The following is a 72,089-nucleotide window of genomic DNA, read 5'->3' on the forward strand; positions in this document are numbered from 1 at the left end:
GGACTGACTCGATGATAGCACGGCACTGGATTGTAGGAGAGCCGTCGCGATGGAAGCAATTTGTGAAGAATCGCGTAATGGAAATCCAGCGTCTTACCGATACCTCAATGTGGAGGCATTGCTCAGGGTCAGAAAATCCGGCGGATATCATGACTCGAGGAGTTACAGCTGATCAGCTTGTTGAGAGCTCCACCTGGTGGGAAGGAACGCACTGGAAGGAAACGGAAAACGCTTGGCCACAGATCTCTTCGCTTCCAAGGAACATTCCGACAATGGAGGAAGAAAGACGAAGCGTAGAGGTCCCTCAAGCGAAGAATACCACAGAAGTTCCCATGCTGTTGGACACAGATCGATACAGCAGGGCCACACGACTGTTCCGAGTGACTGCATGGGTGTTTAAATACATCAAGAAGTTGCGACGTCTGAGCAGTCACAAGGGTCCATTGACGGCGGTTGAACTGAATGAAGCCGAAAAATATTGGATACGGCAAACTCGGCGAGATGACTTGAAAAGAGAAATTGAGTGCGTGAAAAAAGGCGAACGCTTTCCCGCAGACTCGCCTCTCAGAGACATTCCAGTGTTTATTGACAACGATGGTATCATGCGCATAAGCGGCAGACTTCAACAAAGCGGCAAGCCGTACAACGAACGTCATCCAGTTGTACTGTCAAGTCGACATCAACTGGCAGAACTGCTCGTGCGTCAAGCACATCAGCAAGTGCTTCACGGTGGAGCAAGATATACTCTGGTGCAGTTGAGAGAGAGGTATCTTGTTGTGCGAGCCCGTCAGCTAGTGAAAAGAATCATCAAAGGGTGCATAACCTGACAGCGCTACAATGCCCGTCCAGCCACTGAAGTGACAGCACCGCTTCCAACTGATCGAGTGAACGAGGCTCAACCATTTGAGATAACAGGAGCTGACTTCGCGGGACCACTTCTGGTGAAAGGAGAAAACTCGCTTTACAAGTCCTATATCACACTGTTCACCTGCGCTGTAACAAGAACGGTGCACCTAGAGCTCGCAGAAGACATGTCCGCAGAGTCTTTTCTGATGACCCTCAGACGTTTCATCTCAAGACGAGGTATACCTCGGGTCATTTACAGTGACAACGCGCTTTCCTTTAAGAAGGCCAACAGAGATCTGCTTTATCTATGAAGCTCTACCCGAAAACCAGAAGTTCTTGACTACTTCGCAAAAGCACGAATCGAATGGAAGTTCATAGTGAAGCGCGCCCCATGGTCGGGGGGCTTTTATGAGCGCCTCGTCGGATCAGCTAAACTCGCGCTCAAGAAGGTGATCGGTTCCAAGTTTCTGACCTTCGACGAGCTAACCACTGTACTGGCAGAAATTTAAGCAGTCTTAAATTCTCGACCTTTAACTCACGTCTACGACGAACCCGGAGAACCGGAACCCCTTTGCCCTTTATTCTTCTTGACGGGAAGACGCCTCACATCGCAGCCTAGCGCGGGGAAAATCGAAGCAGATGAGGTCAACGTATCAGTTCACAGACTATGGGTACGACGCCAGCAGACTACAGAAGCCTTCTGGCGCAGATGGACAAGATAGTACCTCGAGTAACTGCGAAATATGCAAAAGAAGAATGAACGCCAAGGAAAAACACTCAAGGAAGGGGATTTGATACTCCTTCGAGATGGCCTGCAACCACGGCAACAATGAAAGATTGCAAGAATTGAGAAACTGTTTCCGGGAAGAGACGGAAAGGTGAGATCGCGCCTAATGAAGCTACCTGGAGGATCGTCTCTCAAGCGACAAATCCAACTCTCGTACCCCCTGGAAATCACGTAAACGAAGAAAAATGACAAGTGATTTTCGGGGGGGAATGTGTTGCGAAACCGAAACCGAAACAAGACAGCCCCGAGTCGACAGACAAGCCAAGACGAGAAGGCTTCAAAGATAAAACCACGGAGAGACGCTTGGGGCGTGAATCCTCTGCTGTAACCAAAAATAAACGGATGTCGTTTGTGCTCTGTTACGAAGTTGTCTGATTTAACAACGAACGCGACACCGTTATCGGATACAAGCGTCTCTGGAAAATCGAAACGACAGAAAAGCTCACAAAGACGGTCAATGGTTTTCTCTGTGGATGTATCTTTCATTTGAAACACTTCTGGCCACTTAGAATGATCGTCTATGACTATCAAGAGCATCGCACCTCTGAATGGGCCTGCGAAGTCGACGTAAACCCGTTCCCAGGGCCGGCTAGGCCACGCCCATGGATGAAGCGGAGCAGGGCACGGCATGTTGCGCTGCGACTGGCACGACTAACATGCACTCACTTTCTGTTCGATGTCTCTGTCAATTGTTGGCCACCACACGTAACTTCTCTCCAACTCCTTCGTCCTGATGATTCTAGGGTGCCCCTGGTGCAGCTGCTCAAGCATGAACGACTGGAAGCACTCAGGAATGAAGACAGGAGTTCCCAGCACCATGCATCCTTGCTGCAAAGACAACTCCAAACGTCTGTAGAAAAACGGCTTCAGTAAGTCATTCGGAGCGCGATTCGGCCAGCCGCTCAAAACGTACTGCATGACTGCTTTGAGTACAGGGTCACGACTGGTATCGCGTGCTATGTCACGGCAGTTTACTGGATGCGAGTCAAAACGAAGAACGAAGAATTTATCTTCCGGGGCTCCATCATGATTGCCATGCAACGGCAACCGCGAAAGGCAATCCGAGTCTGCGTTTTCTGCTGACGACTTGTACTTGAGCGTGTAGTTGTAGGCAGATAACAAAACGGCCCAACGCTGCAATCTCGCTGAAGCTATCGTAGGAATGCCTGTTTTGGGCCTGCGAACGGTGTGCAATGTCTTATGATCGCTTGCTAGGATGAATGAACGGCCATAGAGGTAGAAGTGAAACTTTTTCACACCGAAAATTAGGCCGAGTGCCTCTTTCTCAATTTGGCTGTAGCTAGCCTCTGCCTTAGTCAATGTTCTTGATGCGTATGCTATTGGCTTGCCCATACCATTTGGTAGGACGTGAGGGAGCACGGCTCCGATGCCGTATGCTGATGCGTCGCAAGACAGCTATAGTGGCAATCCGGGCTCGTTGTGGGTAAGCACGGGTGGCATGGACAGCAACTTCTTACTTCAACGAAGGCGTCCTCGCATTCGCTGCTCCACACCCAGGGCACATCACTGCGTAAAAGCCTGTTGAGCGGTGCGATTACTTTGGATAGGTTCGGAATGAACTTTCCATAGTAGTTAACTAGGCCAAGCAGGGACCGCAGCTGATGCTTGTCATTTGGCCTCGGTGTCTTTGAAATTGCTGCCACTTTCTCATCGGCTGGACGCACGCCATCAGCGCTTACAATGTGACCGAGGTACTGAAGCTGGTCGTTAAAGAACTGACAATGAGGCGTCTTCACCTCAACTTCTCTTTCTGACAAGCGTTTCAGAACAGCTTCGAGGTTACGCAGGTGCTCTTCATCAGTCTTTCCCGTTGCGAGGATGTCATCAATGTAACATCCAACCCCTTCGAGTCCTTTGAGCATGTTATCCATTATCCTTTGAAAGATTGCTGGAGCTGATGCTATGCCAAAAGGTAGGCGGTTGAGGACGTACAACCCTTTGTGTGTATTTAGCGTCAAGTATTCTTTTGGCCGTTAGTCCATTTCTACCTGCTGGTATGCTCTGTTGAGGTCAAGTTTCGAGAACTTCTTTCCTCCCGCAAGGATTGCAAAAAGCTCGCCTGCTCTTGGAAGCGGATAATGCTCAGTGTCTAGAATTGGATTCAGGGTGTCCCTGTAGTCACCGCGCAGTCTTATCGAGCCATCAGCTTTAATGACCGGCACAACCGGCGTAGCAAACTTGCTGCTAGCCAATGGTGAGATAACGCCAAGATTTTCTAGCTTCACAAGTTCCTGTTCTACTGCCGGACGTAATGCGAATGGCACAGTCCTTGCCTTCAAAAATCTAGGCTCTTGATTGTCTTTGAAATAAAGAGCAGCTTCCTCACCATTTATCTTGCGCAAGCTTTCGCTGAACAGTTGCGTGTACTTTCGTAGCAAGGCCTGAAGTTTCTCCGACGACTCTTCGGTCGCACAAGGCAAACTCCTAACGGCGTTCAGCTCCTAGATACGGCTCCAGTGAAGCCGAATCTTTTGTAGCCACTCCCGTCCCAGAAGTGAGTGTCCGTCTTGTGGCACCACGTAGAGCGGTAGGCGCTGCTTTTGGCCGTTCGTTTCCACGTTAACTTCAAGCACTCCAATGGGCTTGATTACTTCACCTGTGTAAGTACTTACGTGCGTAGTCGAAGACTGGTTCGTTGCGGGTGCATATCTGGAGAAAGCCTCCGGCAGTGGCTGGGTGCAATTATCGAGACAGCAGCTCCGGCGTCCAGCTCCATCTGTAACGGTACACTGTTAACTTTAACTGTCACCATAAAAGGCACTGCACGTGTGTCTAAAGTAACGTCATTCAGAGCAAGTTTTGTTTGCCTGTTGAATGAGCTTACTGTGAGCGTTTTTACAGTCGCGGACGAATTGTGCAAACTTGATGAATGTGTTCCTTATTTTGGCACTTATAACAAGTTGCTTGCGAATGCGGGCAAGATGCTGCTCCGTGCTTGGGCGAACCGCATCGATAGCAGGCTACCGCCTTTGCATCGGGAGTTGGCCTTGAGCTAGGCATTTTATGTTTATCGGCATTCTTTTCGTGCACTACGTGCGCTTCTGTCGCATTTCGCACTGCTGCCTCAAAAGACAAGGCACGCTCGACAGCTTTTTGGAAAGTTAGGCCATTATCTTCGGCAAATAAATGCCGTTGGATGTCGACGCGCTCCAAACCGGAGACAAATCGTTCGCGCAGTGACTGATCCAAGAACTCGCCGAAATCGCTTGTCTGAGCAAGGTGTCTTATCTCGGCCATGAACTCCGATATGGTTTCAGTTTCTTTCTGCGACCGGCGGTGAAATTTTGCTCTTTCGCCAATGACCGACGGCTTCGGAGACAAGTGATTGCGAAGTAGCGTTATGAGCGTTGTATAGGGCTTAGACGAGGGCTTATCCGGAATATTCAGTGACTTGAGAAGTGCGTAAGTGTGCGGTCCAATCAAACTCAGGGGCACGTCTACTTTTAAGTCTTCCGGAACCTTGTTAGCACGCAAATATGCTTCTAACCGCTCTTCATACGAAAGCCAATCAGTCGTAGAATCATCAAGAGGCTCAACTGTCATGGCGAAGTTTCCCGTTGCTGTAGGTGCTACAGTTCTTGATCTTGTGCTGAAAGGCTTCAATGGGCGTAACACCGGGGCAGATTCGCCATCGTCGTCGCCATTATGTCGTGTTTTAGGCAAGGCAACTGAGGCAGCATTAACACTTCTTTTTGGGCGAGTTGGTTCATTTTTGGTTCATCTGGAGTTGGTTCATTTTTGGAGCATAGCTCAGACAGGAACGGCTTTATTCCGTCATAACGGAAATGAAAGAAATGCGCTGCGGTGGCCGGCGCAGCGCGCTTCTATAATCCACCTTATCACAGTGGCAAGGGTGAGCGGAAAGAGCGTGGCTGAGGCGAGGTAGTTCAGCAGCTTTGATAACACTTCGCGATATCACACTCTAGGTGAAATGAAAAATGAAAATGAACACCTTTCAAGGAAAGAGTTTGAAAGAAGTGTTAGTGCCCTTCCTTTCAACTAACAGCTGGCTGTTTAAATATGTTTTAGAGGTTGCAAAACGCAAGTCAATAAAAGTGATGGCATGCTCTAATGAGGGGATACTAGGCTTCCTAAGCACCAAAGAATGCCTATCAGCAGTTTGCCTGAAGCGCGGTGCGATTTGAAGAGCTCGGGTTCCCATCTTGCGTGCTTTAATTGTGCATGCATCCGAAAAATTCTAGTTCTACATGCGTGTTATAACTTAGCTAAACGTCCGAGAAAGTTAAGATGAAACTATAGCGTGAATGAAAACGCCGGCGACAGTGCTCTGTTCCTCGCACACATGGTCCTTGGAGCCTAGAATGTGCGTCTAGTATAGTCCTCCATGCCAGCGCAATTGTTTGCAGAAAATCCTCAGAAATCTTCAATACAATACGGCACGGCGGTAGCTTCAGCAAGATAATAGGGTATAAAAAGCAGCTTCGTATCTACATCGGCTCAGGGGCATGAGCGCAGAACTTCGCTCAAGAAAAAAAACATCGTATCTGTGGTTATGCCAACAACTCGGCTGCGAATTCAATATTTCGACTAAACTGAAATCAAAGACTAAAGAGCGGCTTCGCATGTACAAGGCACCTGACAATGACCATGCAGCGAATGCACTTAGAAGCGCACGGGCACGCGCGTCGTCTGCTCCGTCGGCAGTGGCACTCCGCTTCAAAGCAGCGCCACCGCAGCGATCATTCAGCGGCCGCCTCCATCGCGACCGGCGCACGAGAGACTAGCACTATTTCTAGGGGCCCTAGCTTCGCTAAGTTTTCCTCAGTTTACAAGCGAAGCTTACCTGAACGGATATTTCATGTTTCTGGCTTTCCGAGGCCGTGTACCGCTTCGCTCACCAGCTATGGTCACCGTTCGTAGACATCGCGGCGGCGGCAGTATACCTGTTGACTTAGCTATGACGTATAATGTTTTATAAATGAATTCATTTGTTCTCTTTCAAGATAAAATCATCTTCCTAGGCCAATCCTCGCGGATGAACGGTCATTGAATACGGGCGGCTCGCGATTATACAAGCACGCTCTACACAGCAATGTGCGAATCATAGGCACTGTCGCTGTCATTTGCGTGGATGCACAACCACCACGCATAACCGGCCAATGCAGACACCAACCTGCTTAGTTTGTGGGAAGGCAGAGGAGGCGTGAAAAACCAGTGTGCTCCTTATTGCGGTCACCACATCCGATGTAGCATCCGATGTACATTTGGATATAGGCTACACGCCCACTTGCCCACTTGTGGGAATAAAGCAAGTAGAATAGATGGTATAGTTGTCGAACGTACGTAGCTTTAGGATCTCTACCTCGTGCATTTTATTGCTCAGGAATGGACTCGATACGTCAGACATTATCTATGTACTTCGTTTTACCACACCGCCATGATGCGCTAAGCACGAGATGAGCGAGCCAAGTTGGCCGCAATTCTTCCTTACCGCCCACCTTGACCACCTTGACACCAAGACTGCCCCACAATGGCCCCACCATAGGGAACCATAACCACCATATCCACCACAGAAGCAAGACCACGCACCATGTACACCATTTTGCAACCATCGCCAGCATGGAGCCACGAAGTCGGGTTTATTGTGGTTAGAGTGGAAAATGGTGGCCAAGGTTGTTTTTTGGTGGTCATGATGTGTGCAGTATGGTGATCGAGATTGACCACCATAAAGCATGCCCATCATGGACACCAAAAAAGGATCATGGCCCCCATTTTTCCACTCTAAAGACCATAAACCCACCACAACAGATGATGGTCCTATGGTAATTCTATGGTGGGATTTTCGATAGGGTTGTGTATAATATTATTTTATTATTTATTTATAATTATTTATAAAATAATCATTGATTGACATATGGCCATATAAGGGACGCATTTGCGCATACTGTGGTGTTGCTCTGTGGTTGGTCGAGACCTCTATCACATCTTCCCGTTTCGACCAATAAGAGCCACGGCAAAAGCGTGACACTTTTGCTGGCGACACCGATGAGGAAATAAAGGCGTTTGCCATAATAACTGTAGGTGTCTGCAATAAAATATTGCTTGTAAATGTTCAAAACATTTCTGAAAAACACCGTTTTAACAGCATATATCTGTTTCTGGTTTTAATTGTACCCTTGATTTTATACGAATTTTTGTAGCGCGGCAGAGCGTACAGGCCTTGCTGTACCTCCATCAAGGGTCGATCCAGCACTGCACTACTTCCGGGAGCGGCTAAGCGACTCCCCATTGTTGGAGGACGGACAATGGCAATTCCAATGTGAGACCAACTAATATTTTTCACCCGAGCTCGCTGCTTTCGTATGATTCACACAGCAATCCTGTCATTGCCCCTGTCTTAATTCATTGTTGGGCGGCTCGTGCACGCAGTGACACTTGGGGTTACTTTTCCGTGCGTCATTGCGTGTGGGTCTATTATTTAGGGTGCTAGGGAATGGTTTGGTTAAGAATCTCCTCTGAGGGATGTGTCGTCATCTGCAAACCATAGAACAAGTGCTACTACTGAAAAACGGTGGACCGGCGCTGTTTCTGCAAAAGCAGATAAGTGGCGCCTCTTGGGCACATATTTTTGATAGGATCGAACCGCAGTTCATTTTTTCTCTTCTCGGCCTATTGGCTAAGATCAAAATATAAACCTACGGGTCAATATATCTCGGCCTCTGGCGAAGTGTAGCCCTTTGATCGATGCTAAGGGTCGGGACTCTACTCAAGGTCTCGGTTCTTAGAACAAGCCTTTAACCATTCCTTTCCCGGCAATGCTTGGGTCCCCGTTGCCCATCGGATTATTGCGTGCCCTGAACGGCTGGCAGGGGGGAGCGGTGCTCCGGCACCAGACCTTCACGTCACAACGCTACGCGAATGGCTGATATTTTGTACGCCGGGTCTTTTGTATGCCAACGCAACTGGGATGTCTCCCATTTACATTGACATACCGAAGACTGAAAACCTGGAGATCCCCCTCCACCCTTATGGATGCTCCCGCTCTAAGGGAGCCCATGGCCATTTCCTGGTTCCAATGTCCCAATCATTTTCGAAAGCCACCTCTTTTCTTAACAGCTTAATATCTGTTACGGGTTCTATTTGTACCCATGATATTAAACTGATTTTTGTACCGCGGCGGAGCGTTCGGGGCTTTCCCCACTTCCGCCACGGGTCGACCCGGTACTGCACTACCTCCGGGACCGGAGCAGCGACTTTCCCCTTTTGGGGGAGGACAATCGCAATTATAAAATCAGAAAAAATAATTTTTTTCACCCGAGCTTGCTGCTTTATTTTTTTTTAATATTAGAAGGGCACAGTGCAAAAAGACACGGGATGAGAGGAAGAAGACGTACACACGAGCGCTTCTTCGTTTCGTCCCGTGTCGTTTTGCGCTGTGCTCTTCCAATATGAATCGATACCAACTTGCCCAATTGTCTATCGTTCTTCTTTATTTATTTAATTTTTTAGAACTTTTTTCCGACTTTTACTGTTATGTGCTTAATTTTACAAAGAACGCGGTATTAATTAGTAATTATTTATTTATGCAACCGCAAATATTTAGTAATTCCAGTTTAACTAGCAATTTATGAGTAATAATTAGCAAATAATCAGCACTCAGTGTATAATTATTATTTTATAACTATTTACTTACTAATTAGCAACTGATCATTTATTGACATGGCCATATAGGTGACGCATTTGCGCCTACTGTGGTGTTGCTCTGTGATTGGTGGAGACCTCCATGACGTGTTCCCATCTCGACCATTAAGAGCCGCGGCAAAAGCGTGACACTTTTTCTGGCGACAACGATGAGGCAATAAAGGCTTTTGCCTTAATATGGAGTTTTAGAATAGGGGGACCCAAGGCTTGGGGCCCCCAAGGAAATAGCGCGCGGCGGCGCAACGTGCTTGCCGAGTGGCGAGTTTTGGAATAGGGGTTTTCGCGGAGTCTGGCTTGCGTTCGTCGATTGCAGCGCCACAACAGTAAACCAAAGCAAAACATTTAAATATAAAAGAGCCAACAACGCAATGTTATGCATCAAAAAGTACTATATTTCTGTAAAATTTGTCCGGCAAGATGAAATCGGCAAATTGTCAATCCAGGCCGAGGCTGGGAAACCTCGTTTGAACCTTCCGCGCTTTCCGCTGTCTAGTCCCCATGCCAACCAAATGAGGCGAACTCGCTAAGCCTAGCAGCCCGGTAAATGCGGAAGCAATCAGAAAATATAGTGCGTTTTATCGCTAAAATTTGGTAGTGCGGGCATCATGAGACATAGCATAAGCTTCGCTGGTCTTACGTTTTCCATGAACGCGTGACACCATGGAGCGGGGACTGCGAATGTGTGCCGAGGCGAGCGGCCGCCGCTTGGCCGAACACCGCCATGTTGCCGTAACCAAAGCGACCCAACAGTGGCTTGGGGCGAACGCTATTTCCGAAAAATAGGAGCCGCCCCTAGCGTTAACCCAATGCCCCAAGCGCGCCTTACGTTCTGCGCATGTTCATTTCGACGCCCCAAGCTAGCTTTGGGGCCCCCTATTTTAAAGCACTGTAATAACAGTAGGTGTCTGCAATAAAATATTGCTTGGAAATGTACAAAATATTTCTGAAAAACACTGTTTTAACAACATATATATGTTGCTGGTTCTAATTGTACCCTTGATATTGTCACGAACAATAGGGCTAGACGTGCCTAAAAAGACTTGGAGAAGCTGTACCAGCAGCCAGCGTTCCGCACAGAGCGCGCGAGAAGACTTCACCGTCTTTTTCTCCCAGGCGCCACCTAAGAATCTCGGAAACACCAGGTGGCATTACTCCTCCTCCTAAAAAAGAAAACGACAGCAGAGGCTGATCGCGAGCAACGGGCGATGCCAGAGAAAACAAAAGGATAAGCACAAAAATCAAATAGAAAACGGAAGCGGGGTAAAGTGTCCTACATGGCAATGAAACAAGCGCATAGTACATTGCGCATTACCGCGTGAAATTCGGCTTTATGCTAACAACGTGCACCACTTCGGAACGTGGTTGTCGACGCGAGGGCTGCACAGAACCCGCTGGAAGAACTTTGTATGTCACTTCCGTGACACGGCGCAGAACTTCGTAAGGTCCAAAGTAACGCGACATTAGTTTTTAGACAAGCCGGGCAGGCGCACTGGTGTCCACACCCAAACTTGCTCTCCAGGCTGGCATGTGACGTGTCAATAATGGAGGTTGTAACGACGCGTATCCTTACCCTGATGTTGCTAAATGTGAATGCGGGCAAGTTGACGTGCTTCCTTGCCGCGCTGAGCAAACTGTTCGGCGTCTGGCTTGAGAACATGATCATCAGTGCAGCGCACGAAAGCATGGCTTCCAACATCGTCTGAACGTCACGTCTATAGAGCAGGCGAATGTTGTAAAACCCCCCGTCTCTTGGATAGCAGTGTTGTAGGCATACGTGACGTACGGGAGAATCTCGTCCCAGGTCTTGTGCTGAGAGTCTATGCACATTGCAATAATATCTGCGATCGTATTATTGAGCCTCTCCGTGAGGCCATTCATCTGTGGATGATAGGCAGTGGTTTTACGATGGCTCGTGTGACTGAGCTCTAATACGTACACGACTTGCTGCATAAAAAACTGAGCGATCTCAGATGACGTGCCACACTGCACCGATCGGGTTCCGCATACCGTGTGAGATAGTCGGTCGCGACTATAACCTATTTGTTACCGACCGATGTTAGCGGAAATGGGCCGAGAAGGTCGATACCGATTTGATCAAATGGAGCCTGGGGTGGCGCAATAGGTTGGAGCAACCCCGCTGGCTTGAGAGGCGTTGCCTTTCGACGTTGGTACTCACGACAGCCTCTGACGAAGCGATGAACGGCGTCAACAAGTTTAGGCCAATAATAGGCTTGACGAACTCGGGCGAGTGTGCGTGCAAAGCCCAAGTGGCCAGAGGTGGGCTCATCATGACAAGCAAAAAGGATATCGGCACGGAGGTCGGTCGGCAGTACGAGGAGGTACGCCCGGTCAACAGTGCTGGAGGTTTGCTTGAATAGAACGCCATTCCGGAGACAGAAAGCAGATAGTTTACGAGCAGATTGGCGAGGGATATCAGCAGCTCGACCTTCCAGGTGATATATGACAGGTTGAAGGTCCGGGTCACCTCGCTGTCGGGTCATTACGTCTGAAGCACTCACCAGTCCAAGAAACCCGCTCTCGTCGTCCGTGCTCTCACGACTAAACCGACGGGTGTGCGCGACAGCGCGTCAGCATCTTCGTGCTTCTGGCCAGATTTATACATAATGGTGTACTCAAATTCTTGGAGACGGAGGCTCCATCGTGCTAGGAGCCCCGATGGGTCGCGGAGGTTGGCCAGCCATCACAAAGAATGATGGTCGGTGACCACTTTAAAAGGGCGGCCATAGTGGTAAGGCCTAAATTTCATCCTTGCCAACACAACTGCAAGGCATCCCTTTTCCGTAGTAGAATAGTTTGTCTCGGCGCGGGATACCGTGCGGCTGGCATATGCGAGGACCTTTTCGACGCCTGCTTGGTGTTGAACGAGTACAGCGCCGAGGCCGATATTGCTGGCGTCGGTGTGGACTTCGGTGTCAGCGTCTTTAAGAAAGTTGGCAAGAACAGGGCTCGTTTGCAGTCGTCTGAGCAGCTCCGAGAAAGCCTCTTGTTGCTCGGCGCCCCACACGAACTATGTATCATCGTGCGTGAGGCGAGTCAGGGGGGCGGAAACCTTGAAGAAATCGGCGATGAAGCGGCGGTAGTACGCGCAGAGACCCAGGAAGCGTTTCAAACCTCTCTTGGTGTCAGGAATGGGAAATATGGCGACAGAAGAAGTCTTGTCGGGGTCTGGACTCACGCCCGCGGCGCTCAAGACATCACCGAGAAACTTCAACTCTTTGTAGCCAAAGTAACATTGCTCTGGCTTGAGTGCTAAGTCAGCTGACCGAAGGGCGTCTAACAATGTGCGCAGACGTTGAAGGTGTTCGGCAAAGGTTTCAGAGAACACGACGACATCATCGAGGTAAACTAAACAAATTTGCCATCTGAGGCCAGCGAGGACCGCGTCCATCATGCGCTGAAAAGTAGCCGGCGCTGAACATAGGCCGAAAGGCAGCACTTAAACTCGTACAGACCATCTGGGGTGACAACTGCCGCTTTTTCGCGGTCCCGCTCATCGACCTCAATCTGCCAGTACCCGCTCTTCAGGTCAAATGGGGAGTACTGGGCGCAAAGTAGTCTGTAGAGCGAGTCGTCGATACGAGGCAGCGGGTAAACGTCTTTTTAGTGATGTCGTTCAATTTTCTATAATCAATAGAGAAGCGAAGGAAGCCATCCTTTTTCTTTACCAGCGCAACAGGGGACGACAATGTGCTGTTGGAGGGTGGAATGACACCATCACAAAGCATCCCCTGAACCTGTGTCTGAATTGCTTCACGTTCCGTAGTTGAGATGCGGTACGGCTGCTGGCATATAGTCCGGGCATCGTCGTGCGTAATTATGCGCTGCTTCACAAGAGGTCGCAAAACAAGCGCTGTATTCTAGGAGGAGAGAACGGAGTTCCCGTTGCTGTGTTTTCAAGGGATCTGTACAAACATCAAGGCGATGAACGGATGGGCACACGTTTTCAACTGCACCGAAAGTAAAACATTCAGAGACATCCGCTAAGCAGTCGGCTAATGCGATTGCAGTAGCACGGAAAAGATGATAGGGTTCGTTCGTGAAGTTAGTCACCAGGAGCTCAGATCGGCCGTTACGGAGGTAGATAAGACTCCGCGCTGAGATGATGTCATGGGTGAGCAAAAGGGACGGATTGCCCTCAGCGACCGCCGTCCTTTCACGTAGTTCGTCGCAGGTAACAGTCACAAAACACTGGAACGTGGGGTAATAGAAACGTTCTCAGCAGCAATTCGAAGGGCGGCGCGGCGGTCCTGGCGATTCTCGGTGTCAGTATCAGGAGCTTTCTCGGTCGAAAATGTCCCGGTACGCTTCCGGAGATCAATAATGGCTCCTACTCCCGGAGAAACTCCACACCAAGGATACAGTCGCGGGAACAGTCAGGAATCACGAGGCAGCTGACAACAAACGTGGAGTTGCGAATTTGGACTCTCGCCGTGCACTGAACACTCGTAGTCACGAGATGTCCGCCAGCGGTGCGAATCTGCTTGCCAGACCATGGCGTCATTACATTAGGATGCGCCGCTAGGTTTCCAATTAAAATCGAAAAATCAGCGCCAGTGTCTAGCAGTGCGCTAACCTTATAGCCATCGAGGAACACAAGTATATCTGTTTTCATGTGTACGAACTGTCGACGGGGCCGTCAAGTCAACGTCGCAAACAGGTTGGGTTGTCGGCGGGTCTTCCTCGCGTCGATTGCAGCGGCCTCGCCCCCGGAGGTCGCTGTCTTTAGTTTTCCCGACGCGGACTAGGTGACCGTCCCTGAGCTATCCAGGAGGAGCTGGGCTGCGACGATGGTCTACGTGAAGACGGAGAGCGTGACGGTCGCCGGGAAGTTGGCGCCATGCCCTGCGGGGATACGTAGTCCTCAATCTCACGAGGTCGTAGGCCGAGTGGAGGGTGACGCAAGTTCATGGGAAATCCGTGCAGTCGCAGGACTCGATAGGAGCACTGGCGATACAGATGAGCTGGTTCCCCGCAATGGAAGCACGGGCGCTGGCGATTTGGGGCGCGCCACAGGTCCGCCTTCCGCTGGGGTGCTCGTCGGTTGTCCATGTACGACTCAGTTTGTGCATAATAGAGTGAGCCTTGAGCGGGTGGCTGTAATGGCGTCGTAGTAGGCGAGGGGCGTTGCAAAATATCTGCACACGTTGGACGATGGTACTCCGCGAGAAGATGTGGCGGATCAGCAGATGGTACCGAGGGCATCAATGCTTGACGCTCTTCGGGGACATTGCCAGCTATAGAGCCTACCATCGGATGGGAAGCACCGGAAAGCACCTGGAACTCTTCGCATAAAACAGAGCCGATGATGTCCCGAAACTTCCGGTGGCCCCGAAGGCCGAAAGCGGCTCCGCAACCGAAGCGGTGAGTACCATTCTGTCGTGGGTGGTAGACCACTGCTGGAGCATCCGCTCGATTGTAACAGCTTCCGAAAGAAACCCAGCAACCGGGCTCGGTGGATAACACACGAGACCAGCAAATGGTTGTTCTTTAACGCCCTGCACGAGGTGGCGCACCTTTTTGTCTTCGGGCATTCCCGGGTCTGATCGTCGGAAGAGCCGGGTCATGTCCTTCACATATGTGCTTATAGTCTCATTCGGCATCTGCATACGAAACTGTAAGGCCCCTTCTGCACGTTCTCGCCGATCCGCGCTGGTATAGGTCTCAATGATGCGTCGGCAGAACTCGCGCCATGATGTTAGGGCGACTTCTCGGTTCTCGTACCACATATGAGCTCCATTTTCCAGGCTGAAGAAGACGCTTCTAAGCTTGGCGGCGTCGTCCCACTGATTGAATGAGGCGACTCGTTGAAACTGGACGAGCCAGTCTTCAACGTCTTTCGTTTGACTGCCGTGGAAGGGCTGAGGCTTTCGTGGGTTCTGCAAAGTGTAGTAAGCAGGAGATTGCATGACAAGTCGAGGGGCGGTTGTGGTGCTCAACACCAACGGCCCATGCTCAGGGGGCAGGCCTTGATTCCTCCGTCTAGCACGGTGCACAGGGGTGACGACTGGCACAGAAGTTGAGTCCTGGGCGTGCGGAGGTGCGCAGGACAAGTACCGGGATCGATACGCAGAGCCGACACCAAAATATGTCACGGACAATAGGGCTAGACGTGCCTAAAAAGACAGGGAGAAGCTGTACCAGCAGCCAGCGTTCCGCACAGAGCGCGCGAACAGACTTCACCGCCCTTTCTCCCAAGCGCCACCTTAGAATCTCGGAAACACCAGGTGACAATATTATACTAATTTTTGTAGCGCGGCAGAGCGTTCTGGGCTTGCCGCACCTCCGCCACGGGTCGATCCAGTACTGCACTGCTTCCGGGACCGGGTAAGCGACTCCCCGTTGTTGGAGGAAGGACAATCGCAATTCTAAGGTGAGACCAACTAATATTTTTCACCCGAGCTGGCTGCTTTCTGTATGCTTCACACAGCAATCCTTCCATTGTTCCTGTCTTATTGCATTGTTGGGCGCCTCCTGCACGCAGTGACAATTCGGGTTACTTTTCCGCGCATCATTGCATGCGGGTCAATTGTTTGTGTTGCTAGGGAATGGTTTTATTAAGAATCCCCTGTGAGATATGTGTCGTCATCTGGCAAACCATAGAACAAGTTCTACTACAGTAAACCGTTTACCAGCGCTGTTTCTGCAACAGCCGAAAAGTGGCGCCACTTGGGCACATATTTTGAATAGGATCGAACCGCAGGGACAGCCGGACAGGTGGGTCAACAGAGACACTCCCCTGATGGGGCTGGGACGGGTAGATCACCGCCGCTTGCGGCTGGGGAATGTCTGTCACCGAATTTTTATTTGTTGTAGGCCGTCATTGCACCCGCCACCGCTTCGGAGGTGGACGACGGCTGTTTTTGCGGTTCGCATCTTCCTCTCTCTCTTCCTTTTCTTTCTCTATTTTCTCTTCTGTCTGCACGAGGCAGCGGAGGTGGCTCAGCTACAGAGCCAGTAGCAGGCCCGTGCATTTTCTTTTCCTTCTTCCTACAGCCACAACAAACAACATCAGGTGGGTCAACGCCGCATGCGGCGTGGGCTAGCCTGCCACTGAAGTTTATTCTGTTGCAGGCCGTCATTGCACCCGCCACCGCTTCGGTGGTGGAGAAAGGTTGTTGTTGCAGAGCGCGTTTTTATCTCCCTCTTCCTTTTCTTCTCTATTTTCTCTTCTGTCTGCACGAGGCAGCGGAGGTGGCTCAGCTCAGGCCTGTGCATTTTCTTTTCCTTCTTCCTACAGCCGCAACAACAACGCCAGATTATCGCTTCTCAGCCTTTTGACTAAGATCGAAGTATAGTACTGGACCTACGGGGCAGTATAACTCGGCCTTTGGCCAAGTATAGTGCTTTGATCGATGCTAGGGGTCGGGACTCTACTCAGAGTCCCGGTTCTTAGAACCAGCTTTTAACCATTTCCTTTCCGGCAATGCTTGGGTCCCCCTTGCCCATCGTATGATTGGGTGCCCTGAACGGCTGGCGTGGGGGAGCGGTGCTCCGACACCGGACCTTCACGTCACAACACTGCCCGATCGGCTGATCTCTTGTGCGGCTGGGTATTTTGTATGCCAATGCGATAGGGATGAGTCCCATTTGCATTGACATTCCGTAGACTTGGTCAACCTAACGATCCCCCCACTTATGGATGCTCCCCTCTAGGGGAGCCCATGACCATTTTCTCGTTACAGTGTCCCAATCATTGTGAACAGCCACCTCTGTTCCTAACAGCTTAATATCTGTTACGGGTTCTAATTGTACCCATGATATTAAACTGATATTTTAGCGCGGCGGAGCGTTCGGAGTTTTCCTCACCTCCGCCACGGGTCGACCCGGTAATGCACTACTTCCGGGACCGTTATTTAGGGAAAGGCGCAAACTACGGGACACTGAGACACAAGAAAGCACAAACACAAAGCGCTGACTATCAACTGAGGTTTTGCAAAAAGGCAGGAATGATGCAGCGAAGAGAACAGGGAGTGGAACAGCGATAAAGATAATGGTGAGTCACCTGCCGTCGGAAGATAGTCACGACAATAACACTTCTTTTTGGGCGAGTTGGTACATTTCGAAAACTTTTGAAAACTCTCAAAGTTTTCAAAAAATCACGACAATAAATTAATCATTTGCTAATGGATGAAATTGTGGGGAAAAACAGGCATCGATTGAACACAAGATAAACAATAGATAAGCAAAAATGGAGATGAAGAGGAAATGATAGCGGTAAAATGTATAAAATGTCGAAGTTAAAAATCGAAATTTGGTGAAAACAGCCATCGATGAAACATAAGATAAACAATGGATTAACAATAATGAGACATGAAAATAGATAGCGGTAAAATCTATAAAACGTAAAAAGTAAACGTCAAGGAGTAGAGGGCCTCAGTGAGAGTAAAACACACTAAAACAAATTCAAACCGAATGGCAGAAGGAATTGCAAGCGGCCAAAGGGGATAAATTCTTAAAAATCTTTAAAAGTATAACATTTTGAGGAGTAATATGCATACAGGTGAAGAAACAATTAAAACCAGCAAAATTGTATATACAGCAAAGAGCCGGGCGATGAACAAGAAAAACACTAAGAAAGGAAAGGAAACCATCACAACGCATGCCCGGAGGCACTTAGGAATTTCATTTCTTTCTCCAATAAACAGATTGATGGTGTGCTAACACAGTGGTCCTTGGCACGGCGGATTTTTATAGCTTCAATTATCTACCTAGACATATGATCTCGTCCTTTGCCGATAATCGAACAATTATGTAATACAGGGACGCGAGATTGCTTTTCACATTTTTTGCAGCGATTGGCCACATTTCCAGAAATTACAGTGTTTCCTACATTATTTTTATGTTCTTGCAGCCTTATATTTACGCATCTACCCGTTTGACCGTATTGCCTCCAGCAGGTCAGGGGCACAGAATATATAACACCGGAGGTGCAAAAAATGTGGGGATTGCCGTGCGTCTGCCCACAGCCGCGGTCAATCGGTTGGTTGTTGACTCTCCTACAGAGCAAGGCAAGCTTGATTGGCGCGCAGAAAGCAACGTGGACGCCTGCACCTTTAACAGCCTTTTTCAAACCGTGTCTAATTTTATGAAGGTAAGGCAAGACGACGACTTCTTTTGTTCGCTCTGTTCTGGAGCCGCTGAACGTTTCTTGCTCAAACTTCCGGCCACTGATAGCAGGAGGGGCAGAAGGTAGCCGGCGTCAAAGAGCCGTCCGACCTGCTTTGGAAAACTAACATCGAGACGATGTTCACATGTTTTTTGTACGGCATTGAGCAAACACAACCTGAAGATGCCTTGCTTGATTAACTTGGAGTAGGCAGACGAAGACGTGAGGAGCGGTTTCTTACCTCTGGGCTCATAGGACCAGCAGGTGTGCACGTCAGAAAAATAAAGACGTAGGTCGAGAAAACGTATGGAGTTACCTTCCGGAAATTCAGGTGTTAATACAAGAGGCTCAAGAGACCGGTCAAACAGGGATTGTTACTTTGGTAGAAATTTTTCTAAATTCTTTTCCACTGCATTTTAAAAGGATGAGATAGTCTGCTACAAAACGAACATTTTTTACCATATAATTGCCAAGCGTCTTTTCCGGAAGTAACCTGTCATAGTGGGCAAGGAATATATCGCTGAGGACAGGTACTGCACATGAGCGTATGCACACACCTATCTTTTGCAGGTAGGTAAGCTGGTTGCACTTAAAAAAGAACGACTTGGGATAAAAATTTAGGATTCCCAGAAATTCCTCGCTCGGCAACCCGATTCGGTTTTGGAAATTAACTACACAATTAATGTCGATAGCTTCTTCAACACAATTCAAAAATTCCTGGTGCACCAACCAATAATATAGGTCTTTGATATCGATGGAGAATCCTTTAGGGTCCTTAAACGCATAGACGCTTAAAAACAATAATATGCTCAGACCCCTCAATTGCAAAACGATCAGTTACCTCTAAATGCTTTAGTTTGTTTTAGTGTCTTTTATTCTCACTAAGGCCCTCTATACCTTGATTTTTACCTTTTACGTTTTATAGCTTTACCGCTATTGCTTTTTACCTCCCATTATTGTTAATCCATTGTTTATCTTGTGTTCCATCGATCGCTGTTTTTCACCAAAATTCCAACCATTAGCAAATGTTTTACCTTACTGACGTGACTATCTTCCGACGGCCGGTGACTGAGCACTATATTTATATCGATACTCCACCCCCTGTTCTCTCGCCAAGTTATCGCTTCTCGGCCTTTGGGCTAAGATCAAAGTATAGTACTTCTCGGCCTTTTGGCTAAGCCCGTAGGATGAGAGGAAGTCATTTTATCTTGTTCAAGGGGTCATTCTGCCCGTCTAGGGTGCCACCCCCTCCGTTCCCGTTGTACCATCGGTCCTGCTGCCCTGGTGCCTGGCCGCTGCCTGGCGTCCGGGGCTCCTGCTGCTGGCGGCCTGGCGTCCTGCCTCCTGGGTCTGCGAGGTCCTGCTGCTTGCCGTCGTCCCCCGGCGCCTGGCCTGTTGCCAGGTGCCACGGGCCCCTCCACCTGGCGGACTTCCCCCCCCCTTCCTAAGGTCCAGCTGCCGGATGCCTGCGGTGCTACGCCGGGTTTCCTGCCTGGCGCCCCGGTCGTGCGGTGATGGACCACCTACCTCCGAGCACTCGGCCTTCCAAGGCCCAGTGCTTCACCTTCCAGTTGCCGGAGCCTGCTCCGGCAGACGACATCATTGATGCCCTGGAGGGTGTCGTCGGTGTCGGGGGGCTGCAGTACTTGCAGCACCTCGGCGGAACTAAGTTCCTTGCTTCTGTTTCTTCGATGGCGCAAGACATCAATGATGCTGCCGCGGGAGCTGTGCTCGTCGGCAGTCACCATGTGCCGCTGGGGCAGCTTGCTGCTCCAGTGGTTTTTGTTACTGTTTTCAGGCTGCCGCCATGTGTCAGTGAGGATGCCCTGACTGCAGCATTATCGCCATACGGAAAGGTGCAGGCCATCACTGAGCCCGGCATTAAAGGGAAGAGCTACGTACGCGACGGGTGCCGTCTAGTGAAACTGGACATGGTACGAGCCCCACCGAACTTCCTTTTTCCATCGCGGGCTATCAAGTCATGCTCGATAATCGCGGCATGAAGTGGGTGTGCTCGCGATGCGGAAGAGAAGGCCACATGGGCGCCGCCTGCTAAGCGACCAAGTGCGGAGGCTGTTCCGCGTGCGGCCACAGCACTGAGACCTGCAGTACTGGTCGCAAGCGGTGTAGTAGCGCGCATGTCACTTCAGATTGCGTCCTGCCACGCACGTACGCAACTGCTGTAGCAGCTGCTGCTGCCACGCTCCACAAAGGGCCAAGCGGTGCTGCTGACTCTCCGGAGGAACCGTCTGATGGTGACCACGCGTCTCGAGACTCCGAACCCGACGATAAAGCTTCAACGGTCACCATTGCTGCGGATGGACAAGGAGCAGCGGCCAACCTCGGTTCCGAAGCTTTAAGAGTCCTGCATACCGGAACTTCTATCCCTGGAGGAAACTTTGTTCGAACCGAAAATGACCGCTGCACAACGGAAACCATCCAAGACCTCTGAGGAGGTGTCCGAGTCCCTGACAGAAGACTCTCCGCACCATACACCCAATAAATCGCAGGAGGGATCAGGGAGAGCCAGGAGCGAAGAACGCCCTTTTCCGGGCTCATTAGCGGCTGCAATGCCCCAGCGACCCATTAGTGGGGACTCCTCGCTGCGGCCAATACAGAAGATGCCCGGTGCAGAAGAGGACCTTTGAAAGCGGACTCTTTCTTCGGATAGCGGGTCGGGCCCGTGCGGCTCGGCGCCAAAGAAAAAGCCCAAGAAGGTGAGCGGCAGCGAGGCAAGCGAAATGGACACTAGGCCTCCTGATAATTAAGCCCCATGGCGCCAACAGGAGAGCGACAGGGCCGTAACGGTCCACATCCCTCCTTTCCGATCTTCAGTGGTCCCGGCGTCCACCCCAAGGGGCCATCAAGGGATCTCCATCCCGGCCCGTCAACTCGGGCGGTACGGGGGACCAACGATGGACGGTGTGCGGGTTGGGACTCTGTTGATGCGCGAGTGACTGTGTTTTTTTCGCAGCCAAGTGCACCGACCGAACTCCCTTGCAGCGGTGCCATTGGCACCGGTTGGCATCGTCTTCCTGCCGCCGCCGGGGCGCCAGCCGGGGTGTCCCATGGGTCAGGGAACCCTCTCGTCTGAGTGCCACTACTGCAACGCTGCGCCTTCATGAACTCTACCTGCCGCACCGTGCCGTGAGTGTGTCCGCATTGTTTGTTTTGTAGTTTCTTGGTTTGGCTTGTTATTTGAGTTAATTCAATTTCTTTGCCATGGCTTCCTTTAAGTTTCTTACTGTTAACGTGTGAGGGTTTCGCAACCCGGACAAGCGGCGCGAAATTATTCATTTTGCGCGTTTACACGGAATTGATGTTGTATTTTTACAGGAGTGCGATATACGTACTACATCCGATGTATTATCTTTTCGTTCGCGTTTTCACATTGATGCATTCTTTTCGTTGACAGACTCACGGTATTGTGGTGTAGGCGTTATTTTAGTGACATCCGCGTTTCGCAATGGAGCGCCTTGCACATACGGTCTTGACGAGCGTGTTATCGCAGTAAACATGTTCTTAGAGGGGCGGAAGACGCGATTCATCCGCGCCTGTTCCGGACGGCATTATGGCGGCGTTCTACTGAAAGCTCTTTAACGTTCTCGGCGGCCTAATAACCAGTTTTGTGAACATGGTCATCCGGGATGGAAGGAAACCTGCTTCCTTCATAGCAGGACGTATCATATTGATCCCCAAAGAAGGAGCGTCGCTGTCATCTCCGGATGCATGGAGGCCAATAACGTTACTGAACAGCGACTACAAGTTGATTACCTCCCTGCTCGCCAAGCGTATCCGGTCACTGCTGGCAGATTTAATCTGCCAATACCAATCGTCGGCGGTACCGGGACGCTCCGTATTTGCAGCTCTCACGTTCACGCGTGATGTGTTTGCATACGCACAAGAAAAAGGAGTGAGCGGAGTGTTCGTATCTTTTGATCAAGCCAAGGCATTCGATAGGGTCAAGCGCCCGTATTTATATGAAATCTTAAGGTACTATGGGCTTCCCGAAGAATTCATAGGGACCATGAAACCCTTGTACGAAGATGTGTCATGCGATATGATATTGAACGGAGAAGCGCTCCCCAATTTCGCTGTCACCCGCGGTGTGCGACAGGGTTGCTTATTGTCACCGGCAGTCTTTGTCCTGTCGTTGGACCCACTTCTGCGGCGCGTCCTCAACGAGCGTCGCATCCTTGGCTGTGCCGGGATAGCACAGGGTGAGGTTAAGATAATGGCATACGCAGACGACATCTCCTTGTTTGTGCGTGACGGGCAAAGTCTAAAGAGTTGCCTGGCAGTTTTCAGGGACTATGCATCGCTCTCGGGAGCGAAACTGAACGCGGGAAAATGTCACGCCCTCCGCTTTGGCGATTTCCAAGAGGCGCTCCAAGAGCCGATCCCCATGGTAGAGACTGTTAGAGTACTAGGAGTCCTCTTTCAAGAAGGAAGCGTATCCCCAACTACTTGGAGCCTAATGATTGATAAAACCAACAGGGTAGTCTCACACGCAGTGCGTTTTGACTTGACTATATGGCCGCCAAAAGCGCGGTTATCAAGAACAGGGTGCTTGCCTTCGCGCTCTACGTAACAAGGGTGGCAGTGATGCGAAGACGTACGGCAGGTAGACTCGCCTCCCTAGTAGGCACCTTCCTCTGAGGAGGACAGACGGCCCTAGTGGCGCGACATCTGGTTCAACTTCCCTGTAATAGGGGAGGCCTCGAAACACCATGCGTTCAAACGGTTGCGCGTACGGTGATGGCAAAGCTGGTCGTGAGCCTTTTTGAGAAAGAAGTCTACCTAGGACGGCCCCTACTGCTATACTGGCTTAGCACCGTGAGGAGGGCCTTCACTCCTCAAAGACATTTCGGAACGCAAGCGGAAACGCCACACCCCTTCTACCAGGCGCCAGCCAGGTTCAAAGTAACCCTCAATGTGGACCTGCCAGATGTGAACATAGAGGAGGTGCCGCCAATAGAAATAAGTACCCTCATGGCGTGCGCTCGCCTAAGCGCAGAAGAGGTGGAGCGGACCGAGGCAAATAGCCGGAGATCTTGGGCCACAAGCAAAATGCCTGATCAGGACAAAGACTTTGAGTGGCGACGGCGGTGGGGCGTGCTTCCGACTCGGGACCGTCTCCATCGATGGGGGGTTGTCCCCAACAGTCAGTGCCCGCAGTGCGGAGCACCGGAGGCAGGAGACCACTTCGCATTTGACTGCCGTGCATCGAGAGTTATGTGGCGCCTGGTCTATCGCATGTCTTCGGTGCGGGCAAAACAACCGCGGGGTTCATTTGCGCGGCTTGGGATGGAGTGCACACTTTTTGTCTTCTGAAAGCGCCGCTTCCTTGCGGAAGCACGCAGGCAGCCGGCACGAGCCATGTAGTCAGCGCTGAAGAACCTTCGCCTCCTGCTCTGGGAATACCTATCCGAGAGGCCCGAAGTAGACGGAGAGGCGCGATTTCTGCAGCCCTGGCACACACGTTTCTTTGTCGTGAAACCGAACGGGCTAGTCATGCCGGCACTGATATATTGATTACACAGGTGGTGTGTATTTTCCTATCTTGTGCATTGGGATGGGAAGACTTGACTTGTACCTTTTGTATCGTATCTTTTGTATCGTTTTGTACAATTTTATGTAAATTGCATGGACGTGCAGGCAGACCCTGCTACTGTGTAAGATTGTTAATATAGCGTGATTTGCATCGTACATATTGTATCGTTTTGTATCTTTTTTATGTAAATTGCATGGAAGTGCAGGCAGACATTGCTACGGGTTAATATGTGATGTAGTGTGTTTTGCACTATATGTACATACGTTTGGAAGTCAATATACTTCTCTTTGTGTAGTAGTAAACCTACGGCTCAGTATATCTTGGCCTTCGGCCAAGTGTAGCGCTTTGATCGATGCTAAGGGTCGGGACTCTACTCAAGGTATCTGGTTCTTAGCACAAGTCTTTACCCATTCCATTTCCGGCAATGATTGGGTTCCTCTTGCTCATCGGATGATTGGGTGCCCTGAACCGCTGGCGTGGGGGAGCGGTGCTCCGGCACCGGACCTTGACGTCACGACACTGCCCGATCGGCTGATCTCTTGCGCGGTTGGGTCCTTTGTATGCCAACGCAATTGGGACGAGTCTCCGTTTACATTGACATTCCGAAGTTTTGGTAAACCTGGAGGACAATTGCAATTAGAAAATTAGAAAAACTGCTTTGTTTGTTAATTTTTTTTACGGATTTTTTTCCGACTTTTTGTTCCGACTTTTTTTCCGACTGCTTTCTGGCTTTCTTTTCCACTTTTACTGCTGTGTGGTTTATTTTACAGACAGCGCGGTATTATTAGTATATAATTATTTACGCAACAGTAAATGATTAGTAATTACTGTTTAACTAGCCAATAATGAGTAATATGTATTATTCAGCACTTAGTGTATAAATAATATTTTGATAAATATTTACTAATAAATAGTAACTGATAATTGATTGACATTTTTCCATATAAGGTACGCATTTGAGCGTACTATGGTACTGCTCTGTGATTGGTCGAGACCTCCATGACGTCTTCCCGTCTCGACCAATAAGAGCCGCGGCAAAAGCGTGACACTCTTGTTGACGACAACGATGAGGCAATAAAGGCTTTTGCCATAATAACAGTTGGTCTCTGCAATAAAGTATTGCTTGGAAATCTACAAACCATTCCTGAAAAACACTGTTTTAACAGCGTATATCTGTTGCTTGTTCTACATCAAGTGCTGCAGCGCAACGGCACGAAGCCTAGACAAGAGAATGGGACAGACGCAGCGCTGAACTGACAACATAAGTTTATTAAGGGTGCCAACGCTATATATAATCTGGCACCGCAGAAAAACGTGAAATGGAAACATGGGACGGCACAGTCAACCTGTATCTCTCTGATCTCTCTGATATGGCAACGGATGGTGCACTCACACATTTCGCACCAAGCTGCCTAATTTCCGATGCCTCAATAATCGTCCTTGTTAGCTTATCTTTGCGGGTGGTGACAATCCGGCTTTTGTTCAATAAAGGATAACACGAGCAGTCACGAAAGTAAATTCCTATATGGAAAACAGCATTCTTAACATTAGTGCGATGTTCCCTAAGTCTGTCATTCAGACAACGGCCAGTCCGGCCGATGTACGAAGAACCGCAGGAGAGGGGGATCGAGTAAACAACATTATTCATACAAGACACATATTTGCTGGGATTATTTTTCTTGAAATTGTTATCATCATCTCTCTTCTTACCAGTTCTATTCACGCGCGAGCACATGGAACTTAATCTGACAGGGGCTGGAAACACCAATTCAACACCACCTCTTTTCCTATTCCTTTCAAGTTATGTGACAAAACATGGATGTATGGTATAACAGCTACGTATAACAGCTCGAGCAAATAAGATTGTTTCTCTCTCTCTCAGCTACCCCCACTTACTCTAGATTTTTATAGCGCTGAAGAAACATCACAGGAAGAAAGACACAAAAGACAGAAGCTGTGGTGTTTCTGTGGTGTTTCTTCAGCGCTATAAAAATCAAGATCATGTACCAACTAACCCGTCAAAAAGTCCCACTTACTCTAAGGGTGTCTGGGAGTGTGCACATCGTTAATGGCGCATCAGTAATAATACCTTACAATTTTTAACGGGTGACAACTATTGAGGCGTCCGCGACAGGGCGTTTGGTGCAATCAAGCTCAGAGGACGGAGAACGAGTTGGAAGAGTTTACGAAGAGGTCGTAAACAGGGTAGCAGCAGAGTGATAGCGAGAGGTACCGCGCGAAGGTAGTTGGGAAGGCCCATTGAGCAGTGCTGTGTGATAGCATTAGGCAGTTCAGATTGAAGATGAATCTCAAGGAGATTATTGCATTGGGCCTAGAGAAAGGTCTTAAAGGAGCTGAACTGCGAGAATGGGTGGACCGAAAAGAAAGGGAGGTTCTAGAGCAGGCTAAGAAAGAAAGAGAAGAGGCTGAGAAAGAAAGAGAGAGGCAAAGAAAAGAAAGAGGTAGACAACGAGCCGAAAGAGAAAAAGAATGGCTGAGGAAGCAGGCAGAAAAGGAAAGAGAATTATAAAAGAGAGAGATATTCTTCTGAAGAAGCTAGCTGTGATTCGGCGTTTGAAAGGTATCACCGAGCCTCTGGAGGTTACCTTGCCTTATATTAGGAGTTACACTGAAACGAGTGAGTCGTTGACAGCAACAGGTGCTGTGGAAACCATCTCCGGAAGTCACAGTAAAGTTGCGGAGCAGACCGTTCCTGCAGCCGTTATTTGACAGCTCCTCCTCTAAATAAGTCATGCACTCAGACGTGGTGCAGTCCAACGTGGAGCTAGAATCCAGTCCTTCATCATCAGGCGATGAGCACGCGAATCAGGTTTCTGGCTCGACAACTGCCTTCGCAGCTTCCGCGCAAACTGTCATCTCGGAGGGCACATTCTCAATTTCCTGAGAAATTTTAGCTCCGGTTCAGTCTTCTCTTTCTGAAATTTCTGTTGCAGGAACGGTCTGTTCCACAACCTTACAATGACTTTCGGAGATGGTTTCCACAGCACCCGTGGAAACCATGTGGAACAGACCGTTCCTGCAACAGAAATTTCAGAAAGAGAGGACTTAACCGGAGCTAAAGTTTCTCAGGAAATTGAGAATGTGCCCTCCGAGATGACAGTTTGCGCCGAAGCTGCGAAGGCAGTTGTCGAGTCAGAAACCTCATTCGTGTGCTCATCGCCTGATGATGAAGGACTGGATTCTAGCTCCACGTTAGATTGCACCACGTCTGAGTGCATGACTAATTTAGAGGAGGAGCTGTGAAATAACAGCGAGCACGAAAGCTCAGATGGAGCGGAAGCTCAAGACAGTATTCTTCCGAAAATTCAAGAGCTGGTTTGGAGCGATGGCTTGACTAATGAGGAGGTTCTTCAAACTGAGGAAGATGAGAAAGCCTTTTTCTCAGAGGAGACCATCAGTGCAGATCCTAGACTGATAGATTCAGATATGGAAGAAATCGAGGGTGCACTGCGATGAAAGAATTCAAGGAAAACTTTAAGGAACAAGAAGTAACTAAAAGTGAAGAGAGTATTAGTCTCCAGTAGAAAATGAGTCCTGCTTAAAGAAATTGCTACTGAAGGTCGTAAAGAAAAAGAAGGAAATCGAAAGAAATAATCGAGAACAAAGTGGTTCTCAAAGAGATACTCGATCAATAAAATGTTCTGGCTATGCGAGTAAAACCGGAGCAAGCGTGCCTCTGCTAATACTGCGAAAGAAAGTAAAAATGAAAGGAAAAGAATTCAGCACTGCCCAGGCAAGTGAAATAGACCGAGGCAGGTCCCGAAGAAAAACAAAGCAGAAGCGTCTGAAATGCTGGAAGCGCAAGCGTAAAGAGAGCAGCCAAGACAAAAAAGAAACGAGAAAACCGACAAGAAATAGTACTAAGCATGCTAGCGCCAGCACTGTCCGCAAGCATCATATTGGCAGCAAGAATGACCAGGGTCAAATTTCCGACCCGGAAGCAAAACTGAGTAAGAATCGAGACAGGAGCGAGAACAACTCACGATGGAAAAGGCTCATAGTAAAAGGAAAAAGAGCAGAACTCGCGAGAGGAGGAAACAACAGAGTCTCGTGAAAAAGAGAGCTTGCTTATCTCAAAGATGGAGACGAACTGCTGTGTTATAAGGAGGAGGTGACACACGAGTGTGCAAATATAGGCGAAGCTATTCCTTGAGTTTGACGACTTCTGATTGGAAAAAAAGTCTGCGCTTCTGTGTTGCTAAATTTTCATGTGTATCTTGACAACAGTGCGTTGTTATGTTTGTGAAAATCATGGCATTGATGTCTGAATTTTGTAATGTGTGACTGCAATTTGTGAAATTTGTGCAATGTATGTGGGTGACGTGGACATTTCCCCAATGTAGTTAGTGAGCGCATGCATGTGCGCGCGATGTTCGTGAGTATGGAGAATATTGTAGGACAATATTCTTTAATGGAGGGGCAGTGTCACGAAATCGGCGCACATTTTTATAAAGCCGGCGCGGCACGAGCCCCGTGCGGCGCCGCATCAAAAATTTCCGCAAGGTTCTAGAAAAACCTCCTTCCCCGCGCGAGAGAGCACGTAGCTTTGTACGCGTCGCCGTCACCCTCTTTCTCCTCACCCGGCGATGACGGTGATCCATCAGTCTGGAAAATTCCAGCTGTCTCCAGAACCTTCGGCGGCGCCTGACCAATGACGACGCGCGGCTCGACGGGAGGAAAGGGGAGCGCTCTAACCAGCGAAGCTAGGAGTTTGTGCGCGCTAGCCTTAGCGCGCCTTAACAGACAGACGCGGCGCGCCCAATTTATGCAGATCGCGCCGCTTGTATAGTCAGTCAGTCAGTGGTTGCGGCGTGTTCGCTGGTGCTTCGGCTGGACTCTCGGGGATCACCCGCTGCTGGCAAGCCCCCGGGCCTGCGATGGAGCGGCGCTCGTCTTGCATGGCGGCCACATCGTGACTCTCGAGGCGTCGGACTGCAACAGTGCCCGGTGAACAATTTGGTGTTTGTTTATGCGACTGTTGTGTTTGATCTGTGTTGTAAAGCCTGTGTGTTATTGAATACCTCAGTAGTTGCATGCTTAGCGTTAGTTTTTCTGTGAACCTCTCGTCTCTGCAATTTTAGTGTTTGTGTATTCCTCTGTATCGACTCTTGCAGTGTATAAAGTGTGTTTTGTTTGTTACTTCTGACTCCGACCCTTACTCTGGCTTGAACCGGCGAGAGCTGGGCACCAATCGCCCACTCCCTTCTGTCACTACAAGGTAGTTGCATTCCGGCCGAGCTTGCCCCGCAGGTCGAGGGCCTCTCCTTTGCTACCGGAACAGCTACCCCCATTCACTCTAAGGGTGCCTGGGAGTGTGCGCTCCGTTAAGGGCGCATCGTTAATAATACCTTATAATTACTAACGGGTGACAAAGTGAAATGAATTCTAGGCCTCCCGAGAATTGAACACCATGGCGCCAACAGGAGAGAGACCGGGCTGTAGCGGTCCGACTCCCTCTTTTCCGGTCTTCAGTGGTCCCGGCTTCCACCCCAAGGCGCCATCTAGGGATCACCATCCCAGCCCGTCGACTCGGGCGGTACGGGGGACGAACGATGGATGGCGTGCGGGTTGGGAATGGGTTGGCGCGCGTGTGACTGTGTGTTTTATCCGCAGCAGAGTGCACTGACCGGACTTCCTTGCTGCCCAGCCGTAGGCGCCGGTTGGCATCGCCGTCCTGCTGAGTTTTCAGTTCAATGTATATTTTTTGCCATGCCTTCCTTTACGTTCCTTACTTTTAATGTGAGAGGGCTTCGCAACACAGACAAGCAGCGCGAAATTATTCATTTTGCGCGATTACATGGGGTTGATGTTTTATGTCTACAGGAGTGCAATATACGTACTCCATTCGATGTATTATCTTTTCGTTCATGTTTTCACATCGATGTATTCTTTTCGCTGACAGACTCACGGTGCTGCGGTGTAGGCGTTATTTTGTCACCCGCGTTTCGCAATAGAGCGCATTGCACGTACGGTCCTGACGGTCGTGTTATTGCCGTAGACATGTTCTTAGATGGGCGGAAGACGCGATTTGTGAACGTGTATGCTCCAATCACAAGAGCACTAACAATAACTAACAAATATCGTTCTAATTACTGAAACATGGCTTACTTCCACCACACCTAATGACTGTATTATTCCTCCAGGATACACCATATTTAGATGGGACAGAGATACTCACGGTGGGGGCGTGGCAATTGTAGTTAAATCATCTCTTAGGCGGCACAGGTGGACTGCAGTATGTCGGAATCGGTCTGGTGCAGAATACACTTCGAAGACATCACGTATTTTTTTGGAACTATTTACCTACCGCCAACACACCCCCTGATTTTCTCGATGAAGTGAGACTGTTTCTATCCGCGCATGCACACGCCGATGCACGGTTGATAATGGCTGGTGATTTTAACCTCCCGCACATTGACTGGAATAATATGTCACCTGGACACAAAGAGACTTCGAGTGCAGAAAAACTGTTAGAACTTTTATTTTTGTATAACTTAAGACAAATTGTCTACGAAAATACTAGAGTGACACTTCATTCTCAGTCTTTACTTGATCTTGTATTTGTTTCAAATAAAGTCGGCGATTGCGAACTGACTGTCATGGATGGCTTATCAGATCATAAGATAATTTTGCTTAATGTACTAGTTAACAAAAGCAATTGCACAGAGCCTTCCCCTCAGGTGCTAGTGAAAGATTACGCACGGGCGGACGAAACATCTATATTGGATTACTTAGAAATTTCTTTTAGTGGATTTGAGTCAGCCCTCGAGCAGGGATCCCTGGAGCACTTATGGCAGCGGTTTAAAAATACAATAAAATTTTGCGTGGATCGTTTTATTCCCACATGGTGCAAGAAGATACGTAAACACAACCCGTGGATAACCAGAGATATCATGCACATGCACGCACCTGTCATGGCCACATTGAGGTGTTCGGCAGGTCGCTCGACGCGCCCAACTCTATGGCGTATGGACGTGTCGTTAATGCTGGACGTCAAGAGCTTCAGCGACATTCGGGCGGAAGTGTCCAGCTACGTTCCTGACATCAACCAGCTGTCACCCGAGGGGTGGGACAACGTGAAGACGGAAAGGCGGGCAATTCTCGTCCGGGCAGGTAAGGAGAAAAGTGCACTGCGCACCGCCGCACTGAACGATGGGCTAAGAAGATTGAGGATAATTCAAAGTGCCGATGACTTTATTTATTTATTTATTTATAATACCCTCAGGGTACAGTTGTACGTTACAGAGGGGAGGGGCGCATACAGGATATATATAAAAAACAGAAGGTTAACAAAAGCGTACAAATCTGAAAAACAAAACAAATAAAAAAGAACAAGGTACATGTGCAATTTAGGAAATTTAGGAAAACGGCATAGGTGTTAAAAACAACAATATAAAAATATAATAAGCAACAGTATACAATGATGTTATGCAAATAACCATACAGTAAGTTTTAAAACTAGGCAAAAAAGAAAGATTGCAGCGCGGATTTAAATTTTTGTTCTTCAGTTATACTTGTTAGTGATGCAGAGAGGTTATTCAAATCATTACAGGTGCGGGGAAGAAAGGAGTTAAAATAGGCAACTGTGTTTGTGTGCGGAATGTTTACCTTTTGACTATGGTTACGGCGAAACGAAATGTAGGATGGTGGCTGAACCCATGAGGAACGCAAGGTGGAGTTATGGTAGTATATTTTGTGAAAAAGTGAGAGGCGGGATAGTTTTCTTCGAGTAGATAACGGCGCGAGATGTAAGTATGCTTTAATATTAGTAACACTGGCTGTCCTTTGATAGTTATTTAAGATGAACCGGGCTGAGCGATTTTGTACTGCCTCAACGGAGTGTATGAGTGTTGCTTGACCGGGGTCCCAAACAGATGAGGCGTATTCCAGTTGTGGACGAATGTATGTTGTATACATTAATAGCTTTAATGATGATGGTGCAAGGGAGAAATTACGACGAATGTATCCGAGAGTACGATTGGCTTTAGCGATGATGGAGTTGACATGCAATTTCCAGGTTAGATCACTAGTAACGATTACACCAAGGTAGCGGTATGACTTTACAGATTCTAATGGGACGTTATTAAGCATATACATAGGACTTGTTACATTAGTTCGAGATACACTCATTGATTTGCATTTGTTAATGTTTAATTGCATGCACCATTTACTGCACCATTCGCTAATATTATTAAGGTCATTCTGGATTAGTAGGATACCGGAATTATCAGCAAGTTTACGGTATAAAACACAGTCATCAGCAAATAGGCAAATTTTCGAAGAAACACAGGAAGGCAAGTCATTTATGTAAATCAAGAATAAGAGCGGTCCCAGAACCGACCCTTGCGGAACGCCAGACCGGACTGGGACAGAAGGTGAGTTGATTTCATTAGCATTTACAAATTGTACGCGGGATGTGAGGAAAGCGCGGATCCAATTAATTACAGCAGGGTCAATGTTTAGAAAGCTGAGTTTATGAAGGAGTAGTGCGTGGCTTACTTTGTCAAAAGCTTTAGAGAAATCAAGAAATATACAGTCAGCCGAAAAGCCAGAATATAAATAGGCATGCAAATCATTAGTGAAGGAGACAAGCTGAGTTTCACAAGAGAATAGTTTACGGAATCCATGCTGTGCACTTGAAAAAAAGTTGTTATTTTCGAGAAAGTTAACAAGATGTGTGTATATAATGTGCTCCATAATTTTACAAGGTACGGATGTTAGGGAAATAGGCCTGTAATTGAGGGGATCGTGTGCTGGACCTGATTTGTGGATGGGGATTACTTTAGCAGATTTCCAGTCATGGGGCAAAATGCCAAGATCATAAGATTGCTTAAAAATGCACTCCAGTATTATTGAACAGTATTCTACAGTGTTTAGCAAAAATTTAATATTTATCTCGTCAGTTCCACAAGATAATTTGGGTTTCAGTTTGTTTATTAAAGCTTTGATACCTGTTGATTCAAATATTATTGGGTCCATGAGCTGATAATTGGTAGCATTCACAACTGGAATATGACTGGTGGGTACAGGGGATGAAAATGACTGAATGAATGCGTCGTTAAGTACTTTTGAACAGAGGTGAGACGGCACCGAGTCCCCTGAATTAGTGAGCAATGATAAGGTGTTGTTATTAGTGTTATTAGTGTTCCCTCGTATGACATTCCAAAATCGCTTTGGATTAGCCTTTAGTAACTGTGGAAGAGTAGTGTTTAAAAAAGACAACTTAGCTGACCTTAAAGACGTGATGTAACATTTAGCCGCTTTTTTATACGATAGCCAATGAGTTAGTTTTAAAGACTGTCTGGCTGCACGGAACAAACGCTTTTTCTTGTTTGATAATCTGTTCAGATGTGTATTATACCAAGGCGCTTTGCTGTTATTGTAGGCGGTTCTAAGGGGGACGTATCGGATGGTTAATTCGGAAATTTTATTTTTTAACATGGACCAGTTAGTTTCTATGGACCGGTCGTGAAGTGATGGCAAAAACAGATCTAGAAATGAGCAGAGTTCGCTGTTGATGGCGGTGTAGTTAGCTTTGTTAAAATCACGAAATTTTCTTTTTTGTCTGCTTGTTTTTGTTTGAGTCACCGTTAGCATAAAATGTAGGATATCATGATCGCTCAGCCCGGGCAGGTGCGAAACGATCGATAAGTTGTCTGCTGATGTTGAAAGAATAAGGTCGAGAACTGACGATGTACTATGTGTTACACGTGTAGAACGATTAACAATCTGGGATAAGTTGAAGTCTGAGCAAATGGAGAGAAACGGATTAGCTTCGGCGGACGGGGGATTTGAAAATGAGTTATCAAAGGACCAGACGATATTTGGAAAATTGAAATCGCCTAGAAGTAAAAGATCAGCACCAGGGAAACGAGTTACAATATGATTTAGAGAATTGTGTAGGTTATCGCAAAATGATGAGTCAGCCAAGGGTGGTCGATAACATACGCCTAATATTACTTTTTTAAAGTTCAGATTCAGGCAGCACCATATTAGCTCTAAATTAGTTATAATAGGTACAACAAAACAATCGATGCATTAACTGATAGCAATTAGGACCCCACCACCAACTCTGCCCGTTCGGTCACTCCGGAAGACAACATATTTCTTTTCACAATGAAACAGTTCACTATTTCTTATTTTGCTATTTAGCCATGTTTCTGTTAACACAATAATATCAGCATTACAGTCTTCTATTATAGCGCATAATTCATCTTTTTTTGGGTAAAGGCAACGGATGTTTGTGTATAACACTGAACATTCGAGACTATTCGAAGCGCCTCCCCTCATATGATCCTAGCTAGTAGACATCATGCGACCAGACCGGAGAGTTCTGCCATGAGTTTCACTCGCGATTTCTGCTGCATTTTCATAGGAATTGCTGATTTCATAAATGGCATCTTCACTTTCGTTGTAGCCGTAGCACTTTCGTCCTATAAAAATTTTCTTGTAACCAAGTTTGAAGGATACGCCACCTTTGGATTTGCCAAATTCGACTAATTCTTTTCTTTTATTAACGTTTTTTTAGTTAACGTTCGCCATGCGATAATACCTAGACATCTTGAGAACCAGATACCATCGCATCCTGCAAGATGGGTATGAGGATACGCAAAACAGGGATGTGCCGCTCACAGCTGAGTGCACGGCTGATTTGATGCACAGCCGAAGCACGCGCAGGCACGATGACCGAACGGCGTGGGTGGAGAGTGTAGACGTGGGCGATGGCACAATGTCCGAGGATCCGGCCGTAATCTCGCACGTCTTCCGCGAACACTTTGCCTCGCGATTTACGTCGGCCCTCCGAAATGAAGCCGATGGAGTGACATGTATTGCCACCTTCTGTGACAACTTACCTGCTCTGCCCGAAGCCGAGGGTGCGGCACTTTGTGCCCCAGCATCGCGTACGGCAGTGTTTGAAGTCCTACGAGACATGACACACTCATCCGCGCCTGGTGCGGATGGCATTATGGCGGCCTTCTACTGGAAGTTCTTTGACGCTCTCGGCAGCCCGATAACCACTCTGGTAAACATGGTCATCCGGGATGGAAGAAAACCTGCCCCCTTCACAGAATGACGTATCATCTTGATCCCCAAAGAAGGAGCATCGCCGTCATCTCCAGAGGCATGGAGGCCGATAAGGTTATTGAACAGTGACTACAAGTAGATTACTTCCTTGCTCGCCAAGCGCCTCCGGCCTTTTTTGGCAGATTTAATCTGCCTTTCCAATCGTTGGCGGTACCGGGACGCACCGTATTTGCCCCGCTCACGTTCACCCGAGACGTGTTTGCATACGCACAGGAAAAAAGAGTGAGCGGAGTAATCGAATCGCTGGATCAGGCTAAGGCATTCGACAGGATCGAACACCCGTACTTATATCAAGTCCTAAGGTGCTATGGGCTCCGCGAAGAATTGATAGGGACCATAAAGCTCCTCTACGAAGATGTGTTGTGTGATTTGATATTGAACGGAGAGGCGCTCCCCAATTTAACTGTCACCCGAGGTGTGCGACAGGGTTGCCCATTGTCACGAGCACTCTTTGTCCTGTCGCTGGACCCACTGCTGCGGCGCGTCGTCAGCGAGCGTCGCATCCGCGGCTTTCCGGGGATAGGACAGGACGAGATGAAGATAATGCCATATGCAGACGATATCTCCCTGCTTGTGCCTGACGGGCAAAGCCTGCAGAGTTTCCTGACAGTTTTCAGGGAATGTGCTCCGCTCTCGGGAGCGAAACTGAACGTGAAAAAAAGTCGCACCCTCCGCTTTGGCAGTTTCCAAGAGGCGCTCCCAGAACCGATCCCCTTGGTGGAAGCTTTTAGGGTACTGGGAGTCCTCTTTCAAGAAGGAAGCGTATCCCCAGCCACTTGGAGCCTGGCCATCGACAAAGCCAACAGGGTATTCTCAAACGCAGCACGTTTTGACTTGTCTACGGCCACCAAAATCGCAGTTATTAAGACCAGCGCGCTCTCCTTCGCGCTCTACGTAGCAAGGGTGGCAGTGATGCCAAGACGCACGGCAGGGAGACTCTCCTCCCTACTAGGCACCTTCCTCTGGGGAGGACAGATGGCCCTAGCGGCGCGACATCTTGTTCAAATTCCCCGTAATACGGGAGGCCTCGGAATACCATGTGTCCAAACGGTTGCGCGGACTGTGATGACCAAGCTAGTCGTGAGCCTTTTGGACAAAGAAGACTACCCAGGACGGCCCCTACTGTTATACTGGCTGAGCACTGCGAGGAGGGCCTTCATTCCTCAAAGACATTTGGGACCGCGAGCGGGAACATCGCACCCCTTCTACCAGGCGGCCGCCAGGTTCCAAGAAACCTTCAATGTAGAGCTGCCAGATGTAAACGTAGAGGAGGTGCCGCCAACAGAAATAAGCGGCCTCATGGCGTGCGCTCGCCTCAGGGCAGAAGAGGCAGAGCGAACTGATTCTAGGAGCTGAAGATCATGGGCCACGAGCACAATGCCGGATCAAGTCAAAGACTTTGAGTGGCGACGGCGGTGGGGCGTGCTCCCGACTCAGGACCATCTCTATCGATGGGGGGTTGTCCCCAACAGTCAGTGCCCGCAGTGCAGAGCACCGGAGATAGGGGATAATTTTCTTTTGAGTGTCGCGTATCGAAAGTTATGTGGCATCTAGTCTACCGTATGTTTTCGGTGCGGATAAAACAACCGTGGCGTGTGCATTTGCGCGGCTTGTGGTGGCAGGTACCTTTTTCGTCCTCTGGAAGCGCCGCTGCCTGGCGGAAGCCCGCAGGCTGCCGGCACGAGCCATGTACCCGGCGCTGCAGAGCCTGCGCCTTCTGCTCTGGGAATACCTATCAGAGCGGCTCGAAGTACATGGGGAAGCGCGGTTTCTGCAGCGCTGGCACACGCGCTTTTCGGCGTGAACCCAAATGGGCTCTCCATGCCGACATTGTTGAATTGATCCCACAAGTAGTGTGCATTGGATAACTTGTATGCATGTACATCCCCCCCCCCTTTATTCCCCTTCTTGTGCATTGGGATGGCAATATTTGAGTTGTACTCCTTTTTATTATTGTATCTTTTGTATCCTTGTATCCTTGTATTATTGTATCTTTTGTATAAAAGTGCGAGCAGACCCTGTATGGGTTGAGACTGTTATTGTAGAGTGATTTGCAACATCTGGATTGTGTCGGCATATTGTTTTGTATCCTTTACATAAGTGTATGTGTTGACAGGTCCACATTGTCGATGTATTGTGTGTTTTTTATGCGTTTGGAAGTCAATAAACTTCTCTTTGTATAGTACTGGACCAACAGGTCAGTATATCTCAGCCTTTGGCCAAGTGGTGAGCTTTAGTGGAGGCTAGGGGTCGGGACTCTACACAAGGTCTCGGTTTTTAGAACCAGCCTTTAACCATTCCTTTTCCGCAATGCTTGGGTCCGCCTTGCCCATCAGATGATTGGTTGCCCTGAACGGCTGGCGTGGGAGAGCGCGGCTAAGGCACGGGATCTGCACGTCACGACACTGCCCGATCGGCTGTTCTCCTGTGCGGCTGCGACTTTTGTATGCCAACGGATTTGGGAGGAGTCTCCCATTTTCATTGACATTCCGAAGACTTCGTAAACCTGGAAATCACCCCCCCTCCCCCTTATGGGTGCTCCTGCTCTAGGCGAGCCCATGACCATTTTCTCCTTCCAATGTCCCAAGAATTGTCGAAAGCCACCTCTGTTCGTAACAGCTTAAAGGAGCCCGAAACGATTTTTAAGCACATAATTTTGCCTCTTGGTTACGTAGATTTATTTATAGTGACACGATCAACAGTGGTTGTCTTACGTATTATCCAGTATTTAATATTTTATTTTGCTCGTGAAAGCGAGTTCAGACCACTGATGGTGCGAGCACACAGTGGCCATATTTGGCAGCGGCTATGAGACAAAGGGTCCGGTTTGATGATTGGACGAACAGTAAATTCATGGCTAATTGAACTCATGAATAATGATGCGCTTTGTCATGTTCTTGCGTTTACTAATATACTTACAAAACCAACATATTTATTTTAGATCAAAGCACTTCAAATAAAATGTTACAAAAGAAACGCCAAGGCTCCATTTTCCTGAATCCAAGAATTTTGCGCCCCTAGAGTACAAATAGCTGCTCCTGCAGCTCCTGTTTGCCCATGTGCTTGCCTCACGTGGTTTGCCATTTGCCTATTCCTCGTGGCTTGTTGTACGTGGTTCTTCGTATCCTAGTAGGCTGTCCTGCCTAGACCGATCGGTTTTCGCTGGTGAGGCCTGGTTGTAGCCTGGTTATATTTCGTGCTGTCATGAAGAAATTTGCGCAGTCCCAGGCTGCTCGAGCAGCGAAGGCGCTGGAGGAGTGTCATACCACAGATTTCCTTCCCATAATGAACGAAAAAGAATGTGGTTAGAAGGGGAGGGGTGGGGGGGTTGCGTGGAGTATATCCCTAGCACGCGCGTCCCCTTGTCCCTTTCCGCAAGGTCTGTTGACGCAACAAAGCGGATGAAATGTGTTTTTACCCCCCCCAGCTCTTTTTGTTCCCGACTTACTTGAACCCGCAAATTGCAAGCGCAGTTGATAAACAAAATGGAATTGGGCCCCCCACGGTAAATATTATTTGGAATGTGCACCTTTTGATTTTGGTCTTAGGTAGCAAAATATGGACGCAAAAAGAAGGGTAAACCATCCTATTCGGCTTGAAGCGATGTACAGCTATAATATAAAGCAGCGCATCTTTCGAAAGCATGTTCCCAATGTATATTTCTTAATGGAGTGTGTGCCAGACCTTGATCTTAGCATGTTACTACCAACGATCTGGGCAAGTTGCAAGAGGCTAGAGCTACCACTCATCTCAACGGTATATGAAGTTATTGTGGTTATAAAACTGCCTTTGAAATAGTGGTCTGCAGCTCATATTACTTCGTCACTGCATATTCCAGGAGCATCTAGCAGATACTGAAGAAGCAGACCTTGCTGAAGCCTCTGCACCTGAAGTAACATCTATCACAAGCCTAAATGTGAGCGTTTAAATTTTATTTGTATGATGGGATGTGTGCAAAAAATTCGTGCTATAAAACAAGTTTTACATGCACAGACCTCATCATTTTCCCATAAGATAGCAGCTAATGTGGAAATTGGGGCTTCACTTTTTCAACTTGACGTGTCAGGCTCTAATCTGCACGCCAGAGAGAAAGTATGTAGACAAATTAGCTGAGCAAAGTTGTATTTTGGCACACAAGTTTTTCATTTTTCCCCATGTATTCATTGCAGCCTTCGACAAGTTACAACGCAGACCACGACTACTGCAGGCAGGCTATAGCTTCAACACAAACTGATGAGACTTTTGTGGATCAAAATTCAATAGGTGAATGTTTAGCTGCTTCAAAGATTACTTTATCTCATTGTGTATGCATAGCTTATACTGTTTCATTTTACCACGACATTGATAGCAGGCTTGAATTTACTGTACTTGGTTGAGCGCCATCATGCTTATCATTATTGAAAATGCCTCACTTTGCCCTGAAGTGTGCAGGCGGGCTTCCAGGTTAATGTCGTGAAAGATCGATGTACGCACACAGAGACTGTGTTCTCTGAAGTGGTCTGCAGAAAATGCAAAGAAGGTGGAACAACTGATCATGCCTTGGACACCTCACTAGAGCTTGTTGGAGACTCTGCGAATAGAAGGTGCTCAACGCCAGTGGATAATTTGCCAAATGGGTCATTGCAATCAGTGGTTGAGCCATCCCCTTTGAAATTTCCTGCTGACGACACCTACGAACCATCATTGATGAGTTTATTTTTGTGAGTGTCTATTATCTATCTCTATACTAGTAGCGACTGTGTTTTTTGTTATGAATTTATTACACTAGATGTTACCTATATCTTTGCAGAAGTAGCAAGTCTCCTACTGTGCCAGTACACCACCAGAGGAATTTTGTCGTCTTCGAAAATAACCTCCTGGAATTGTTCAGAATTTGCAAGCAGTGCCAAGCGCCTTTTAAAATATTAATAGGAGTTAGTGGTTCCGCACTTTATGCTGCCACAGTGTGCACAAAGGAGCACTCATTGACCTGGAACAGTCAGCCAATGTTGAACAGAAAGGCACCGGGAAATGCATTGCTCTCTGCTGCCATATGTTTTTCTGGAGCGAGCTCAGAAAAAATGCTGCGACTCCTTCAGCAAGCTGAAATTTGTGTCCTGTCAACCCGTTCATACTACAGAACATTTATCTTGCGGCCAGCTATCAAACAGGTACGTTAGGCAAGTAGTTCATTTGAAAGTCACTGTGTTAATGCTTGATTCCTGTGTGCTTAATTATTCGGTGTTGGTGCATTCTTCTTCCAATAGTGTCACACCAAGGCTCGGTGACTGTCGACGGTGACAAAAACGACGAGCGTATGTCGAAAGGCGCGTGCTACAAAGAAGACGGCAGACAAAGAAGAAGACGCAAGAGACTGACGCGCTAGTTAAACGTTCGATCGGAACACCGACTAGAGATTGAACGTACCCTTGCATTTGGTGGAGGCTGCTCTTCGTTCCGTCCTCATGCTGGAGTTTCGCAGCCGCACACTCGCTTCGCCATCCGCTATGCCTGAGGCAAACAGCCAGACCGCCACTCCATGCTCGACTGCTCCCACCGCTTCCCCTAATATCATGTGCTCTGGTGGCCTTCGCCAGCGTGACCCCAGCTTCCTCAGTGGCGCCAACGACCAGGATGTAGATGATTGGCTATCCTCCTACGAACACGTAAGCGCCTACAACAAGTGGGACGATACCACCAAGTTAGCCAATGTCCTTTTTTATCAGACCGATGTGCCAATCTATGGTTCCGAAACCACCAACCCGGCCTGCCCACCTGGTGGGCCTTGAAAACTGGGTTTTCCGAGGTGTTCGACTGCCCCGCTGTGCGCAAATTGCGCGCCGAACGACGCCTCGAAGCCCGCGCTCAGCATCCTTAGGAAACGTTCACCAGCTACATAACAGACATTGTGGATCTTTGTAAACGTGTTACTCCTTCTATGTCCGAAGCTGGCAAGATCACCAAAATCCTGAGGGGAATCATCGACGATGCCTTTGAAATGTTGACTGCCAGAAACCCGCAAACCGTCGTCGAAGTGGTTCAGCTCTGTCAAAGTTACATCGCCCTCAAGAGGCAACGAGCTTCTACTCGGCGTTCTTTCGTGAACAATCGCTTATTGGAGCCTCAGACAGCATGCGGTCTCACTTCTGAACCGCCTTCCATCCTTCCCGCGATCAAGGCCTTTATACGGGAGGAAGTGGCTCGCCAACTGTCGCTCCTCCCTGCTTCTGCCGCAACCACCCCATCGCTAGATTCTGCACTTCGGCGCACCATCCATTAGCAAGTTGCAGAAGTTTTACCGCCAAGCTCTCAAATTACGCCTGTGACAGCCCCACTAACGTACGCCGCTGTCGCCGCCCGACCACCACCCTGCCCTGTCGCGTATGCTGCGCCGTTACCACCGCCACCCCCTCCACCCCGCCCTTATCTGCCTCCTCGACGTCCGGTCAACAATCCATGGCGGACCTCCGACAATCGCCTAATCTGTTATTCATGTGGCGTTCCTGGCCATGTCACCCGGCTTTGTCGCCAGCACGCGCAGTCGCACCGCAATGGCCCCCGCCTGTACAGTTCCAACTACAGTTCAAACTATTAACCTTTCCCTCCTCATGTCGCTGCTGGCACTTCTACGGACTCATTTTATCTTGACCGCTCCTCCCCCTCCTCCCGCCGATCGCCATCACCCCGCCGTCGTTCCCTCTCGCCGCTGCGCCGTCGCTCTCCTGCTGGCCCGGAGGGAAACTAACAGCCGCAGTTTCTGAGGCTAGGCTCTTTACGTTTCCACGTTGATTACAGGCGATTGAATAAGATAACGCGAAAAGACAGGTGCCCCCTTCCATGTATTGATGACGCTCTCGATTGCCGTCATGGTACCAAATTCTTTTCATCTCTGGATCTTCGCTCGGGCTACTGGTAGGTACCCATGGCCGCTGACGATCGACCAAAAGCCGCTTTTGTGACACCTGACGGTCTCTATGAATTTAATGTCATGCAGGTTGGATTGTGCGGCGCGCCGGCCACCTTCGAGCGCATGATGGACACCATTCTGTCCGGACACAGGTGGCATGATTGTCTTTGTTACCTGGACGATGTTGTCGTGTTTTCAAAAGATTTTACGTCACATTCGGACCGTCTCGAGCGTGGGCTTAAGTGTTTGACTGATGCCGGCCTCCAACTATTTTTGAAAAAGTGCTGCTTCGGGGCTCGTCAGCTTCCTCTATAGGGACACGTTTAGAAAGACGCTGTTCGTCCAGATCCTGCGAAACTCCGTGCAGTAGCTGAGTTTCCACGCCCAACTTCTATAAAGGATTTACGTATTTTTATCGGGCTGTGCTCGTATTTTCGTCCGCAGTTTCGCTTCGGTCATCTCGCCGGTGACTGAGCTCCTTGCCGGGGACGCTATTCTTTCGTCTTGGACATCCGACTGTGATGAGGCCTTTTCGACGCTTCGGCGCATTCTAGTGTCGCCTCCGATTCTCCGTCCTTTTGACCCTGCGGCGCCTACCGAAGTTCACACTGATGCCAGTGGTGTAGGTCTCGATGCTGTCATTACGCAATGAAAGCCCGGCTACCCAGAGTACATTGTTGCTTATGCTAGCCGCTCTTTAACAAAGGACGAAAAAATTATTCTGTAAACAAAAAGGAGCGCTTGGCCATCATTTGGGCCATTGGTAAGTTCCGCCCATATATCTACGGTCGTCCCTTTTCTGTTGTTACGGACCATCATGCACTCTGCTGGTTGTCCACCCTTAAAGACCCATCCGGCCGTCTTGCTCGTTGGGCCCTACGCTTACAAGAGTACAATATTCAGGACACCTACCGGTCTGGCCGTAAGCATTCTGATGCCGACGCCTTGTCTAGGACATCTCTTCAATGCGGATCTGACTAGACAGCTATCATCATGGGTGACTCATCATCCGTAGAAATTGGCGACATGCCCAATGAACAAAGGCAAGACACTTGGATCGCTTCTCTTCTCACGCTTCTATCTACAACTTCTGTGCGCCAAGCTTCACGAACGCTTCGCCGTCAAGCTCGTCATTTTGCCATCCGCCACGGCATGCTTTACCGCCGAAATTGCCTTTCTGACGGAGGCAAGTGGCTCCTTCTCATTCCTCGGCACCTCCGTTCGGAAATATGCGCCGCTTTTCACGCCGATCCTCAGTGTGTCCACGCCGAAGTGTTGAAAACTTACACTCCTCTTCACCTCCGCTATTACTGGCAGGGTATGTACCGCTTCTTGCGTCATTACGTTCGCGCATGCCAGGAATGCCAACGCTGCAAAACCCTCCACACCACTCCAACTTTCCGATGCAGCCCTTGCCCTGCCCCCGCCGGCCGTTCGATCATGTGGGTATTGATCTTTACGGGCCGCTACCAGTCACTCCAGCTGGTAACCGTTGGTCCATCGTGGCTATTGACCACCTTACCTGCTACGCAGAAACATCTTTATCTTCTGCGTCGGCCCCAGACGTTGCGTCTTTCGTCGTGCACCATCTCGGTCTGCGCCACGGTTCACCTAAGGAATTGCTCAGTGACCGTGGCCGTGTTTTTCTTTCCGAGACCAATGAAGCCCTTCTTCAGCAGTGCCGCAATGTCCACCGTTCTACCTAGGCCTACCATCCGCAGGCAAATGGCATCGGACTTGGCAGCGGACGCAACGGACCGAGCACACGCTCATTTTCTGCATGTTTCGAAGGGATACGTGAAAGCATATACGACTGATATCAAGAGCAAGCCAGCGGGAAACAAAACAGCTGATACTGACGAATTGGTGCGACTGTGCGGGACGCTGGAGACGCCCCCTTCGTCTGACCACGTGACCATCGTCTTCACCCGAAGTTGTGAAAAGGACGTCGCAGCTGCTTCGAGAGACACTTGGCAGCGGACGCAACGAACCGAGCACACGCTCATTTTCTGCTTGTTTTGCAGGTTGGAAGTCTCGCAACTTTGTTGCATTACTATTTTTAAGTCTTTTCCGTTGCTTCTGCTGCCAGTTTTTATTACTTTCGACCAACATAAACGTGTTTGTTGCTCATCATGGGAACTGAGATAGCTGATTTGAAGCGTGAAATGCGAAAAGAAATAAGGGAACTGAAGAGTGGAAGAACGGGCTAGTTGGTAATTCATCTTGGAAATCAAACTAGCTCACTTCAAAACAAAGACACAGGAAGAGAACGACTACACGGCGCTGTGTTGTCGTTCTCTTCCTGTGTCTTTGTTTTGAAGTGCGCTAGTTTGATTTCCAAGGAAACTGAAGGCTAGTCTAGAGCACATGAACAAAGATGTCGAGGACTTTCGAACAGACTGTGCTGAACTGAAAAAAGAAAATGCCGCTCTGAAAGTGACAATAAGGAGCTGATTAAAGAAATTGCAAAACTAAAAAAGATGGCAAAAGAAAATTCGATGCGGATCACCGCACAGAATCAGTACTCGAGGAAAAAAATCTCGAGATTAAAGGCATTCCTGAGGACGAAAATGAAAATTTGATTGATGTTCTTGGCAGGCTTGGTGACGCACTTGGCGAATCTATACCACAAGAAGATGTTGGAATCTGCCACTGGGTTCCAGTGCGAAAGACTGCTGCTGACCAGAGAGATGGCTACGACGATACTGTCGAAATAAGGCCCCAGCAAAAAACGAATAGTAACAGCAACCATGTAGTAGCATTCAACAACCGCGCTAAGCGCGATGCCATTCTTCAGAAAGCACGGAGAAGTCGGTTCGGTGCAGATGGACTCGGGTTCTCAGAGAAACAGTCTGTCGTTGTAAATGAGTATCTGTGCCCAAAAATGAAAAACTTGCTTGAAAAGACAATTGGCAAGAAACGGGAGGTGGGCTGGCGTTACGCATGGGTCAGGCATGGCAGGGTTTACGCAAGGAAAACTGAAACGTCCCGAGTTATCCGAGTTGATTTTGAGTCCGACCTGCATAAAATACGCAATGCAACCGCCTCTCCCTAAGTGCCTATGGCCCGCTCTTTTGCACTTGTCTGATTATTTTTGATGGCTGCCTTAACAATGTTACCTGTCTTTCTGGCAACAGTTATATCAGTGAACTGCATTGCAAAACTAAAGTGCGAGAAAGAAAAACGACGAACTGGTTATGTTTTTTTGCCGAATTTCGTATCAAGTTTCATGTTATTATGATTACCAAAACGTGGTATTCTTCTACAGCTGATGTTTTGAATCTCCCAGGATACGCGAGTTTCTTTCTAAACAGGTCCTACCGACGTGGTGGCGGTGTACTACAGCTGGTATCAAAACAGTTTGCATGTGCTGTACAGCCAGACTTTTGTGAAATTAATGCTGATTACGAGGTTATAACGACTCAAAGAGAAAATAAGTTGTTTGCCGTCATTTACCGACCACCTAATGGGAACGTAAACCGCTTTTTTAAGTTCTTAGAAACGCTCTTAAATTTCACAATTACGAATAAGCTTCAAATCATTATAGATGGTGACTGTAACATTAATCTGTTGGGTAAAGCTGCTGCCTCGCGTGACTTCCAAATTTTGCTCAATTCTTATCTTGTGGTAAAGTCATAACAGAGCCAAAACGAATCACCCATCATTCAGAGAGCCTTTTAGATTTATTTGTGACTAATAATGTGAGTGACTCTGTTAAGTCGGGCCGAATAATTACGGGACTAAGTGATCACTTTCCTATATACATGATCTACAAATGTAATGGATTTATTAAAAGAAAGGTTAGCCACTTCGATTCGTACACTGTCAGAGACGTAAGTTCCAGGACCCCAGAGCTGTTTAAGAATGAAATAAGCAGTTTAAACAGGAACCCGTTTTTGAGTGCAAAACTGGTCAGCAAGCACACGACATTTTTCTCTCATTATTTAAGCCATGCTCTCACGCATGTTTTAGGCTGAAAATTATAAACAAATCTAAAACGTTACGCAAGCCTTGGATGACAGATGAGTGTTTTAAAATTATTAAAACATAAGAACAACTATACGCAAAGTTCGTGAAGAGAAGGAGATTGGATGGCCTCACAGCTTTAAAAAAATACAGAAATTCTGTCACAACCATTTTGAGTAAAACAAAAAATGCGTATTTTGAAAACTTATTTAATAACTGAACTAGTCAGACCTATGTTCTCTGGCGCGTACTTAGCAAAATATTGAATACTTGCACACGCAACAGTTAAGTACTTCAACTAATAGTTAATGCTAAAGCACTAAAAGGGAAGGACCTCGCGGATGAATTTAACAAATATTTTACAAATCTTTCCTCAGGAACACCTTTATAAGACAGCGATAATATTAAAAAATATTTAGGTGCACCTAATCCTAAATCTGCCTTTTTTGAACCGACAACTGATGAAGAAATTTACTCTATCTTTATGTCCTTAAGGAATAACAAAGCAGGGGACATTGATGATCTTGAATTTAAACCCATTAAATACGTCTTAGACCTGCTGACTCCAGCTCTTTGACACATTTACAATACGTGTTTACATACTGGTACCTTTCCAGATATTATGCAGTGTGCAAGAGTAGAAGTTATATATAAATCAGGCGATAAAAATAACTTTTCATATTATCGACCGATCTCAATATTACCCATTTTTTCCAATGGTCAAGAAAAAATAATATGCAACGAATCACCAGTTTCTGTGATAAGCGAAAGCTTTTATCTCCACAGCAATTTGGGTTCCGTCAAGGCATATCCACTGAATTAGCTTTGTAACGCAGAAGGAATTAATACTTAGAGGGTTTGAAAATAACAAATTGACCCTAGGTATTGTGATAGATTTCTCGAAAGCATTGAACAGAATTGACCACAAAAGTTTGTCTACAAAATTAGAGCATTATGGGTTTCGTGGAGTTTCTGGTAACCTTCGCGCAAGCGCGGTTCAGGATTTCTGCCGAGGAGACCACAGCCGTCACCGAGAATCGCCCACACACCGTAGGCACTTACCGCAACGGGATGTGAGCGCGAAGCCGTGTCAGGTGAGAAGACTTTTCCTCATATTTAAACAACCGTAAGCAATGCGTCGTGATTAACCAAGCTCACTCTTCTCTATTAAATGTCACTTCAGGTGTGCCGCAAGGCAGCATACTCGGACCGGTTTTATTTATTATCTACATAAATGATATAGTAAACACCAGCACACTTGCATCTTACATCATTTCTGCGGATGACACCAGCATTTTTTTCCAGTCAGCTAGTATTGAAGAGCTCACTGATTTCGCAAATGTTACACTTCCAAATTCTCTCAATGGACTCAGATAGATCTACTACAAATTTGCGTTGCAAAAACAAAAGCAATATTATTTTCTCCTATGCAGAAGGTTATTAGTCAGGATATTGACATAAAACTCGGTTCCGAACAAGTACAAGTCGTTAACGAAAAAAAAAACGTTGGGTGTGACGTTCAGTCAACATCTAAATTGGAATGCCCACGTGAAACGCGTGGCGGGAAACCTGGCAAGAGCTTGTGGCGTGCAGTGTAAGTTTAGAATGATGCTTCCGACTAAAATTAAGCTAATTCTTTATAACTCAGTCTTTGCTCCCCATATTAACTACTGCAGTCTTGTATAGACCGACGCAACTCAATCCAAATTTACCAAATTAATGCTATTACAAAAGAAAACAATTTGTCATGTAGCAAATGCCTGATATGACGCCCATAACAAGAGAACTTTTTGCTTTGTTTAATGTACTCCCCATACACCAGTTACATAAACTTAACCTTGTTATGAAGTACAAACACAGTGTTCAAACTAACAATGAAGCTTTCCTCAACTTATGTAATTACATCGACCTTTAGGAGTGCCCTACATATTCAAAAACAGAGAATACTGGTCTATACCCCCTACCCGCACTAATTAGGGTCGACACATGCAGCAATACCACATGCCTACATATTTGAATTTCCTAGAAAATAAAAATATAGATATAAATAACCTTAGCAAATACAAGTGGCAGAAATACCTTATTCTTGAAGACATATCTGTTTAATTATGTTCATTTCTTCGACACAAATTGCTTTTGTACTGCGGATGTATTGTAACCTTTTGCCATCGTCTATTTTCCTACTTCTATTACATGAAATTGTGTACACCCGATTGTATATTGCCCTTTAGAGCTGCTGCCGCGATTATTTTGTTTTCCTGTTAGATATGTTTCTTTTGTTTTCTGTGCGTTGAATTCTGTGCACATCATACGCGCCTAGTTTTTATCATCCAACGAGCGAGAGTGAGGGTGCGAAGTTACGTCAGCTGTTGTACCCTCGGAGCTGACGAGCACCGATAAGCCACAAGCAGCGCAACGTCGCCACACGGCCGCGCACTTGCTCCGCCAGCCTTCGCAGCAGCCTGGTTACTTTTGGCAAAGACGGTACTCTATTACTGATTACAAATGTACCCCACCTTGTTGAATTCCGCACAAGACATTGCAGTGATGTTTTCTGTTTGCAACGTATGTTCCAGCATTGATGAACAAGGATGAGGACCGTTGCAACTCCTGCCTTTCATTCAAGGAGGCGCAGAGCGAGAGTAGCAGTAGCCACAACCTTCCGATGAGCGAACTTCATGTGCCACGGCGCACAAAGCAAGAGCTTATTGCTGCATGGCAGTCACGGTTTGCAGAGTGCTATGATTGGTACAGTGGATGCTTCCCCCCCCCCCCCCCCTCCCCAACGAGCTGGCAACTCAGCTTTTTTCATGGTGCCACACTCACAACCTTGGCACCGCTGCCGCTGCTGCTGGGCCAGAATTTAGACTACCCCACTGACCCCAATCTAAGGCCCGTATTCAAAAAGGCTGGTATGCTTGCACCAAATTCTGCACTGGTCCCCTGCTGGGGTAGAAGATTGGGTTTGTTGGTACGTGATTGAAGGGAACAAAATGCAGCGCACCAAGACAAGGACGGAGAAAGAAGACACACACTGCGCTACCTTCCCACTAATATTTATTCAAGAAAGGAAGGATGGTTTTTATATTGAAATGAATACAAGTGCACAAAAACAGCACACAAGAAAGAAAATACACAGGACAGACGCTAACTTCATCTGATTTATTCGCCGGTAAGAGCGGAAAATATATATATATAAAAGGAGACATGAGCAGTAAAGAAACACATCGTCAGTTCACAATGCGTGCTCAAGATACCTTACTCTGCGTGCAAAAGATTAACAGATGTGTCACTCACACAGTCATGCCCCCTCTTCCTGATGTGAAAGGCTTCTAATAGTTAACGTGTCGTCTTATCACCGCCTCTGCCAAGTATATTTATCTCCTCCAGCCGCAGCTCACACGTTCTGCAGTTCGCACAATGCTCTGCCAAATGTGTCCCTCCACTCCTTAACGCCCGCAAATGTTCCCCCGCCCGGTCATTCACACACCGCCCGGTCTGGCCTATGTAAGCCCTCCCGCAGGTCAACGGTATCTCGTAAACGACACCGGTACAGCAGTCGACATACTTGTTTGAGTGCTTCTTCATGCAGTCACTCTTCTTTTCGGCGCACGAAATGCGTGAGCAAAATTCGGCGAGATTCTTGTGTGCGGAGAACACCACAGGAACGCCGCGCCGGCTTGCCACTTTTGTCACATGATGGGCAACCTTATGGATATACGGCACCACTACTGGTTTTACCGAGTGCCTTTCTAGTACGTTCGCTTTGGCGAACATGATCTGCTTTGTTTTCCGAAGTAGGGCCTCGGCCACAGAAACAATGACAGCGCAGGAGAACCCGGCAGTAAGTAGCCGGTGTACAGAAAGCTGCTATGCAGCTACACTGCATAGCAGGCGGGCACGACTTAAGAGAGCAGACCCCAGGCATTGGTCGGAAATAGACCTCTTGACAGTTTTCGAGTGAGCGGAATCAAAGGGTAAAAACTCTTTCTGTGCCCCGGAGCGTACTCCCAACACACATGATCAACTCCTAGAGTAAAATTGCCGTCTAAAAACTAAAACGATCCTTGTAAAGGGAATTCGTGCGTAAATCTCAATCCCCTCCCGTTCTGATGAAAGCTTTCCAAGACGCTGCCAACCGCGTCGGTGTAAGAAATGCTATTTAGTTTTTTCAAAACTATAAGAAAATCGTCTACGTACCTAAGAACTTTCAGCACTCCCTTCCCATTAAAGCTTTGCTCAAGGGCGCAGTCAACAAAAGCTAAAAACAAGTTACAAAGCACGGGGGTTACGCAGGACCCAATGCAGATCCCTTGTCTCTGACGATAAAATGTATTCTCAAAAGAGATAAAAGTAACACCCAAAATAAAACTCAAGAACGCGCATAAAATTGTCCACTGAAAGGCCACATGAGTTCTGGAAATCCACAACTTCGCCTTCTTCTATCGCACTCCTAACAACACCGAACAAACCCTCGTGGGGCACAATTAAACAGATCTTCCACATCTACAGAGAACATATAAAAAACTGAAGAATTACCCTCGAGAAACCGTACAACCTGTAACGAGTTTTTTACAGTGAAGCGGTCATGGACCTGTAAAGAGCCTAGGTGTTTCTGCAGGTACTTACTGAGGACGTGCTGCCATATGCCGTTTTCGCTTAATATACACCTAAACGGTGCATCTGCTTTATAGGATTTAGCTGTGAAAAACACAGTGAGCGCATTAAACTTAGCTTCAACACTGCTATTCGCTAAGCCGTTCAGCTCTAATTCCCTGCACATGGCCGCCGCCTTATATTTCACTCCAGTCGCGCTAGATTTAACTGTACCGAAGTTCTTGGCGATAGCCTCTTCGGCACTCGTCTGCTACTCCTCCTCCGCCAGCACAACAAAGCCCCCCTCCTTTTCTGATTGAAGCAGTTGCAGATGATTCTGTTGGAAGAAGGTAACCACATTTCCCAACCCGTCCTTGGAACGACTAGTGGTGGTCCCACTCGTAGTCTTCATCAGCACATGCACTCCATCAAACAGACAACGTTCTTGATTTTTCTCTGTGACAATAATGTTCTTCTCGGCAACCAGGCCGCTTTAGCTTCGCTACTTGCATTGTGCGCTTTCAAAGCACGGATGGTTGTTTTATCTGCGAACATGCGCACTTGGTTGTCAGAGCATTTTTGTATATATTCGTGTTCTTTCAATAAATCATGCAGTTGATAGTCAGCGCTGTTCCCGTCTACTCGCTTGTCCGATGTTTGTTTGCGCTGTGTATTTTAAAAAATGATGCACCAACTAGCTCAACTCACAGTTCTTTTACAGTTATTTTGCTCTTGATTTTCATTCTTTGCTTTTCTTGCAATCTGCTGGTTTATCGTCTCCACAGCGTATACAAAATCAGGCCATCCGCATTATCACCTGCAGCACTTTTTCCACTAACACTCGTCCCATAATATATGAACATCATATCTTATCACTCCACCAGCTCTTTCAGTATCACATTGTAATCGTGTTCTTTAAGCTATTGAATGGCAGCTTGCATTTCCAGTTTGTTATACCGTTACTACTTTCGAACTATAACTCTACAAGATTTGCAGCGAATAACAATTTACTACTCCCGAAAGTTCGTACTAATTATGGAAAAATGACATCTTTTGCAGCCATTTCATTTTGCAACTCATTGCCTTTAATACTGAAGACGTACATCACCTTGCCCACATTTAAGAATAACTTTTCGGGATTCACAATCCCCTTCCTCCATTATAAACCCCGCGCGTAATTAACACGCGTGATTACGCGCGCTGGCAGAGAGGTTGGCGGAGGAGAGGGCATGCTGGCCACCCCCCGCCGCCTCCCGAGCCTGTGGCGACGCGGCCGCGGGCTTCCCTCTTTTCTGCCGGCGTAACCGGGAGACCTCCTCTCCCGTTCCGTGTCGAGGAGCGCGACTGTAGCAACTCGCTCGGGGTTCTTCGGCGATTGATCGCGCAAGCGCGGTTCATGATTTCTGCCGAGGAGACCACCGCCGTCACCGAGAATCGCCCACACACCGTAGGCACTTACCGCAACGGGATGTGAGCGCGAAGCCGTGTCAGGTGAGGACTCTTCCTCTCACCTCCATTGACGCGCTTCGCTATTAGGTGGTTTTCATTTCACCCCCGTACGCGGCGTTCGCTCGCTACACGGTGGTTGTTCTTGATTGCTATTCCCTTGCCGTGTACTCGAGCACAATAAACTCTGTTCGAGTACGTAACTCGTGTTTGTCCCCTCTGGCCCGAAATCGCCGCAGTGGCGACTTCTCGCACCGCGGGTTGGGGGTCACAGCTCTGTCTGCTAGGGCTGGCACGTCGGGGCTAGAAGGCGACTGTAGCATCTATCCCCCCCCCCCCCCCCCCCCCGTGGCGCATTCTTGCGAGAATAGCCCCCATAAAACTTGAAGGAATATTTGTTGAATTGCTGATGTTTTATATTTTTTATGTCTGGTACTTGTGTTAGTGCCTTTGTTTTTGTGTAAAACTACTGATTCGCCTACTTCCTGTGTTAGTGCCTTTGTTTTTGTCTTAAAGTACCGATTTTCCATGTTTTGTATAGTATAACCATTCGCTAACTTTGCTGTTATATTTATTTTGTTGTTGTGATCTATCGAGGGTCCCGGTGCAGTCTTATGACTATGGGACCCTCGTCTGTATTTTATGCATTTTGTAGATATGTTCAATCTAATAAACTTTCACTTTAACTTTAAAAAAGCGAGCAACTCATGTGCAGGAACACTTGGGTCTTTACTGAATTTTGGTCCCCTTTTCAAAATATCGCTAACGTACCCGGAACAACAACGTCACCAATAATTTTCAAATTCTTATGCGTCAAATCTTTCTTTTGCTTGGCCGCTGTCGAACACAACACTTGGTTCAAGGTCTGTGCCTATAGGGACGCTGTCAAGTTAGCTGCGAGGCGATTAACGGCAAGCAGCTTAATCTCAGCAAGCCATCCAGGATCCAAAACATAGCACACGCAACTCGTCTTGACACCTTCTAACTTGTCGCCACAGCTCGGACCTCAAAAGCTTCAATAAACCCTTCAGAAGAACCCAGGGGGGACACAGAAATCCCAACAGGACACTCACATCCGCCGGCACCAGATTATTGCGAAGGAAAAATCCAAGATATCTTGCACGACATGTCAAACCGACGATGAAAGAAACACAAGTGTTGACTTGAGAAGATGAAGGGGATGATGTACATACAAAAGAGCCCTCATATTTGGATAGATAATTTAACAAAACAAACAAAACTTCTTTTAGGGCTAGATGGTGCATAGCTTATTTTGAAATCAGTACAAGCGCACAAAAACACGCACACAAGAAAGGGAACACACAGGACAGGCGCTAACTTCATCTGATTTATTCGCAGGTAAGGGCGGAAAATATATGCATAAAAGGAGATAGGCGCACCAAAGAAACACGTCGCCAGTTCACAATGCGTGAACCATCGTGAAACTATACAGCCCTAAGAGAAGTTTTGTTAAAATTGGTTTTATACCACCGCATATCACATGCGCCTAAAGAACATGCGCTAGCAAGACTTATCAGCCAAATACGCAGTCTCCTTCGGCAACAATGCAACGGAAGGGCTATTTATACATTCATCTTTCGAAAAAGGAATCCATGCAGTTTCAGCTATTTCATGCGTTAACCGGATTTTGTGCACTTTTAAAACCAAACCTTATTTTAGATGTTGAATGCAATTGCAAATACGGCAATGAGCGGATAAACCTTTACTGCACACGATACTAACTCCTACTAAGTGTTGTAATGCACGTTACCCGGTGCATTTCAACCCTTACACTGTTGTGAAAATAAATCACTTAGGAAGGGGGCTATGCACGACCCAATGCAGATGCCTTGTTCCTGAAGATATGGTTTTCTGTCTAATACTATGAAAGTAGAAGTGAGTTAAAATCTTAATAGTAAAAATCCGTTCACTGAAATACCACAAGCCTCCATCACTACGGACCGATTGCCGTTCAAAATGCTTGTGGTATTTAAATGAACGGATTTTTAGAACTATTAGTAAGATATGTTGACGACTATTTCATTGCACTTAATAAAATGACGATTCCTTCATGGATGACGATTTTAATGTCCTCGCATTGTTTCGTGATCACTTCAAACCTCTAGAACTAATATTCGAATTGCCTGAAACAGGAGTTATATTCCTAGATATTAACTTCATACTGCATCATGATCGGACGTGTTGGATGTTCAAACCTCGTGGCGAAAAACTATTGTTACCTTCATTACACTCTAAACTTGTGAGACGTTTCATTGCTCGCCTTTCAATTCCTAATTCTCAAGAAGTCTTGGCTGCGCCTCATGCATGACAGTTTTTCACAATAGTGCAAGCAGCTGGAATACGCCGGGTACCCTTCCCATCTTCTTGTGTCTGTGGCTAAAGGTGTTCTGAAGAAAGTATATCAGAAAAAAGCGGATGTTAGTCTAGAGACCCCGTGTAAGAAGAAAAAAGTTGTCATCATCCCTTACATTCATATGCTGTCCCATAATCTAAAAAACGTTGCCCAGAGATCGGGAGCTAGAGTTGCTTTTTTTACTCCGAATCAATTGGTTTATCTATGCACTAAAACTTCGTCAGAAGTCTAGAAGACGATAGACTGCACGAAGAAACAAAAAAAATTGTTAGTTACATCCAAAATGTAGTCTATCAGATACTTCTCTCTGCCTCTCAAGAGAAAGGAGCGCAGCTTGTACGAGCAAAAACAGTCAGCAGGGAGACCTGCAGAGAAAGAAAAAAAGCGCACTGATCCTGAAGCATCAGTGGAGCCAGTTGAAGAATACAGCTGTGGTGGATCGTGTGACGCGAGCCTGCTCCAGGAATGCAGAAAGCTGCATGCCACCGCCACTGGGGACAAAGATCTTTCTGATGTTGAGCAATTAACATTCGCATAGTGCCACTCAAGTGAGGACGAATCTCCGGAGGCAATCTACGCAAATAGGCGAGTTCTGTTCCATCGCAGTGATACAGGTGAAGCTGCCATTAATGCTGATGTGTGCATTCGATTAAACAAAGTGGGCATGGGATGGCAGCGGTGACAATGGTCGCTCAAAACCATTTCTGTTTATTCGTCCAGGCTACAGTCATCGCCACGTGCCTTCCTGTCTTCGCCTTGGTACCGTTGCCTATCTGCGTTGAAGCATCTACACAACAACTCCAGACTGACGTGTGCCTGGCGCAGGGCGGTCCCCAGTCCCACGAACCTGGCCATTCGGCTCGGCCCCATCTACGGTACAGCGCGACGTGGGAATTCATTGGGACAGCCACATCAACATCGCCAACCTTTCCATCGGGCTATAAATTCACGCCCCGAACCTTTGCTCCCTTCAGTGGGCATGGGATGGCAGCGGTGACAATGGTCGCTCAAAACCATTTCTGTTTATTCGTCCAGGCTACAGTCATCGCCACGTGCCTTCCTGTCTTCGCCTTGGTACCGTTGCCTATCTGTGTTGAAGCATCTACACAACAACTCCAGACTGGCGTGTGCCTGGCGCAGGACGGTCCCCAGTCCCACGAACCTGGCCATTCGGCTCGGCCCCATCTACGGTACAGCGCGACGTGGGAATTCATTGGGACAGCCACATCAACATCGCCAACCTTTCCATCGGGCTATAAATTCACGCCCCGAACCTTTGCTCCCTTCAGTGGGCATGGGATGGCAGCGGTGACAATGGTCGCTCAAAACCATTTCTGTTTATTCGTCCAGGACAGTGAAATTCCACCCCTTTTGTCTAAGCGTTCTGACAACATTTTCTTGCTGCTATTCCCATGCCCAAGTATTTTGGTTTCTATTGCCGCCGAGTGTGTTCATGTTACAAAAATGCTTCTTCTAAGCGGTGACGTGGAGCTGAATCCCGGCCCTAACAATGACTGCAGCAAGAACCACAGTGAAGTGTTAACTGCTATTCAGAATCTAACCGTGCATCTTGACGAGCGACATGACAAACTGATAACTTGTATCGATGAAATAAAAGAAAATCAAAAACAGTTGGATAGCAAAGTATGTGCCCTAACTGAAAGACTTGCTACGCTAGTAGAAAAGGTGCAGTCATTTGAAAGTACATGCGATGAAACGCATTTGGAAAATTTGATTACAACTGCAACTAGGAACGAAAGTGTCTCTCTTCAATCACGGCTAGATGAATACGAAGACCGGTCCCGCAGGGACAACCTGGTGTTTTATGGGATTTCCGATTGGATATCTGAGACTTGGGCTGCCTCTGAAGAAAAAGTTCGAGAAATAATTGCTAAGTTGTTTGATTTGCATTTAGCCGACGACGCTATTTCTCGTGCACATAGATTAGGTGCATTCGTCCAGGACAGGCACCGGCCTGTCGTAGTTCGTTTTTTATCGTTTAAAATTAAAGACGCTATCTTGTCACAAAGGTCGAAACTGCGAGATACCGGCATTTCAATCAGCGAAGACTTCTGCAGAGCCACCCGTAAAAAGCTGATTGATTTTGCCAAATCTTCCGGGAAGAAATATCAGTTAAAATACAATAGAGTGGTTATAAACGGCAAGAGCTATGTGTACTGTCCTGTCACTGACCGCGTTTCTGAGGCTGCGCCAAGCCGCGAGCACTCTCCAGATCTGTCCCGACCGTCATCTTCTAATACAGATGTCACGCCTCCCCCTTCATAGCCACAAGCGAGATTACATCTACGCTCTTCACTGCAAGAACTTTCCTTTCTGCTTTGCAACATTCGAAGCGTCATAAACAAACGAGAAGCTTTGTCAGCTTTTATAGACACATGCTCATCTGAAATTGTTATTTTAACTGAAACGTGGCTCTCCGCGAACATTGACAACTGCGAAATCTTAGACTGCCAAAAGAAGTACAACATCTATCGATGCGACCGGGACAGTCGGCCTGGTGGCGGCGTTTTGGTTGCAGTCTCCGATACACTTGTTTCTTTTCACGTTCAGTTGGTTTCTACACTTGAAATTGTTTGCGTCAGTATACGTTTCAATCACATGGATTTCCTTTTATGTGCCTGCTATCGTTCACCCAGTTCGCCCATCGGCTTCTCTATCGACTTTCATGATGCTTTGAATATCTTGCATCAGAAGTTTCCTCGGTCCCCTATTTTTGTCCTAGGTGACTTCAATTTTCCAAACATCAACTGGTCCCTATCCTATCCTGAACCTACCGTTAATTCTTCAGAGTGTACTTCTTTCATTAACGCATGTTCTGACTTTAATCTAACTCAGCTTGTTAAAAGTCCAACTCGCGTTACTCAGTCTAGTGCAACTATTTTGGATCTAGTGCTAAGCACACACCCAGACTTTGTTCATTCCCTTTCCGTTTTACCAGGTCTGAGTGATCACTCAGTCGTTGTTTTTAATGTGTCTACCACCTCACCTCGTAAGCAAAGCAGGTTGAAACTAATTAGGGATTACGCAAGAGCAGACTACTCATCAATTAATATCGAGCTTCAAGTTTTCGTAAATGAATTCCTTGAGATGTTCTCCAAGCGATCGGTTAATGACAACTGGCTCATTTTTAAAACCAAAATTGCTGAACTGACTAACAACTGGGGATTTGCGGCCAGTACGTGTACACTCACACCCGTCTATCATCTTTTGTAGTGAACGATCGGCCAGCGCACCTGCGCATCTACCAGCGACATCGCCTGTGAACGGTTCGTCGACACGTGGTGGACTCATCGCCACCGATACGCCTTGAACATCGTCTTTGGATCACGTGCGGGACATCACTGACGCCTGGTGGACGAAGAAACCTATAAAACGCGCTTACACCGACACTCCTGTGGGATTTGCGGCCAGTACGTGTACACTCACACCCGTCTATCATCTTTTGTAGTGAACGATCGGCCAGCGCACCTGCGCGGCTACCAGCGACATCGCCTGTGAACGGTTCGTCGACACGTGGCGGACTCATCGCCACCGATACGCCTTGAACATCGTCTTTGGATCACGTGCGGGACATCACTGACGCCTGGTGGACGAAGAAACCTATAAAACGCGCTTACACCGACACTCCTGTGGGATTTGCGGCCAGTACGTGTACACTCACACCCGTCTATCATCTTTTGTAGGTGAGTGAGGAACCTAGTGCCTGCTTTCTGTCACCAATATTGTGCCGCAGATCCCCTCGAAGCGTCGGTTGTGCAGTGTGATACTGGTTCTGTCTCATGTAAATAGACCTGGATTTGCAATGGGAGTAGATGTGGTCACATACCGAATACGAATAGGCCGTTTTTGCCCGAAGCAACGGCACAATGATGAGGAAAGATCACAGAATTGGGCAACCGCTGTTCTTCTTAACCGCTGGTGCCCTCGAAGCAGAGTTGTTGTTGTTTTATTTTGTCTTGCTAAACTTTTACTATGCTGTGGTGATGTAGAAACAAATCCGGGCCCCGAAAAGTACGGCCAAATTCTCGAAGCCCTGAAAGAAGCCGCTGCCTCGCGAGATAAATTTGAAAGGGATCTTCAGGCCAAGATAAAAGATATTTCTACAGGAATCACTGACATCAAAAAGCGCATTTCAAAGGTGGAAACCGCCTTGGAGGGCCTTGAAAATAACGAAAAAGTAGCTGAAGTTCAAAGCTCAATAGATGACCTTAAAATGGAATGCACGCGCCAGCAAAAGGGCCAGCAAGTTCTGGCTGACTTTCTGGATGACATGAACAATCGGTCCCGACGGAAAAATTTAATTTTCAATGGTCTACGGGAAAAAGACAAAGAGAGCTACGAAACATCAGAGGCAGTCGTGGTTGATTTCTGTAAAGCCAATCTTGGTGTTGATATCTCCGATATCGAGCGTGCCCATAGAATTGGCAGCCAAAGAAAAGAACATCCCAGGCCACTGATTGTTAGGTTTGCTAGTTTTAAAACTAAAATCAAAATTTTGGCAAACGCTTTTAAGCTAAAAGACGTAACTGATAAGGTATGAATAGAAGAGGACTTCTCACCTCGTGTCCAATTCGTGCGAAAACAGCTCCGTGATTTCGCTCGCGAAAATCGCAAAGAAAAGGAAAAAATGCGCCTTTCATTTGACAAACTTTTCTTGGGCAAGAAAAAGTACTGCTATGATTCCGCTAATGGCTGCGTTCGTCAGATATCAGCGCAGGTAGAGGAGCCATGACTGCAGAATGCTTCGCCACATCGAAACGCCCAAGCCGCATTTTCATTACTGTACGGGAACTTTCGAAGCATTTTGAATAAACAGGATGATGTAGTAACCCTCACACACACTTGCGCTGCGGATGCAATTGTAGGCACTGAGACATGGCTTACCCCAGATATAGAAGACAAGGAAATCTTGCTCTCAAAAGAATTTTTCTTGTATCGAAAAGACCGTCAACTCAGAAGAGGTGGCGGCGTTCTAATCGGCGTACGGAAAAACATCAGCACAAAAGTTATTGATATTGATAGCCCATTGGAAATTTTATTTGTTGCCTGTTACCTGCCAGCCACTACGCTCGTGATTGGTGCCTGTTACAGACCTCCTGACTATTCTCTGAACTTCGCTGACGAACTGTGTGACGTATTATCACATGTGCAATTCCAGTATGCAAATGCAGCGATTTTGTTAGCCGGTGATTTCAACTTTCCTCATTTGCTGTGGAAAGATACTCCGACATTAGACGAGCGCCTCCCGAATGAATGTAAAGACTTTCTTAACTTATTATCATTGTTTCAATTGACACAGACTGTTCTGACTCCGACGCGCGCAGATGCTATCTTAGATTTAGTTCTTACAACACATCCCGAAAGTATTAGTACGCAAGTGATAGAGTGCATCAGCGACCATCATGCAATTCACTGTTTATTCAGGTCTTGTACACCAAAAAAATCTGTACGCGAAAAGATTATTTGTGATTATGCTAATGCTGATTGTGATGGCCTGAACAGCGAGTTTGAAATGTTTTGTCATTCCTTTTTGCAGAACTATAAATGTTCTACTGTCTCTAAAAACTGGACTACATTTCGAGATGAACTCAAAAGACTACAAGAAAAATATATAAAGAAAAAGTGCATTCACATTACAAATGATCAGCCATGGTTCTCAAGAGATATAAAACGTTCCCTAAATAAAAAGAAACGGTTGTACAGCAAAGCTTCACGTAGTCAGACTGACGCTGACTGGTCAGAATATTTGGATTTTGCAAGGGTATGCAAACAAGAAATTGAGAAGGCCAAAGACAACTTTTATAACACTGATATGCCAAACTTTTTGCGTACCAATCCACAAAAATTTTGGAGGGTCATTTCACCTGCGTCTTCGAGGGAACTTCCGAACCTTAAACATGATTCTGGTATTTATTTAGAGCCCGAGGAAGTTGCATGCGAACTCAATGATTACTTTTGTAGTGTTTATCAGGACGAACAAACCACATGTTCACCTAGCTTAAGTCCTCATGCTACAAACCTCATGCCTAGCATTACCATAAAGACAGGAGGTGTCCTTAAAGCGATTGAACGGTTGCCATCGTCCTGCAGCCCTGGGCCTGATAATATCACTGCTAAGCTGCTAAAGATTACAAAACTCAATTCGGCACAAATTCTTGCTTGCATTTTTCAGCAATCGCTTGATGAAGCACACGTTCCAGATGACTGGAAAATTGCCTACGTAGTTCCCGTGTATAAGACAGGTGATCGGAATAGTAAAAGTAATTATAGGCCCATATCTCTTACATCTATAGCGTGCAAATTACTTGAGCATATTTTATCTTCCCAAATGATAAATTTTCTCATCAGTGAGGATATACTTTTTGCTAACCAGCATGGTTTTCAGCGTGGGCGGTCGTGTGAAACCCAGCTTTTTGAGCTAACTACAGACATCCACTACAGTTTACACAATTTAGAACAGATAGATGCCATATTTATTGATTTCGAAAAAGCCTTTGATCGCGTAGCACATAAACGATTATTACTTAAAATGAGGCACATTAACATTAATAGCACAGTGGTTAATTGGGTTGAGGAATATTTGAGCAATAGGCGACAGGCCGTTAAAATAGAGCATGCCCTATCTTCATTTCAGGTAATAAAATCCGGTGTACCCCAGGGTTCCGTCTTAGGGCCCACATTATTCCTGATATACATAAATGATATCTCTCTTAACATTACTTCTTCGCTCAGATTGTTTGCAGATGATTGCGTTATTTATCGCTCTGTGACTAACCTCACCGAATGTTTACAACTAGAAAATGACCTACAACGCCTAATCAAATGGTGCTCTGAATGGCAGATGATTATGAATATTAAAAAAACTAAACTTGTTCGTTTCACAACACGTAATCAAGCAATTTACTACACTTATAAGATTGATAACCTAGCCATTGAGAACACATCCAGTCACAAGTACTTAGGAGTATACCTGTCAGCCAACCTGTCTTGGAACACACACATTGACAACATATTAGGGAACTCTTACAAAACCCTGGGTTTCATGCGACGGTCATTACGTCATTGCAACAAAGACACTAAACTTCTTGTTTATAACACAATCGTACGGCCGAAACTCGAATATGCCTCGATTATCTGGAATCCTCATCAATCATACCTAATAGCTAAACTTGAATCTCTGCAAAACAAAGCTGCGCGTTTTATTGCATGCAATTATTCCTCGTATTCTAGCATTTCTTTAATTAAGCGAGAGTTAGGTCTCCGGCTTTTAGAGATCAGGCGAAAAATTAATCGCCTAATATTTTTCCACAAGCTTTACTATAACCCTTCAAATTACAGCATCGAGAAAATAAAACGGGCCACTCAAATCTTTCCTCGCCGCGACCATGATCACAAAGTGGAGCCTTCTTTTGCGCGAACAAATTTGTTAAAGTATTCATTCCTTCATCTCTCAATTAGTGAATGGAACGATCTAAATAAAAATATTGTTTGCCTCACGAACCATGAAAAATTTAGAGAAGCCTTGGAAACGATGTTCCCTGCTTAGTCGGAAATGTTTAATAAATTGAGAACTACGCCTGTTTTATAGTTTTTACGCTCGTTTATTTTTGTTTTTCTCTGATTTGTGCTCGTGTTGCCATTGATCTACGTATGTAATATTGTTTGTAATTGTTTGTTAGTTCTGTATATCACTTTTTCTCATTTTTTTGTTGTTAACATGTGATGACACTATGAAACGTTTGTACAATGTTATTATGACTTCTCCCCCCCCTATGTAATGCCCACTTGGGCCTTTAGGGTAATTAAATGAAATGAAATGAAATATGTGCCCCTGCGTAGGATACGAAAGCTCGCCTTGGTTTACGCCGACGCTGAAACGGCTGTTGAACAAAAAGAAGCGCATTTTTAGGCGAGTCAGGAAAGATGGGCCGCTTATCACCGTGTGGCTGATGAATACACAAATGCATTATCTGTCGCCAAACACGCTTTCTTCAATAAAACACTTCCATCCTTGTTAAACAACAGCCCCCGCAGGTTTTGGAACATTATTAATGGGAACGAAAAAAAACCCATAGACCTTACATCTGATGACGATCTACCTATTCCGAGAATTCATTGTTGTACTGTCTTAAACTCCATTTTTTTCGTTGTCATTTTGTACCATTGTGCCATGTTCATTTCCTACTTTACCTGCTTGCAGTTTTTCAGTGATGGACCCGATTGTAGTTGACTGGGCTGGCATTAACAAATTACTCGAGAATATAAAGTTTTCTTCTCCCGGTGAAGTTGGAATAAACCCGAAATTTTTAAGAAATACTTCCATATACTCTTCAGTGATACTAACAAATATTTTTTCACAGTCTTTGGAATCATGTGTTCTCCCTGATGACTGGAAGGTGGGGAAGGTGGTTCCTTTGCACAAATCAGGTAACTCTCATTGTCCACAAAATTACAGGCCCATATCATTAACTAGTGTACCATGCAAAATTTTTGAGCACATCATTTATTGTCACATTGTAACCTTCCTCGAGTCCAATTCATTTTTCAGTAACTATCAGCATGGCTTCAGAAAAAACTATTCCTGTGAAACACAACTGCTCTGCTTTACTAATGACTTATTTTCTGCTATTGATCGTTCATCCACTATAGACTGCATATTCATTGACTTCGCTAAAGCTTTCGACACCGTATGCCACAGATTACTAATGCTCAAGCTAAGTGCACTGAACTTCGATCCTAACGTTCTTAAGTGGATAGAATGCTTTCTTTCTAACCGCACGCAGTTCGTAACAGCTAATGATTGCAATTCACCCGCATGCCCTGTAACTTCTGGCGTACCACAAGGATCTGTCTTAGGACCTCTGCTGTTTTTAATATATATTAATGACTTACCTGACAACATATCTTCTTCAATGAGACTGTTTGCTGACGATTGTGTTATTTATCGCGAAATCCTTAACCCTGCCGATCATCTTGACCTTCAATCTGATCTAGATACTATTTCTTCTTGGTGCGACACTTGGTTAATGAAACTAAACCGTACTAAATGCAAGGCAATGCGAGTTTCACGTAATCTTACTAACTACTTTCCCTGCGATTACAAGCTTAATGGTGCCCATCTAACCAAAGTTGCATCTTATAAATATCTCGGCGTGCACATTACTGATGACCTTTCATGGAAAACTCACATCGACTACGTAACAAAAAATGCCAGTCGCACACTAGGTTACTTACGCCGGAATTTTTCTCTTGCTCCTACTAATATAAAGTTGATGCTTTATAAAACCCTGGTCCGATCGAAACTCGAGTATGCGTCATCAATCTGGGATCCGCATATCAATACACTCATTAACAATGTTGAAGCCATCCAAAATCGTTCTGCACGTTTCATACTATCAAACTATCAGCGTACTGCCAGTGTCTCCATAATGTAGTCAAGCCTTAATATACCTGATCTGTCTCTTCGCCGAAAAATATCACGCCTCTGCTTATTTCATAAGATTTTTCATTTCAATTCCACTCTTAGATCCTCTCTGTTTCAGTCACCATCATATATTTCATCCCGCACCGACCACAAGTTCAAGGTTGCCATACCCAACTGCCGGACGAATCTACATTTTAATTCTTTCATACCAAAGACTTGTTCTGACTGGAACCACCTTCCAGCCTCCCTCGCTGCCATTATTGACACCAGTCTCTTCAAAACAACCATTTCTAATACCATTTAATGTACCATTGTTTATATTGTATAATGTATTCAGTTCCCTGTTCTTGTTTTTGTTCAAATTGTGTTTATTAACCCACTCCTCTCTGTAATGCCTTGGCCTTGAGAGTAAATAAATAAATAAATAAATAAATAAGTAGATAGCTGTAAAGTCGACAGAAGAGGTAATTAATCTTCTTCAGGACATTGCGAAACTCAGCTTGCGTCCTGGCAGCGGATTGAAGCCTATTACAAAGACCTTTCCCTCCTACAATGAGCGTTACTTAATTTGCGACGAACTGTACCAATGTTTCCGATGCAGCATGCGTATAGCCTGCAAATACTTGCGAAAGTTAACTCAGAACACCCTGTCAAGAAGAAGAAAAAATTAAGAAACAGACTTCAAAGTCTCGAGCAGTTTGTCGTACGAAGGACGATTAGGGTGGCAAAGCTGGTGAAAGCTCTATGTCGTGTTTTAGGCAAGACAACTGAGGCAGCATAGCTCTGACAGGAACGGCTTTATTCCATCATAACGGAAACGAAAGAACTGCGCTGCGGTGGCTGGCGCAGCGCGCTTTAATAAGCCACCTTATCACAGTGGCAAGGGTCAGCGGAGAGAGCGTTGCTGAGGCGAGGTAGTTCCGCAGCTTTGATAACACTCCGCGATACCACATCCCTCCGCACCTATTTACAGTTCAAAACAAGTTCCTGTTCACGGCACATAGCGGTCGGGTGGGCTCCTCTCCAGAAGTGGGTACCGCCGTTCTGCCGGCTCTGTATCCGAATGGCGGTCTTGCACTCCAGCCTGTTGACGGGGAGGCCGGCAAGAGTCCGCTTGCTCATCAGATTCCGGGTAGGGCGCCAGAGGAGCAGATGTGTCTTCTGGAGCCACTCGGACGATGTGGTTCTTGTGGGGAACCCACTGAAACACACCTCTAGGAGTTACGACACTTAAGCGGTACAGGACTGGACCAGTTTGCGCCAAAATGGTCGCTGAAAACCATTTTTCTCCGCGCTTGAAGTTCCTGACCTCTACATTATCACCAACCTTAAAAAGTCGCTCTTTGTGATAGCATGACTTACGCCTTAATTTCTACTAGAATGTCGGTAACTTGAGTTATTTCTCTGACCCACTCTGCACGCTTTCTATCTCTTAATGTTACCCCTACAAATTTTCGTTAAATAGCCCTCTGGGTTGTCCTCAACTTAAGTAGAACTCTCTTGGTTAGCCTCCAAGTTTCAGCCCCATAGGTGAGTACAGGCAAGATGCAACTGTTGTATACTTTCCTCTTGAGCGATACCGGTAAGCTGCTAGTCATAAACAGCGAGTGCTTGCCAAATGCGCTCCATCCCAATCGTATTCTTGTTATTTCCTTTTCATGGTCCGGATCTGCGGTTACTACCTGTCCTAAGTAGACATATTCCCCTACTACTTCCAGTATTTCGCTACCTAATGTAAACTGCTGTTCCTTCCCAAGGCTGTTGAACATTACCTTGGTCTTCTGCATATTGATTTTCAAGCTTACCTTTCTACTTTTCCTGTCTAGGTCATCAATCATTATTTGCAGTTCATCCCCCGAATTGCTTAGCAAGGCAATGTCATCAGCAAATCGCAGATTACTGAGGTATCCTCCATCTACCCTTATTCCAAACTGCTCCCATTCCAAGTCTCGGATTACTTCCTCTAAACAAGCTGTGAATAGTACTGGGGAGATTGTGTCTCCTTGCCTAACACCTTTCTTTATGGGAATTTTGTTACTTTCTTTATGAAGAACTATGGTTGCGGTGCAGCCACTATATATATATTCCAGCACTTTCACGTACGGCTCGTCTACCCCCTGATTTCGCAATGCCTGCATCACCGCCGAGGTTTCAACTCAGTCAAATGCTTTTTCGTAATCAATGGATGCTATGTATAAGGGCTGGTTATATTCGGAGCATTTTTCTATCACCTGATTTATGGTATGGATATGATGATAGTAGAGTACCGTTTCCGAAACCCTGCTTGATCCTTTGCTTGATTGCAGTCTAAGGTTGTCCTGATTCTATTAGCGATTACCTTAGTAAATACCTTATACGTAACAGACAGTAAGCTGATTGGTCTGTAATTTTTAAGGTCCTTAGAGTGCCCTTTCTTGTGAATGAGGATAATGTTTGTAATAAGGGAGTAATTACTCATTGCATCCACCCAAGCGCAGCCATACGGCTACAAAGGAAAGCTATACAGCTTTCTCAGAAACTTCGTAGTTAAAGAAAAATTCGTCCTGATCCGGGAATCGAACCCGGCACCACCCGGCAGGATAATGTTTGCATTCTTCCATGGTTCCAGTACCTTCGATGACACCAGGCACTGCGTATACAGGGTGGCCAGTTTTTCTAGCACGATATCGCCCCCGTGCTTCAGCTAATCTCTAGTTATCTGATCCTCTCCAGCTGATTTCCCCCTTTTCATAGTTTCTAGTGCTTTCTTGACCTCATCCTTCGTCAGTGGTGGAACGTCTGACTGTTTTTCCCTACCGCCAATCTCATTACGGTCCTGACTACTTTGGCTACTGTAGAGATCGGTATAGAACTCCTCGGCTACTTTGACTATCTTTTCCATATTAGTGATGACGTTGCCCGCCTTATCCCTTATCGCATGCATCCGGTTTTTGCCTATGCCCAATTTCTTCTTTACCGCTTCAAGGCTTCCCCCGTTCTTTACAGCATGCTCAATTTTCTCCATGTTATACTTCCGTATATCGGCCACCTTGCGCTTATTGATTAGCTTAGATATCTCGGCCAATTCGATCTGGTCTGTTGGATTGGAAGCTCTCATACTCTGGCGTTTCTTAATCAAATCTTTCGTCTCCTTAGACAGCTTACTGGTATCCTCTCTAACTATCCTACCGCCTACTTCTACCGCGCACTCAGTAATGATATCTGTGAGATTATTGTTCCTTGCCTCTAGGGTAAAGTCGCCATCCTCAGTTAGAGCTGAATACCTATTCTGTAGCGAGATCCTGAACTCTTCTGCCCTCCCCCTCACCGCTAATTCGTTGATGGGTTTCTTTCTTATGTAATAGGGCGTTTATTGACGCTCAGATGGAGAGCTGTGAGGACAGGACCTTGCGACGGCGAGCCCAGCGTACTTCTTCTTTGTCTTCGTCGCACAACGCACAGGTGCATGTCGATGGCTGAAGTGCTGACTATCACAGTACATTCCCCCCCCCCCCCCCCCCCCGGGTAAAAAAAAAAGCACAAGAATGCTAAATTGTTCGAGTTGGTGCATTCGCATTTTAGGAAAACGTAGCGCAAAGAAGACAAGGACAAAAAAGAGAAGGAAACACACACGAGCGCTTACTCACAACTGATTTTTTATTCGAAAAGCAAACAGAATATATAGGATACAAGATATTATCAAATACATCTAATAAAGTGGTGAGATTGACAAGAAATTGACAAAAATGTGGAGAAAGGCAAGTCTGCAAAGATACACACGTGAAAAAACTACTTGACCACTGATTCTAGGTATGTAATCTCTACTTTTGTTAAGTTAATAGAAGCTTCGCTAAAACAGTTATCCCCTCCTTTCATGATATGGTATGCCTCTATAATTTCTCGTGTGCGTTGATTGCGCGATGTGCCAAGAATGATAGTTTTATCGAAAATGGGGCGGCATTTACACTTCGTGCAATGTTTAGGCAAATTATCTTGTGATGTAGGGGTTAAAGAATTTCTATGTTCGAAGAGCCGGATATTCAGACAACGGCCAGTCTGCCCTATGTAGAATTTTTTACAAGAAAGAGGAATTTTGTAGATTACCTGCGTTCTGCACTGTACAAACCTAGATTTATGGTTGACATAGCAGCGATGCTCACTTTTTAACGCGTCTGCCTTTCTTCTTAGCAAGGCACACACACCTGACAATTTCGTGGGGGCTGACATTACTGTGCCTACATCATGTGTGTTGGGGTTATCACCCTAGATCATCTAAGCCTTTACTACATTTTCGCTCCGGACATTCCAAAGTGGTGAAAAACGCAATTGTCTCGTCTTGTTTGCGCTCTGCTTTAATTAAATCTTGCGAGCATAAAATTTGTGAAAGTTTTCTCGATCAAGTCAATAGATTGAGCAATTCTGGTTATCCGCTTTCTTTAATCAGTAGCAGATGCGATAAACTCCTGCTTTGGGTGAAGGGAAAGGACACAAAAAAAAAGTCTAAGTGGTGCAGCAATAGAAGGAAACCAGTGGTTCTGCCGTACGTGCACCGTTTTTCACATGGCTTGCGGAATGTCGCCAATCGCTATGATGTAGGCACAGTAATGTCAGCCCCCACGAAATTGTCAGGTGTGTGTGCCTTGCTAAGAAGAAAGGCAGACGCGTTAAAAAGTGAGCATCGCTGCTATGTCAACCATAAATCTAGGTTTGTACAGTGCAGAACGCAGGTAATCTACAAAATTCCTCTTACGAGTTAGCGGTGCGGTGTACGATGCGGCATTCTTTCAGGAGAGCCTCAAGAGCGTCTGATAAGAAAGCGCGTCCGCGGTCACTGAGCAGTTCGCGAGGGGCACCATGGCGAAGAACCAGGTTTTTCAGAATAAAGGCAGCCACGTCGCGTGCGGAAGCAGAGGGCAATGATGATGTCTCAGTGTAGCGGGTTAGATGATCCACTGCCCCGATAATCCAGCGGTTGCCAGCTGAAGTTGTAGGAAGGGGACCGTATAGATCTATGCCGACACGATCAAACGGACGGGCAGGACAGGGCAACGGCTGCAACGAAGCAGGGGACTTGAGAGGAGTTTTTCGGCGTTGGCAAGACTGGCAAGAGCGGACAAAATGGCGGACAAAGCGGTACATTTAACGCCAGAAGAAGCGTAGACGCAAGCGCGTGTAGGTTTTCAACACTCCGCAGTGGGCGCACTGGGGATCAGTACGGAAAGCAGCACAAATTTCGGCGCGGAGATGACGGGGGATGACTAAAAGCCACTTCCTTCCGTCGTGAAGATAATTGCGGCGATAGAGCAGCCGGTCACGAATTGAAAAATGGTGAGCTTGGCGGGCAAGCGCCCTAGACAAACGACCTGGAGAGTGACTTGAAAGAAAGTCCAGAAGTGTAGATATCCACGGGTCGCGCCGCTGTTCCGTGGCCATGTCGATAGTGGCAAGTGAAGACAAATCGTAGGCGCAGATCTGATCAGACAACGAAGAGGGAGGCAGCGGTGAGCGCGAAAGAGCGTCCGCGTCAGTATGCTTGAGGCCTGAGCGATATGACACGAATGTCATACTCTTGGAGGCGAAGAGCCCAGCGAGCAAGGCGGCCGGACGGGTCCTTGAGGGACGCCAGCCAGCACAGAGCGTGATGATCAGTGACCACATAAAATGGTCGGCCATAGACATACGGACGAAATTTGCCGATGGCCCAAATAATGGCCAAGCATTCTCTTTCCGTAACAGAATAATTGGACTCTGCCTTGGTCAAGGTGCGGCTTGCGTACGCCACCACATAGTCTCGGATACCAGTTTGCGTTGGGTGAGAACGGCGCCTATCCCAATACCGCTAGCGTCAGTGTGAATCTCAGTTGGCGCATTCGGGTCGAAATGGCGGAGGATGGGAGGCGAAACTAAAAGACGGCGTAAAGTGTTGAAGGCGTCATCACAAGCAGGTGTCCATGCGCAGAGGTCGGAGCTGCCGGAGAGGAGCTGGATGAGAGGAGCAATAATAGAGGCGAAATTTAGGATGAAGCGGCGAAAGTAGGAGCACAGGCCGATGAAACTTCGTAGCTGCTTCAGTGATTTTGGGCGTGGGAATTCGGCAACTGCACGAAGTTTGGTGGGATCGGGAAGAATGCCATCCTTAGAAACGACATGACCTAGAATTGTTAGTCGGCGAGCAGCAAAGCGGCACTTCTTCAGATTTAGTTGGAGGCCGGCGGTAGCGAGACAAGTGAGAACGTCCTTCAGTCGGAGCAGGTGGGATTGAAAATCGGTAGAAAAGACTACGATATCATCGAGATAGCAAAGACAGGTTCGCCACTTGAATCCACGAAGCACAGTGTCCATGAGGCGTTCAAATGTGGCCGGGGCGTTGCAAAGCCCAAAGGGCATGACGTTGAATTCATATAATCCATCTGGTGTGATGAAGGGAGTTTTAGAGCGGTCAGCGTCAGCCATTGGCACCTGCCAGTAGCCAGATCGTAAATCCAACGAGGAGAAAAACTCGGCGCCCTGCAAGCAGTCTAGTGCGTCATTGATGCGTGGCAGAGGATAGACGTCCTTGCGCGTGATCTTGTTGAGCCGGCGGTAGTCGACACAAAACCGGAAGGAGCCATCTTTCTTAGGTAGCAACACAACTGGAGACGCCCAGGGACTGTGGGATGGCCGAATGACACCACGACGGAGCATGTCGCCCACATGATCAGCAATTACTTGGCGCTCCGAAGCCGACACGCGATAGGGGCGCTGGCGCAAAGGTGCAGTTTTACCGGTGTCGATGGTGTGCTCTACGACAGATGTGCGGCCCAAGTCAGTTTGAGGAAAGTCGAATGAAGAAGCGAAGTTCTGCAAGAGGGCGACAAGTTGATCACGTTGCGCAAGTGGAAGATCAGCATCAATAGCATGTTGGAAAACGTCGGAGGGCGTCGAAGCGGTCGCAACATCGCAAGAGCACAGACTAACGTCGAAGGAGGGGGTTGAGTCAGCAAGAGTGGTGATATGACTGGGATCAAGCTCTTCAAGACGTCCAATGCATTCGCCACGGAGCAGGACTGCTGGGCAAGAAAATGGGTTCGAGGCGCAAAGTGCACTCTTGCCGTCTTGAATTTCGAGAACTGCGAACGGAAAAAGGAGGCAGGGATGACGGGAGGTGGCTTCGGAAGGTGTAAACATCGCCGTCAAAGGAGTTACCCACTCACAAGACAGTGGTACGAGGGCAGCAGAGAACGGAGGAATGTCGGTGTCATGGTCGACGAGAAGTTTTGCAGTGCGGGGAGGGGTATCACAGAAGGGGGCATCACAGAGGGGGGCGAAGGCAATTTGCGCACGAGCACAGTCAATAACGGCTTGATGAGTCGATAGAAAATCGTATCCGAGGATGATATCATGCGAGCAGTTCGGCAGAACAATAAACTCGATGGGGTACAAGACGTCTTGAATGAGCACACGGGCTGTGCAAGATGCGGATGGGTGAATGTGCTGTGATGAGGCGGTGCGGAGCGAAAAGTCGGAAATCGGAGTGGTCACTTTGCGAATTCGACGGCAGAGCGCTTCACTGATGACGGAGACGGCTGCACCGGTATCGACGAGAGCGAGAACTGTGGCGCCTTCTACAGAAACTTTGATAACATTAGCGGGACGACATGGAGGACTTGAGGAATTCGAAACAAGCGCAGTTCTTGCCCCCGGAACTGCGACTGTTAGTTTCCCTCAACGGTGCTGGTAGAACGTCGCAGCATTGGAGAAAGCGATCGGCGCCGAGGAGAATGTGATCGACGAGTGGTATAGGTTTGGCGATCTTGTGGGACAAATTGAGAACCGGGCGGAATCATTTGCGAGCGTGAGTCGGTATCGTACGGGTAAAGTCGAATGTCAGGCTGTGAAGGTTGGAGGCGCTGGCGACAAAGGCGCGCAACATGGCCCGGCCGACCGCAGGCATAGCAAATCGGAAGGTTGTCTGTAGTACGCCAAGGTTTCATAGGATGTGGGCGGAACCTTGAGGGTGGGGCTTGAAACGAAGGCTCAGCATGCGGCGGTGAACGGTAGGCAGGGACCTGCACATAGGAGCCAGACGTGGGCGAAGGTGGTGGCCTAGCCGTTACTTGGGCATACGTGAGAGGTGCCGTCACAGGCGGCACCACGGGGTTGGACGGCAAGACATCTGTAGCGTTCCTACTTCAGATTTAGGCTAATTCGGGACCACACCATCCTGTGGTCACTGCAACGCACTTTCCCGATTACCTCTACATCTTGCATAATGGCGGGGGTTGAACACATTATGAAGTCGATTTCACTTTTAG

The 72,089-nt window shown here is 47.2% G+C and overlaps 1 protein-coding gene and 2 pseudogenes across 1 annotated transcript; all 3 read left to right on the top strand.

Moving 5' to 3' along the window:
• Positions 1-8,698: 8,698 nt before the first annotated feature.
• LOC146171065 (U2 spliceosomal RNA) lies at positions 8,699-8,870 on the top strand (annotated as a pseudogene).
• An 8,156-nt stretch (positions 8,871-17,026) lies between these two features.
• LOC146171066 (U2 spliceosomal RNA) lies at positions 17,027-17,197 on the top strand (annotated as a pseudogene).
• Positions 17,198-55,039: 37,842 nt separating this feature from the next.
• LOC146171067 (uncharacterized) lies at positions 55,040-56,662 on the top strand. The gene has a single exon (XM_084586529.1). It carries the CDS (start codon positions 55,041-55,043, stop codon positions 56,655-56,657), a length of 1,617 nt encoding a protein of 538 aa, XP_084442655.1. The 5' UTR covers position 55,040; the 3' UTR covers positions 56,658-56,662.
• The last annotated feature ends 15,427 nt before the right edge of the window (positions 56,663-72,089 follow it).

The sequence above is a fragment of the Amblyomma maculatum genome, unplaced genomic scaffold (genome assembly GCF_055883805.1).
Source record: "Amblyomma maculatum isolate TAMU_Amacu unplaced genomic scaffold, ASM5588380v1 scaffold_23, whole genome shotgun sequence".
Classification (NCBI taxonomy): domain Eukaryota; kingdom Metazoa; phylum Arthropoda; class Arachnida; order Ixodida; family Ixodidae; genus Amblyomma; species Amblyomma maculatum.

Bases quoted from the DNA above. Each gene is read 5' to 3' on its own strand.
- LOC146171067 (XM_084586529.1), top strand. From the start codon at position 55,041: ATGGCAGCGGTGACAATGGTCGCTCAAAACCATTTCTGTTTATTCGTC.